At 39.3% G+C, this 60,948-nt stretch overlaps 1 long non-coding RNA gene across 1 annotated transcript; it reads left to right on the forward strand.

The window, feature by feature from the left end:
- The first annotated feature begins 28,077 nt into the window (after window positions 1–28,077).
- Window positions 28,078–43,011, forward strand: LOC119870652. Its single transcript, XR_005353058.1, has 3 exons — window positions 28,078–28,203; window positions 40,773–40,844; window positions 42,532–43,011. It is a non-coding gene; the product is annotated as an uncharacterized LOC119870652 (long non-coding RNA).
- Window positions 43,012–60,948: the final 17,937 nt, after the last annotated feature.

Genomic DNA, 60,948 nt, shown 5'->3' on the forward strand with positions numbered 1-60,948 from the left:
CATTTCAGGGGCCCAGCCCAGCTTGGAGCAGAAGGGGACATGAGACAAGATTTGTAGCTCTGGGAGTCCAGAACACAAGGGCCAGCCTTGACCTGGAGGTCAGATAATATATTTTAAACAATTAGGCTCCCAAGGTTGTTCACACAGTAGGAGTCTCACAAACAACATTCTTTAGCCTGTCTGAGTATATGCTGGTCCATGTGGTCAGTTATGTGGGACAAATCACAAAAACATTTATTTATATAGAACAGATGCTACTACATCAAGGAGCTGGAACTTAATCCTGTAAATATTAGATGTCATTGAGAGCATGGAAACAAACAAGGTAACCCTCTGATCATTCCAGATTTTTGCATTTCCAAACTATAGGAAGGGAGAATTTCAGGGTAGTCTCCCTGAATAGAGGACATAGATATAGGAGATTGGGAAGACTGAGGTATCTGTCATTTATAGGGCAGAGTTCCAGAGAGGAAGAAGTTAAACAAAAGCTTCAAGAATGCCCTTAGACCTGAATATTAACACCACTTGTCTGAATACTATCCTGTGCCTGGTGGGTTGGATTGCCATTAGAACAGCTGCCTCAATTACTATAAGCTGAACAATTTTCTGAGCTAATACAGATCTGGGAGAAAGTTGAGTTCCTACCAGCTAGAGTGAAGAGGCCTCATTGAATACCAAATACATTCAGTAGAGACCACAGAGGGGTCATGTCTTAGGAGGAAGGCTGAATTAGCTCTAAGATAAAGACTATTCTAGATCCTTCCTAACAAAGCTCAAAGACAAGTCTCCAAAATCAAGTTGATGACAAGTAACTTACTTGTCAGCTAAATAATATTCAACATTTTTAAAAGGAAGTCAACAAAGTCTAAACACTCAGCAGCACAACATTCATAACATGTGGCATTCAATGAAAAGTCATTAGATATGCAAAATAAAGCAACAAAACCTATATCCAAGAAGAAAATCAGTCAACAAAAATAGAGCCAGCACAGATAATGAAACTAGCATAGAATAATTTTAAAACATGGGGATCCCTGGGTGGCTCAGAGGTTTAGCACCTGCCTTCCACCCCGGGTGTGATCCTGGGGTCCCGGAATTGAGTCTTGCATTGGGCTCCCTGCATAGGGCTCCCTCTGCCTGTCTCTCTCTCTCTCTCTCTCTCTAGTAAATAAAATCTTTAAAAAAAGGATTTTAAAACAACTATTCAAATATGTTCACATATTTAAAGGAAAATATAAATGCAATAAGGGTTTCAATAATTATACCAAATATAAAGAGTCTCTATTTTGCATTTGGATTTTACATTTTATACACTCCAATTAAAAGGCAGAGATTGCCAGACTAAATGAAAAGCAAGACCCACTACAAGCTACTACAGGAAATATCCTTAAATATAAAGACAAGGATAGATTAAAAGTAAGAGGATGAAAAAAATAATATGATGTCAATGCTAATCACGATAAATTTAGAATAATGATATTAACATCAGACAAATAGGGGATCCCTGGGTGGCTCAGTGGTTTAGCACCTGCCTTTGGCCCAGGGCATGATCCTGGAGTCCCGGGATCGAGTCCTGCATCAGGCTCCTGGCATGGAGCCTGCTTCTCCCTCCTCCTGTGTCTCTGCCTATCTCTCTCTCTATGTCTATCATAAATAATAAATAAATGAATATTTAAAAAAACTAAAAAAATAAAATAAAATAAAAACATCAGACAAATAGACTTCAGGAAAAGAAATATTATTAGGGATGAAGAAGGTCATTTATAACAACAAAAGGGCCAATCATCAAGCTCTTAATAATAGATCTTTAAAATACATGAAAAAAAAAACTGATGGACCAAGAAGAGAAATATTCAAATCTACAATTCTAGTTGAAGATTTCAATACTTTTCTCTCAGTACATGATAGAAAAAGTCAAAAGAACACAAAATTCTAGAAACCTTAACAATGCCAAAATCCAACTTGACCTCATAAAATATTACACTTAGTAACAGCAGAATTCACTTTTTTTTTCAAGTGCACAGAGAACATTAGCTACTATAGACCATATGCTAGGCAATAAAACAAATCTCAATACATTTAGAAGGATAAGTCCTTTTATACTGACTCTGACTTCTGCTCAAAATGGAATTAAAATAAAAATCACTATAAAATGATGTCTGGGAACTCCAAATATTTGGAAGTTAAACACACTTTTAAATAACTCATGGGTCAAAAAGAAATAACAAAGAACACAATACAGGCAATCCTTGCTTTGCACAGGTTCTAATATGCACAGCTTTGAGTCTCCCATCAATATTGTTCAATTTTCAAATTACCACATTTCAGTTATCACAATATATTACTGTAAGCAATTCTACAGACTTCATTGTTAACTTATCAGTCCATGAATCACTATGCAAATAACGAATAGTCATCATGATTAGTAGCCAATCACATCATTTCTTCTAAAATTCTTTGGTGATTTGCTACTGTTCCTCTATTATTTAGTTCACATACATATGGTAAAGCTGTTTCCTGCTTGTCTCCCACTGATAAACCACATGACATTTTACAAAAATGGGTGACCCAAAGAAGGAACTGGCCAACAGAGATGAAAGTACATCAAACAAGCAAAACGTGATCATGTTGGAAGCACAATTTGAATCAAATGCAAATGAAAATAAAGAAGAAATAGCCAATGTGGGAATCTTAATATTTCTACTTTTTGAGAGATTCTAGATTTATACTCAGAGAAATGCAGTGAAAATGACATAAATAAGGAAAGTGCTTAAAATGAAAAGGATAAAGATGTCCCAGAGAAAGTGACACTGGCAAAAAACATTGAAGGATCCTTGAATATTTATTTCATATGTGTAAAAGATAAAATGTTGAAAGCTGATTCAAACTTAGGAAGTTCTGAGTATGACAATTCACAGAGGCATAGAAACAGTGATCACTCCTCATCATAAATTATACAATGAGGAGGCAGTAAGCACTGTTCAAATCTTTGGATTTTTTTTTTCAATTGTGGTAATGTATACATAATATAAAATTTGTCATTTAACATTTTGAAGTGCACAGTTCAGTGGCATTAGGTACATTCATATTGTTGTGCAACCTTCACCATCAACCATCTCCAGAACTTTGTCATTTCCCAAATTGAAACTCTGTATCCATTTCGTAAGGTTTTTGTAAGGGAGGAAAACATTTTAATGCTCAAAGTGTTTCATCATAAACACTTTAGTGCTTCTAATGTTTTAAATTACAGTGTACTAAATAAATATTAATTTCACCATTTTTTTCATTTTCCTATACATTTAATGTTATAACAAAAAATCTTAAGGATCACAGAACAATTGTAGTTTTCCCATGGATTATTAAGATCACTTTGCAGGATTTAAGTTTGTATGGCCAGTGTTATAGTCCTTCACTACTGTAAAGACAGCTGGTGTATTAAAATTTGTGGGGTAAAGTCAACGTGGTCCCCAAAGGGAAAGTTGTAGTTTTAGACTTACATTAGAAAATAAGAAAATCTTGCAATAGATGCATCACATTGTTCACCTTAAACATTCAATGTTACAGATCAATAATATCTCAATAAAGCTGGGAGTATAGAAAATAAGAAAATTCTCAAGTTCAATTCTCTAAATTTTTACCTAATAAGCTAGAAAATGAAGAGTGAATTGAACCCAGAGTAATTAGAAGGAAGGAAATTTTAAAGAGTAGAAATTTATTCAATAGAAAATGCTTAAACAACATAGAAAATCAATGAAATCAAACAACCCAGGAATATCTTTATTATGTATTTATCTAAAAGAAATGAAAATGTATATCCACACAACACTGGCACATTAATATTCATATAAGCTTCATTCACAATATCCCCAAACTGAAAGCAACACAAATGTTCATCAAAAGTTGAACGTATAGGGACGCCTGGGTGGCTCAGCGGTTGAGCATCTGCTTTTGGCTCAGAGCATAATCCTGGAGTCCTGGGGCCAGATCCCTCATTGGGCTTCCTGCATGGAGCCTGCTTCTCCCTCTGCCTGTGTCTCTGCTTCTCTTTCTCTCTGCGTATGTCTCTCATGAATAAATAAATAAATAAATAAATAAATAAATAAATAAATAAATAAATAATCTTTTTTTAAAAAGGTGAATGCAAAAAAAAAAAAGGTGAATGCATCATTTGGGGAATATAAATAATAGTGAAAGGGAATATAAGGGAAGGGAGAAGAAATGTGTGGGAAATATCAGAAAGGGAGACAGAACATAAAGACTCCTAACTCTGGGAAACGAACTAGGGGTGGTGGAAGGGGAGGAGGGTGGGGGGTGGAAGGGGAGGAGGGTGAGTCACACACTCAGGTGCATGGGTGACGGGCACTGAGGGGGGCACTTGACGGAATGAGCACTGGGTGTTATTCTGTATGTTGGTAAATTGAACACCAATAAAAAATAAATTTATTTTTAAAAAAAGGTGAATGCATAAATAAATATTGGTATACCCATTCAATGGAGTATTACTTTGCAATTAAAAGGAAGGAACTACTCATTTATATAGCAACATGGATCTTAACATTTTGAAAGCACCATGCTATAATTCCATTAATATGAAAATCTAGAATAGGCAAATCTGATTTATATGAACAGAAAGTAGATCTATGGTTGCCTAGTATTTCAAGTGAAGTCGAGAGATCGACTACAAAAGAGAATAGAAAATCTCTTAGTGTGATATAAATGATCTATATCTTCATATGGTGGTTACTTGGGACTCTATATTTGTCAAAACTCGTCAAATTTAACATGTGTGAATTTTATGGCAAATAAAGTGAATGATCATGAGGAATAGTAAACAGTAACTCTGAAGGACATGTTCATGTACTTTGGATTCTTGTGAAACAAGAGTATTGATGGTGGTATAGGGGAGGTGAACACTTTGGCTATGATGCATATTTGTGTTGATACTTTATGTGTGTGTGTGTGTGTGTGTGTGTGGTAATGATGTAGTGATAGTGGTAGAAGGTGGATGGTTCATTTTCCTGCCTCCCGCCATTCTGCCCCAAAGGAAGCACCCTCTCCTTCACTTTCACTTACTCTTCTAATGCTTATTTTCCAGCATTATATACATATTTACAGCACAGACATTCAGTCAACAATAAGAAAAATCCAATCTTCTGTGTTCTCCTCTGCCTTAAATGCCTCTATCAATAAAGGGCTGCAGAAAGCACATTTTTCACCCACACATAATTTACAGCCTAATGCTTTATTACAAAGTGAGAATTTCTTTAAGTTCCAAAACAATAAGCCACCTTATTCCTGGTTTGTTTGTTTTTTTTTGTTTTACTGTTTGTTTTTTTTCAGAAACTAGGTCTTTCAGCCATATTGATAAGTGACAACTGCCTTCTCCCCACCCCTCCCCTAATGCACACACACACACACACACACACACTCAGGGCTATACTTCCTGGGGGAATTCAGACCCAGTCTGAACCAGTTATGCATCTGGCCGTTCCTCCACAGCTGCTGCCTGAGAAGACATAGAGTTGCCACCAGCAACCAGAAGCCAGAATGAAGAGCAGCAGGACCTCAAAAACTGTCCCAGATGGTGCCCAGTTTCCTACTTTGAAAAATGGTGCTGTTTTCTCTGCGTATTGCCCCCATGGCAAAGGATAACAGACTTTGCTGCATTTCACTAGTCACCTCTCCTGAGCCCAAGCCTCTTGCTCAGCAAACCAATGCCAAGGAGAATCTGCCCAGTAGTGTCCCTGCCAAAGGCAGTGGCCAGTGCTGGGCTTCTCCGACGAGAGTCAGTTCGTATTCTCTGCTGCTGTAGGCATGTGCAGGCAGTGGAAACCAGTCCTTTCTGTTTTGCTTCTGTTCATTCTTCCATGTAGAACTATTTGTAAAATCCAGAAACGACCTACTTGTATTTCTTAAACACCTTTTTCACAAGTCACTTCTTTTAAGTGGTTCTATGAGATATTCCAAAGTTGGATTCACATGGACTACTTCTTGCTGGATGTTACAAACCACTGAGCTTGGCAGCAATCACAGAACATCTTGTCTTCTTAAACTGACACTTACGTAGCAATTAAGTACTAGATGAAGGTAGACTATATCTACTCCTTTGATCCATACAATTTTATCATTCAAATATCATATCATGCCTAATACTAAATATTCACTATTGGTTCCCCAAACCAAATAAGCTGACATAAATTGATTTTTTTTTCCAAGTTTCAGATTTGGGGTAGCATTGTATCATATGAGAAACACTAGTCTCCCTGCCTGAGGCTGAATCAAGGGTGGGCAATGTGCCCATCACACAACCAGATGAACTGTACAGAGATCTGGACTGAGAGGCTTCTGTCTATGCCTAAAGCCAGTGTGTGGCTTTCAACTGGGTATCTGAACTTGACTTCTGAGACCTCTGACTTACCAATCAAAACCCAGTCTGTTTTAATCATTTCCAATTCTCTCCCACACGTTCTTCTTCAGACACGACATAGAGAGGCGTAAAAGTGAACTGTTCATTCTTAGATCTACACATTCCATCTAAAAACTCAAAATATAAAGTTTAGTCTGTAACTCAAGTTCATTTTCTTTCATCGCAACAGAATTTAGTTTGCTTGCTCCTTGAAATGCTGGCCAGAAGATAATCATCAAGTTCTGAACTGAACCAAAAGTCAGAAGTAAATTTTGAAATCTACTGTCAAAGTACCTTGTACAGTTTTGCTTACTTATATTTCTGGGTAAGTCTTCAGCTCAGAAAACATTTAAGTTGTTTCATTTGTCAGAACCATATATTGGATGAAAATCTTGCATATTCTGAAAATATTTACATCTTCTAAAAATTCCTTATCTTGCCTAAAATATTTTTTTAAAAGATTATATTTATTTATTTGAGAGATAGAGAGGACAAGCAGCAGTGAGGGGCACAGGGAGAGGGAGAAGCAGACTGACTCCCTGCTGAACTGAGAGCCCGATGTGGGGCTCCATCTCAGGACCCCGGGATCATGACTGAGCTAAAGGCGGACACTTAACTGACTGAGTCACCTAGGTGTCCCTAAAATAAAGCCTTATTTTTTAAAATAAATCAGTCATAAAATTAATCATGAGGAGGCATCTGATACGAAGCCTTAGATTTAAAATGATAAAATTAGTATTATTTTATAAGCTAATTAAATATGTACCCTCTCCATGAAAACTGGAGAAATAATTTAATTTTTATAACTAAGTGAAATAAGACTAAGTAAATATGTTCACTTCATAAAGCAGGAAAAGTTTCCCCTCTGCATAGTACATTAGGTACCTTACAGAAGAGTTTCCTTGCCTTGGAAAATTATCAGATTAAATATTAATGGCATTGCAGGTGACAGCAACTGTTAATTTAATATAATAGGGTTATTGTCAGCCACTTTCTCCTCAGGGCTGTTAAAAATGTTCTTAAACATAAGATATGCATCAATATCACCACTACTTTCAAATAAGAGGCCTCAAACATTATCCTTCTCATGAGATCTGATTTAGTGCTGGGGTAACTGATGGGAATTAGGAATGGGTGGAGACCTCACTCTAATCCCCATCTTTGGAAGCACTGATAACTAGTAGATCTTTCAGATCCCTTAAAATTTGAAATAGGGAAACTAGCAGTAAGAACAAAAACAACAGAGAACCAGCCCAGAACTAAAAGAAATTGCTCCATATGCCAACTTCTCACTTAGGTAACAAAGAGATTGATAAGGCAAAACTTCTTGATTAGTCAGACACTAACATTGACCCATATAAATATGCATTTGAGTACATCGTACATTCATTACTAAAATGGTTTTTGACCATGTCAAATTTCCTACCTAGGAATTGTCATATAATGTTGTTGAAAATGCTACTTTTTGTTTATAAAGGTATAAGAGCTGACAGCCAGTTGATAGGTATATACCATAGAACTTTTCCCAATGATTTTCACAATTTTCATGGGATTGGCTTATCATCTAGATAATAGAAGAAAATCCAAGTAATAGAGTCCTGACTTCTAGTATAAAAAATGAAAGAGAGCAGCTAAAATCTCTAGGGAGATGGTGAAATGTCACAATTAGAGCCATGTTATTTTTTATTTTTTTTATTTATTTTTTATTGGTGTTCAATTTGCCAACATATAGAATAACACCCAGTGCTCATCCCATCAAGTTAGAGTCATGTTATTAAGAATAAGGCTGACTGGAGTCATATAATAAATGAAGAACCTATAGGATTGATAGCTTGTTATAGGGCCAGGATCATACATTCCAGACCAAATCCTATTTAATATACATGTGGTTAACTTTTGCTGTTATTGTGCCATTATGCACTGTTCTTCAGGAATGAAAACAGTCAAGCTCCTTTCTCTATAAGTGCTCTCATGGTGCCAGAGCGAAAAAACCCAGGCAGGGCCCCAGTACCTGTCCAGAAATGAAGAGAAGTTGCTAGAAAACAGCCATGACAGACAAACAAGATCTTGGGCATCTTGTAAACTTATAGTAGGTATAATATGATGGTAGAAATGGTAGCTTCAGCCAACTCGCAAAGTAAAACACCTTCAACCCACTCCTTTGACTAATGCCACCTCTGTTTGGTACAAGGCAATAAAAACAAAACTTAGAAAAGAAACCCCGTATTACCAGTGTGCCTGCAACCCCTAGTGTGATCTAGACAGGGAAACTGGGTGGGAGGGGTGGAAATGGGGTAGAAGTTCCTCTTAAACCCAAACTTCCCAGAAAAGTTTTGCCTGAAGTTGTAAAAGTATTGGTAAATTTTTATTGAATTTACTCAATGTTTTACAAACACTACTCTTAAGAGCTTTGTCTCACCAGAAGCAGAAGTGTCCAGCATTGTGGGATACCAAGGCCCCCAGGGTATTTCCAGCCAGCAGGGAAAGGCAACATAATCATCGAGCAAAGGAAATATCATTCTTGTGCATTACTCAAGAATTGTTGTTTCGTCCCAACAGGCTTTAGTAGGGTAGAGAAGCTTAGGAGAGTGATGTAGAGACTGTCTGCCCCCAGACAGACCCTGCAAATCAGCATTTACCTTAGAGAATTCACCACTTCTGCAAATCTGGTTCATAATCTTGTCAGTGTAGAAATGATCTTGTAAGTGTCCCAGGTTGGCTAGAGTTGAGCTGCTGACTCATTTAAACAAAGCCTGAAGGATATGACCTACAAAGCTAGAAGGCTAATTTAGAATTTTATGTTCATGTTGGCCTGAGTAGCCCCCCCTCTCTACTTTGACAAGCTATATTACCACCAAATTGGTGAGCATGGGCAAGAACCAAGGTAATGGGAGCACAATTGTTCTGGGTTCTGTGGCCTGTTTTATTCACCTCCATATCAGAGATAAATAGACTTGCCAGTCAGACCCTATACATAGCCACTGATAGAGTACCTTCTTCTGGGATACATGCCTTTGTGAGTGTTTTTCTCTGTGTCCATGCTCATTAATGCCTCTTCTGATTGACATTTCTTTTTTTATTTAATGTGACTACTTTCCCTTAGGTTTATCAATAGGCATTCAATAGAGTTACTTTCTACGGCTATGTTGGTCGGGTGTGCTGATTTCTTAATTTAACTCATAGAGGGCAGTCCTGTTTCAAGTCGTTAGCGGTGCTTACTGAAGTGCCACTTCTATTATGAAAGGAAGTATATGAAGACATTTGATGAAAACCTTAAAACCCCTGGTTCCCTGAGAACTGGTTAGCTCATGGAAGGAGGCAATGCCCAAGAATAAGACAGAAAAGTGTTATCAGGATGACTGTGCACTGGGTTTTTTTTTTTTTTTTTTATCCTTAAGGGGATATTGGTTATGGGATCACTAAGATGTGACAATCAAAGGAGGAAGAAGGAAGGGGAAAAGATATTAATCAACACCTGCCATTGGAAGGTGTGGCAACCACATGGTAGTTCTTACTTGACAGCTTCTGACTCAGGTGCTGTCTCTTACTGAACACCTATCATATTCAAGGTACAGAACTCTGTGCTATGATACTTTCAGAGAAAAGAGGGATGGCTTGTCACAAATGATTAATGAACTTTGCTCTTTTTGCCCTGCCAGTAGGTCAGTTTTTTTTCCTCATCAGCATGGAATATCCCGAGGTGGGGAAGGGCAGGAGATTAGGGAGATTGGTAGGGAAAGAATGCAAAGAGAGCTAAGATAATAATCACCTTCCAGCATTCCATAATAGGAGTCTGCAGTGTAACATTAGCTTTACAAACTTGCCTAACATTTTGAGAAAAGATAGTCACAATGTCTTTACCCTGTCACCTAGCAATGAGCTTGCCTGGTCAACTAGATCCCAGAATTTTACATAAGGTAATTCAAAAACAGGAAGTTGGTTAGTGAAGGCCAGTTTGTGTGGTGGGGAAGGGGGTCTGTCTCTGACCCCAGAGAAGTGGGAAGAAGAAAAGAAGGAAGGAAGGTGTGGGAGTCTGATAGCCAGATGAGTGTCCCTTTCACCCCTCCTGTCTTCTGGCCTTGAGTGGGACTGTGTGTAGTCAGTTCTCCTTACTCATTTTAGTTCTGTTCTATAAAATACCACGAACTGAATTAGCAAATACTCGATCACTGTTCCTTGGGGACATTCATGGTTAAGTTTCTGTGAGCCTCTGATCACATCCTTTTTCCTTTAAAATAGTTTTTTGTTTGTTTTGTTTTTTAGAGCAGTTTTAGGTGCATAGCAAAATTGAGCAGAAAGTATAGAATGCTCCCATATTCCTCCTGCCCCTACATACTCATACTAGTCTCCTGGACTAGTATACTTGTTACAGTTGAGGAACCTATACTGACACATCAGAATCATCCAAAGCCCAGAGCTTATATTAGAGTCCACCCCTGGTATCCTATATTCTATGGGTTTTGACAAGCAATGACACATATCCACCATTATAATATCATACAGAATAGTTTCATTGCTTAAAAATCTCCTGTGCTCCATGTATCATCCCTCCCCTCCCTCATCCCCTGGCAACCAATAATCTTTCACTGCCTTCATAGTTTTGCCTTTTCCAGAAAGTCACAGAGTTGGAATCATACAGTCGGTAGCCTTTTCAGATTGGCTTCTTTCACTTGGTAATATACATTTCAGTTCCCCATCCACCATATTTTTTCATGGCTTGATAGCACATTTCTTTTTAATGCTGAATAATATTCCATTGTCTGGGTATACCTCAGTGTGATGGACTAAATTATGTCCCATATTCATATGCTAAACCTCTAACACCCAGTGTGACTGTATTTGGAGACAAGGCCTTTACAAAGGTAATTAAGGCTAAACAAGTTCATGAGGTCATAAAGGTGGAGCTGTAATTGATAGGACTGATGCCCTTATAAGAAGGAGAGACATGTTCACACAGAAGAAGGGCCATGTGAAGACAAAACGAGAAGATGGCCATCTGTATGCCAGGAAGAAATCTCTCACCAATAAGCAAATTTTTCAGCAGTTTGAGCTTGAACTTCCACTCTTTGGATCTGTGAAAAATACCAATTCTATTGTGTAAACCATCCGGGTCCGTGGTATTTTGTTATTAGCAGCTGGAGCTGACTATTACACAGCTTATTTATCTCTTCACCATCTGAAGGACATCTAGGTTGCTTCCAAGTTTTGGTAATTATGAATAAAGCTGCTATAAACATCCATTGTGCAGATTTTTGTGTGGCTGTAAGTTTTCAACTCATTTGAATAAATACTAAGGAGTGTAACCCCTAGATCACATGGTAAGAATATGTTTAGCTTTATAAGAAACTGCCAAGCTATCTTCCACAGTGACTGCACCATTTGGCATTTCCCCCAGCAGTGAATGGCAGCTTCGATTGCTCCACATCCTCACCAGCATTTGGTGGTGTCACTGTTCTATATTTGGGCCATTCTAATAGGCATGTGTTAGTACCTCATTGTTGCTTTAGTTTGTATTTCCTTAATGACATATGATGTGGAGTATCTTTTCATATGCTGATTTGTGTCTATATAACTTCTTTGCTGAGGTGTCTAGATCTTTTGTCCAGTTTTAAATCAGGTTGTTCATTTTCTTATTGTTGAGTTTAAATTTTGTTTTGTTTATTTTAGATAATGGTCCTTTATCACATGTGTCTTTTGCAAAATTTCTCCCACTTTGTGACTTATCTTCTCATTCTCTTGACAGCATCTTTCACAAAGCAAAAGTTTCTAATTCATTAAACAATTGATATATAACCCTGTTTTAGGTGTGTATCTATCTGTTTAAAAACACTTTAATAGTTACCGTTGACTCATTAACATTGAACTCACAGACAATCGTTCCATAAAACATGCCTGAAGTAAGCTAACCTAACACATACTGTCTCTGTTCAGGCTGCTATAATAAAATACCACAGACTGAGTAGCTAAAACAACAGAAATTTAATTTCCCACAATTCTAGGGTCTGTAAAGTCTAAGCCCAAGGTTATGGTAGATTTCTGGTGAGAGCTTTCTTCCTGGCTTTTATTTTTCTATTTTTTTTTAAAGATTTTATTTATTTATTCATGAGAGAGACAGAGAGAGAGAGAGAGAGAGAGAGAGAGGCAGAGACACAGGCAGAGGGAGAAGCAGGCTCCATGCAGGGAGCCTGACGTGGGACTCAATCCCAGGACTCCAGGATCATGCCCTGCGCTGAAGGCAGTGCTAAACCCTTGAGCCACCTGGCCTGCCCTCTTCCTGGCTTTTAGATGGCCACTTTGCCCTCACCTAACCTTTCTCCCAGATGCAATTAGAGACAGTTCTCATCCCTTCTTATAACATTAGTCAGGCCTACCCAGAACACCTCATTTGACCTTATTTTCTTAGATGTTCCATCCTCAAATACAGTTATACTGGAGTGAGGGTTTCAACATATAATTTATGTTGAAAGACAAACATTCAGCCCATCTCATATGTCTTTTCTTTATAAGGCACTTTGCAACCTCCTGCCTCTTAGTATAGCTACATAGCACTGCAGCATTACCCTCAGAGGCCATTTAAAAATCAAAATCACCAGCAGGAAGCATGAAAATATGAAATATTGGGCACTAAAAATATTGGACACTAAATAAATCATGTAAGGAATACTGGTTTAGGGGCGCCTGGGTGACTAAGTTGGTTGAGTATCCACTCTTGATTTTGACTCAGGTCATGGTCTCAGTGTTGTGAGATAGAGCCCTGCATCCAGATTTATGCTCAGTGGGGAGTCTACTTGAGATTCTCTCTCCCTCTTCCTCTGCCCCTGCTCTCTCTGTCTCATAAATAAATAAATAAATAAATAAATAAATAAATAAATAAATAAATAAAATCTTTTTTTTTAAAAGAATATTTGTTTACACTCACACTGTAAACAAATAAGTGAAATAAGAAGGTAGAGTGTCACCTTTTTTTACCTCAGCTGGGTATATTCAAAATAGGGAAGTCAAATTTTTCATTCCTCTGCAAACAGCCATAAAAGCATAAGTGTGCTGATTTGGGAATTAAGACAAATTTTAGTAATTAGACAAATCCACAAATATAAAAGCAGCAAATAGTAAGGATTGACTGTATACATTTTAGATAAATTGAAGGAATTATTCAAAGGAAGGAGCTGCCCAACATGCTCATTTGGATCTTAGGGAGAAGTTTACACTATGCCAACATGCCATGGTCATCTAGGTACTTAAGAGGGTAGAAAAACATGAGCAGACAGGAAAGTTCTAGCCAGCCATCTGGAATCTCCCTTGTTTCTCTTTCCTTACATGATGATGAGTTGAGAGCCAGAGGACCTGCTGTGACAAAGCAAAGTGATTCTCCAGCAAAGGTTACAAGTAGAGAACCAGGACAAGAAGCTCAAGGACAGCAGAAACCTAGCTAGGGTCTTGTAGTCCTTCAGAGTTGAAGAGAAGCAGAATCAGTGAGTAGGAAATGTTCTTAAAAAGACTTTGCTAGAACCGGAGTTTTCCAGCTGTAGATTTCAGCCCTTACGGGCAAGAGGCTACCTGGGTGGTGGCTACATACTAGAGATATGCAGATTCCTGTCAGTGCAACTCATGACCTTCATGAGGCCAGGGGCCTGTTCATACCCCACCAACACAATGGGGACCCGGTAAGTCATGCTCTCTTCGCAGCTTACACCTAGACTCCATCATTTCAACTAGGTTGTAATGCAGTGGGGAAAGCCAGGCCAACTGAGCCCTGGGCAGCTCTACCCAGAAGTGATTTCAGATAGCCTAAGGGACTCTTTAAATTACTGGGGCTTTAAATCAGATTGAACAGTTAGCTTTTGTCCCACTTACCAATAGGTGGGGACTTGGAAGGAGAGCCAATTTATTTAAAAGACAAAGAAACTCAAGGCAGGGCCTGCGCATGGCTTCTGGTGCCCTGTGTCCCACAGACTCGAGTTCTGACCGTTAATTCACCAAGATGACCAACACAAAAGGAAAGAGGAGAGGTACCCGCTATATGTTCTCTAGGTCTTTTAGAAAACATGGAGTTGTTTCTTTGGCCACATACATGTGAATCTATAAGAAAAGTGATATTGTGGACATCAAGGGAATGGGCACTGTTCCAAAAGGAATGCCCCACAAATGTTACCATGACAAAAGTGGAAGAGTCTACAGTGTTACTCAGCATGTTGTTGGCATTGTTGTAAACAAACAAGTTAAGGACAAGATTCTTGCCAAGAGAATTAATGTACGCATTGAGCATATTAAACACTCAAAGAGCTGAGATAGCTTCCTGAAGTTTATGAAGGAATATGATCAGAAAAAGAAGGAAGCCGAAGAGAAATGGACTTGGGTCCAACTGAAGTACCATCCTGCCCCGCCCAGAGAAGCACACTGTGAGAACCAATGGAAAGGAGCCTAAACTGCTGGAACCCATTCCCTATGAATTCATGGCATGATAAATGTAAAGAAAATAAAATACCCCAGGATTGTAAAATAACTAACTAACTAACTAAATAACTAAATAAATAAATAAATAAAAAGAAATTCCTTTTTCTCAGTGTATCTCAGGTATATTATGAGTTGAAATATATAGCCCAGTTTCATACACTCATACACACACACAATTTTTTAATTTGTTAAATAGTGGTCATAATCTAGTGAGGGAATAGACGCTCCATCATTAATCACAATGACAAGACAGTTTTATGAGTGCTCTAAGTGTTAGTTAGAGTGACTTGCTTTATCCAGAGGGCAGCAGTGAGCTTCGGCAATGCTGTTAACAAAGGAAGACATTGGATGGTACTCTGGAGGCTGGTGTTACTCAGTCTGAATGTCCCTGGAAGGCTGCTAAATAACATTTGAATGTAATTCTCACCCCTTCCAGTCCTGATTGCGACAGATTAATCTGTCAGGTGCACAAGCAGCAGAGCCCAGCCATAGCATCTTCTCTCCTCCCCTCACACTCTTACTCCACATCCCCTCCTGAGTCCCAGACACTTGACCTGGGCCATCTACTGTAACTGATTTTCTTAGTGGTAGTGATTGCTTCATTTTGGTCTAATCACTCCTGGAATTGCACAGCCATTCTTCATGTCTCTGATCTTGTTCTTGAGACTTAGAGCATGCTGATTATTTTTCTTTTCTTTTTTTTTTTTTTATTTATTTGTGATAGTCAGAGAGAGAGAGAGAGAGAGAGAGAGAGAGAGAGAGAGAGAGAGAGGCAGAGACATAGGCAGAGGGAGAAGCAGGCTCCATGCACCGGGAGCCCGATGTGGGATTCGATCCCCGGTCTCCAGGATCGCGCCCTGGGCCAAAGGCAGGCGCCAAACCGCTGTGCCACCCAGGGATCCCTCCTGCCACCCCCATCTATTTACTGCTGCTCTGCCCTATCTTGTGCCCTTGAAACCCTTGGAGGAATGCACTCAGGATTTTTGCTGCTGGCTTCCAGTCGGGTTCTACCTCTTACCTCCCTGCACCCTCCCTGCTTCCCCGCAGAGCCTCTAACATTTGCTGCATTCCTCCTTGACCACAGCCTCTGCTCTGCTGGGGGCCCTCCTCATCACCCCTCATTGCTCAATGGGATTTGGTGACACCATGGCACTCCCCTTGCTCCTTCAATCCCTGTAGGTGGTGATGGTTTCCCACTGTTGCAGGTCTCTAAGTGCTTTAACAACCCCATTATTTCCCTTAAGGCTTCCCATTCCTCCATAAGTTCTTCACAGATTTTTTTTTTTTTTAATTCAGCTACAGGCATTGGATTCTGTTTTCTGAATGCTCCAAGTAAACTCCTTGAGTGGTTCATAGTTCAGCCCACAGACCACCTGCTTTCAGAATCATTATAGGTGCTTGCTAAAAATACAAATTCCTGGGGCCCATCCCACCACCTTCCCAATCAGAATGTCTGGGAGAGACTAGTGGAGATCAGGCTATCCTCATCCTAACCCACACTTGAGGAGGTTCGGAGCCCCATTGAAACCAAAGGCCTTTTTTTTTTTTTTTTCTTTTTTTTTTCCAAAGGCCTTTGTAAGAGTTTCACCTATGCTTGGAGTTGGCTAGCACCTGAGTGTGTTCTTGGGCCTGTCATAGCCTTCCAGAACCCTCAGGTAAAGCCCCATTTTATTCTTTAAGGATGAATCAAAGATTAATTATATGTATTTCAAGTGATTTAAACTTCTAAGAGAAACAGGTATCTATAAATAAGAAATTTTTGAGCCAAACCCACTACATGTTTGCAGGCTTGCCTAAGATGAATCCCTGTCTATACTCTCAGGGATACCCAAAGTGCACCTGTTAAAGGCGAGCTGAAATGTTCAGTCTAGGTTGCTAAAGCTACACAATGGTCTCTATTACAAAGTCACCCTTGTTCCTACTGCACTCACTGTTTAGGATCCTGAGAGAATTCAGAACAATAGTAAACAGAGTAGCCTAGTTACCATCTGGTTCAACTTACTGACTTTATAGAAGGGAAACCCAGCTGAAGGGGCTTGCCCAAAGTCTCACACCCAGTTGGTTTGTTTAGTGCTTTTTTTTCCCTAGGTTCTCTTCCTCCAACGTGGAATTTAGGTGTTGCTTACAGACTTGTTGTAAGCAGACTAGTTGTAACAGACTTGACTCTCTGGGTCAGGGCCTTCCTCTGACATTTAAGTTGGTGACATAAGGTTGATATGTTACCTCTTCTTTGAGGCATGTATTAGTTTCCTATTGCTCATAACAAATTACACAAATTTATTGGCTTAAAACAACAATTACATACCTCCATAGTTTCTGTAGGTCAGAAGTCCAGGCCCAGTTGAGCTAGGTCCTTTGCTCAGGGTTTTACAAAACTGAAATAAAGGGTTGGCCTGGCTGCATTTCTTCTCCTTCCTTCCTTCCTTCCTTCCTTCCTTCCTTCCTTCCTTCCTTCCTTCCTTCTCTCTTTACTTTCTTTCTTTTAAGATTTATTTATTTATTTATTTATTTATTTATTTATTTATTTAAGAGGGGGTGGAGGGGCAGAGGAAAAGGGAGAGAGAGAAAATCTCAAGCAGACTCCCTGCTGAGCATGAAGCTCAACAGTGGTGGGGGGTGAGGGGGCTGGATCCCACAACCCCTAGTTCATGACCATGAGACCATGACCTGAGCTGAAACCAAGAGCCAGACACTTAACAGACTGAGCCATCCAATGCCCCCCATGGTTGTATTTCCTTCTGCAGCTTAGGGTCCTTTTTCCAAGTTGATATGATTGTTTGCAGAATTCAGTTCTTGTGGTTGTAGGACTGAGGCCTCTGTTCCCTGGCTTGCTGTCCAACAGGGCTGTTCTTGGTTCCTAAAGGCTACCTGCAGTTCTTTCCCATGTAGCCTCCTCCATAGTCCTCTGTCACCTTAAATTGTTCTGATTTGTTTTTTTCTTTTGGTCTCTGACTCCCAGATCCAGTTGTAATGGGCCTGTGTGATTTAGTCAGGACCGCTGGCTAGTCTCCTTTTTAGTTAACTCAAAGTCAAATGATCAGTAACCTCACCACATGTGCCCTCATGTTTAGAGGTTCTGCCTACACTGAAGGAGAGGGAATTATACAAGAAGCATTATACTAGGGGTGGGAATCTTGAGGCTATCTTAAAATTCTGCCTATCAAAAAAAAAAAATCTGCCTATCACAAGGCCTTAAGGCAGAAAACATTCATTGAGTGTTGAACGTTGGTCTAAACCCTGTTAAAAGATGAACTGGGTATAAATTCAAAATTATTAAGAGTATATTTAAGCAAACACTAATTTCAACTGGGCAGCACCAAACCAGAAGTGTCTAGGAGCATGCTCCTGACTAGAGCAAGGAGAAAGACTTATTTAAAGAAGGTAGGAAACCCAAAACAGGACATTATTTGATTGACTGTAGCTTAAAGCCTAGTTGGCTGATTGTGGTTGCTTGTCTTTGGCATTTCCATTTTGTAACCCTGAGGCATTTACAGGTTTAGAGTTTGGGTTGTTTATGCAGGCTGCCATGGTATTAGAGCCACATGGCCTAATAACCTCCGATTTAATTAACAACTCTATGCATGTTCTAATTAATAGAACGCTTACAAGAGCTCAAAGAAATATTATTATTGCCATCCTCTTTTTATAGACATGAAATGTCTTTTAGACATAAGAGCAAGTGAAAATTAAAAATAAGAGGTTTAATTCCCTCCTTTGAAAGTAAGGGAAGAGACTCCTTCCTCTCCCTTTCCTTTTAGAATTTCATTCTTTGTCTTTTTAAAACATATGCAAATCTTTTAAATAGCTATGTAAATGTACAGCCAGTCTCTAGCAACTGGAGAATGTTTCCTCAAGGACTGGGAGCCATCCCTTTGAAATGTAATCATCAAGGAAGAGAACACCTAATCTCTCACTGGTCCCCTGATTCCAAGTTGCAAAACCCACCTAATGAAATGGGTTGGATCCCCTTATTACCTGATTGAGATTTCTTTCTGTCTTTGCAATCTTTCACTGATCACTGATTCTGGTCTAATGTTTACTTACAATTGTTTTATTTCTCTTCTACCTTTGTAGTGATGTTTTCAGGGTTGGGAAGAGATTCAGAAAAGTGTCAACGACACCTTATTGCTGACTGGCAGATTATGGGTTGTGAGTTCCAGTAGCCCATGTATCTCCCCACGTCCCTGTTACAATAACTTGTAGTTTCTAAGGCCCTCTTGCTGTTGTAGAAGCTGTCCTGTGCATTGTAGATGTTTAGCAGTATACCTGGCATCTACCCACTAGATGCCAGTAGCATACCCAGTTGTGACAGTCTCCAGAAATTGCCAAATATTTGGGGGGAATAGGGGCAAAATCACTCAGGTTGAGAACCTCTCCTTTAGTGGAAGAAGGGAGGAAAACACACACACACACACACACACACACACACACACACACACACACATTTGCTTGGCTGGGAGTGGGGAAGGGAGAGAAGAAGAACCAGATGTGAAAAAGACTTTGACTTTCACAGAATGGCTGAGGACCAAAAGTCTGCTAGTTGGGGCTGCAGCCTTGTAAATCGTGTTCTTTAAGGAACAAGAAAGAAGAGACCAGGGTTAGCCGGCAGTGGCCTCACTATTTCTTCATCCTATTCTTTTTTCTGGTTTGGTTGAAGAAATGCCTGAGAAGAGCAAATCACAGTTAAAACTGTTCTCTTCACCAAAGACTTTTGCAGCTCTAGTTTGTTCTGTATTTCTCTACAGTGAAATCTGAAGTCTCATTAAATCCTCTAAAGGAACTTTGGAGAAAAAAATTAATGAATTTGGTCAAAGACTGCTCTTCAGACTTCATAAGGCTGCAGATCATAGTGCAAAAGTGACTTCATCTTGGAAAATTCTCAGCTGAAAGCCTGAAAAAAAACATTTTTTTTAAAAAAAGGGTTAGTTCCTGCTTCATCCAAAACTTTGTGTCTTTCCTGCACTAACAAGAAACATGTATCTATATCTGTATCTATATATCTGTATCTATCATCTATCTATCTATCTATCTATCTATCTATCTATCTATCATCTATCTATATATATATAGATATAGATATAGATATTTCAGGGCAAGAGAATTTATGAACAAAAAATCAACCTATTGCACTTCAACCCTTTGTCTGAACATTCTGTACTTCAAGTGTATTTCAGAACAAATGCTGTCTTTGTTCTATGGTCATTTCCTCCCAAACTGCGTAAAGAATTATTCCTTTCCCTCAGTCAGCAAATAATAAGTATATATCAAAGATTTGTTATCTCGCTGTTACTATAGGAAGGACAAAGAATCATAAGGTCCAGTATCTCCACTCTCAAATTAGGTCACTGCTATGAGAAACCGGTTTTGTATCTAAGGTAGGAAAGCATTTGCAAGTTTTAATCACAAACAGATTAGATTTGGATTCTTCACTTCTTTTTTTGTCATAAGTAAAAAGAGACCATTACTATTGTCGTGCTCCTTCACATATTTTCACCAAATAGAAGTGGGAATGATTTCTTTCATGTTTCAGAATTGGACATAGTCTCTTCCTCTACACTTGGATCCATTACAGTTTCATTAGGCATCTTTTGTCTGAAAGAAAGTAGCTTCAACTGAAATAGCGATCTATTGAGGAAAATGATGTCTCACTTGATGATCTTCCCAGTGTTCTATGAAACCCCTTAGCAAAAACATTTTGCAAATGCTAACAGGTGTTAAACATATGAAAACCTCAGTCATGTTTTTACGATGCTTAAGTTTGAGGTTATGAAGTCTGCAGTCTAGACTTTACCTAACTTGACCCTTAGGTTCCTGTATATCTAAACTCCATGCCTTAGCTGGGTAGCCTAGTGGATCTTATTTTATTTCTACCACCACAGCCTATGCTGAGCCTTGACACCGATCCCTCCATTTACACTATGTGACTGCCAAGGGAAAAGGCTGCTGCTGGAGGCTGTAAGACGCCAATCAGGAACCTTCTAACCTTGGAAAAATCCAAGCTAAACTGACCATGGTGTCACAGACATTAATACAAGGGTAGGTGGACCTGACTTCTCTACCTCTTGAAGCCCATGTTCCTAAAGGGCATTGTACAATGTAGGGAAGGAATAACTTTTCCCCTACTCCTATGGTTGCTTCCTGGAAGCTGTGAATTAAACCGACCAAAGGAAACCAGAGTATGTCATCGCAAAATATGCACTTTGGCATATTGATTATTTTGAATTCTAGGCACTTAAGAAACAGGAGGTACAAAAAGGACACTCTGATCCTCCTTTTTCTTCCTGGAAATGATAGATAAAACTCCCATGTGAAAGATGTCCTCCCCATACCAGGAGGAAGGAAGTCATGCATATTGCCAGAGACAGGAAATTCAGGGCTAAGAGGTCTGTACTAACAAACCTTGTTGAACTAACCCTTATATTACTGGTTACTTTACCATGACTTAGTACCAACGCTTACCCTCTCTACCTTTTCAATTCTTCACAAGTTGATTATTTCTTTATCTAAAAGGTATATTAGCCTCCTGCTCTAGTCAGGCCTGCATTCTCTTGTGAAATGTGTTAATCTGTTTTTATGTCAACTTAATTTTTCGTCACAGCCTAAGACATCCAAAGAGACTAGAGGACTTTTCCTCCCCTACATGACAAATGACAGATTCACAGAAGAAACACATACAAATATATTTGATGTTACTATTTTATTGTGATGAGAGAAGATTTCATAGGAAAGAAATGAAAACCCCTAAAGAAGACTCAAGGGCTTATATACCATTTAAGCAAAGAGCACTAAATTGTAAAGGGAGTACATAAAGGAAAGAGGTTTGGGCTTCTAGGAGAGTGACTAGGAAACATATAGGGGAAACTAATGGAAGATAGGGTTATTTTAATAAGGTTTGTTTGTGCAGACTCATCTTACTTGATCTTAGCCAAAAGGCGGAGAAGTGATGTGTGCAGACTCATCTCAGCATCAACTCTTGTCTCTAGTGATAAGAATATTCTCTTCTGTTTGGTACCAAGAGAGTACCTTATTTGTGGGAAATGTATGTATGGGCAGAGAGGAGGAGGGCAGAAGAGCTTCTTGCATCTGCTATTTCATAATTGCCTTCAGTTCAAAATAATCAATATGCCAAAGCAGCATATTTGGGGGTGGCATGTTCTGGTCTGCTCCAGTGGGCTCCAGAAATCCCTTGCTGTATCTTCCATTTCCTCTCCAAGCAGGAAACAAGCCTAGCAAGAGTTTGAATGGTGATTAGAATAGCCTCTGAGATGTCCTCTGGATATGGATTCTTGCTTCATTTGTTATATTTTGGTGGGGGAAATGGACTTGAATCTTAGGCATGAACTCAAGATATGCCTGGCCCTCACTTTTGCTATACTTGGCCCAAGCCACCATGTATATTTCCATTTCATAAGTCCCTTATTTGTTTTACTGCTGATTTTTTTAAAGATTTTATTTATTCATGAGAGACACAGAGAGAGAGAGAGAGAGAGAGAAAGAGGCAGAGACACAGGCAGAGGGAGAAGCAGGCCCCATGCAGGGACCCTGATGTGGAACTTGATCCCGGGACTCCAGGATCATGCCCTGGGCCAAAGGCAGGCGTTAAACCGCTGAGCCACCTAGGGATCCCCTCTACTGCTGATTATTGAGGCAAATACAGATATATCATTTTCAGAGATTGAATGATTCACTCTCTGCCTTTTAGGATATTTCCCACTGTCCACAAATTCTTCCAATTTCCTTCAATGTTTTCCATTTTCAATGTATCATCTGTGCTTATGTGTTTGCCACAGTGACACACTTCATGTAAGATAGTGATCCTGAAACATTTCGGCAACCAAACCCCATCCAATAAAGAAAAACATAATGGCAAACTGACTACACATGACCATTGATGCCATCTTTTGGTGCAGATACATTTGAACATGTCTTCTCTAGAGTAGTTTTAGTCTAAGTTTATAAATTATTTAGTTGAAATGTGCTGTACATTTGGAGGCAGTTACACCTCTAATTCATTGTTTATCTCCTCCTTATCTCTTTGAACATAGGGTAGTATAATGGCAAGCGGGATGGACCAGGGATCAAGGTACTTGCCCTCCCCCATTGCTCATTTGCTCTCAGACTCAGGTTTTTGGACCTCAATTTGGTCACCTTTGAAAGGAAAGGGTAGACTAGATTATTAGAATTTTGCATTCCAAGGCTTGGATCCTGTAAAACACTATTGAAAGTCATGCATTCTTGTTCATTCAAAAAGCTTTTGTTGTGTGCAGTGTAGATTGTTGTATATATTGTACAAAGGGGAATCAGAAAAGTTGCTATTGTTTGAGAATTAATGGTCTAGTAGAAGACATAAGGTGCATAAATAACAATAAACAATGGATAAAATGATAAGCACTTTCAGAAAGGAACAAATAGAGCAATGTCTATTTGAATTTGGGGGCTTATTTTTGGAGAGCCAGTTAAGATAGTATCCCTCAGTCAGATTGCTTGTGTAAATGAGATGAAGAGCAGAGCAAAATGTGATTTAATTCCTTTTGTTTGTTGAAATAGTGGTTTTATGGTTATACAAGGATCACATAAGAAAATGGGTGAGAGACTCAAACAGGCACTCACAAAAGGCCAGTCAACACATAAAATGGGGCTCAGCCTCATTAGTGAAGAGGGAAATGCAATTAAGCATCCTGAGATACCACTGCACACCCACCCAAAGGGCTAAGATTAAAATCACTGATAATACCTAGTGTTCATTAAAATGTGCAGCAATGGGAACTCTCCTAAGCTGCTGGTGGGTATGGAGGTGCATACAACCACTTTGGAAAATTATTTGGCATTACTGCTAAAGCAGCTAAATATATACAACTTGAGGATTCAGATATTCTGCTTCTAGGTTCAAACACAATAGAAATATGTGCACTTATAAATGAAAAGACATGGGCATGAAAGTTTGTAGTAGCATTATTCATAACAGCCCCAAACTGAAAACACCCTCAATGTCCATCAGCAGTAAAATGGATAGAAACTGGTAGATTTAAAAAAAAAAAAAAAAAAAAAAAAACCTGGTAGATTTCTGAAGTATTTATAAACTTCACCTCTTACGGATACAACCATAAAAACTATGTCATGTTTCTCTATGGTACTTTTTGTGCACATATAATATTAAAGATACACACTCTGTATCCTTTCTTTAGATGTGTAATAACATAAGCGTTTCCTCATATGATAAAAAGTTATTTATAAACATTTTAACATCACGTGGAAGTTGACCTTATTCTTGTTATTATGATAATTAACATCCCCTGTGTGTCAAACACTGTGTTAAATACTATTCTTATCCAGCCTAGTCCCTGAGTAGTGTCCTCCAACCTAACCCTGAAGTCCTGGTCATTTGCTTCTGGCCCCTAAGCCCCAGCCTCAGGCCTCTGGTGCACTATCTCTTAAAACATTCGTCTATATCTTTACCAAGCTGTCAACCAACAGGGTCACCACCTTGACCATCAAGCCTAGACAATTCCATCTACCAGTGCAACACTAATACTTGTGACCCAGTGGTCATGGCACCATACTCACCACTGGCATCCTGTTCTCCAGCTCCTCTATTCCTTTCTGAAGTTTCTACCGTATCACCTCACTGCTGTCTTAACAATCCTGCTTCAAAAATGGACAAAGTTTAAGAGAATAAGAACTCTGACAATAGACTTCAGCACTCTTCCTATTCCTTCTTCCTTCCCACAATCCCCTAGGCAGGAAGGAGTTGACTTGGCATCTCCTTTCGCTGGCCGGAACTTCTCTCTTGAGGCAGTAGAACTGTTTGGTCTAACTATAATAAGACAAAAGGAAATCTCCTCTATGCTGTTAAAGGAACTGTATGGCTTGAGCTCTCAAGCCTCAGTTCTTGACACAGGACCAGGAGACAACTAGCAATTAGTAAATATCTCAAACAAAAATACATGGTTGGACTTTCTAAAAATTTAGATTCCTTTATTTATTTATTTTATTTGTGATAGTCACACACACAGAGAGAGAGAGGCAGAGGGAGAAGCAGGCTCCATGCAGGGAGCCCGACGTGGGACTCGATCCTGGGTCTCCGGGATCGCGCCCTGGGCCAAAGGCAGGCCCTAAACCGCTGCGCCACCCAGGGATCCCTAAAAATTTAGATTCTTATCTCACAATTATTATTCTGAGTATAGGGCAGCCCAGGTGGCTCAGCAGTTTAGCCCCGCCTCAGCCCGGGCCCTGATCCTGGAGACCCAGGATCGAGTCCCACGATGGGTTCCCAGCGTGGAGCCTGCTTCTCCCTCTGCCTGTGTCTCTGCCCCCCTCTCTCTGTCTCTCATGAATAAATAAATAAAATCTTTTTAAAAAAATAAATAATTTTGAGTATAGCATGAGTGCCTATTTCACATGTCTCTCCTGATGTGTGTTCATTGTTTATTTTTTTAATCACCACATTTGTAGAAAAAAAAAACAGAAGAAAAAGAATCTTCAGTTATTTTAATTTGCATATTTTAAATTTATAACATTGAAATATTTTTCATTTGTTAACAATTTTTATTTCTAGTTCTATGCAATGTTGCATCCTTTTTTCTCATATTTTTTCCAGATTTTTATCACCATTTATTTTGAAAAATCAAATATAAAAACACCTTGTCGTGTTAGTTGAAAATATATTTTCCTGTTTGCCTTTTAATTTGGTGTATGTAGTTGGTTTGTGGCACAGAAGTTTAAAAAAGATATGTTATCAAATTTATCAGTTTTCTCTGCTTCTCACTACCTTTAAACTTGAAAAGTCCTTTCACATACAAAGATCCGGTAAATATTTACATACATTTTCTAAAGTGTTTATGGTCTGATCTTTTTATAGCTAAGGGTTTGAGTGAGATTAAAAATCTGTATGTTTACATGTATTCTCTACTTAAAGAAAATTTCTTGATTGGAGACTCTTATTGACTCCCTACTATGTGCCAAATATTTTGTATATGTTTTCATCCACTCTACCTGAAATGTTTTAGATGGGCATAATTATTTTTTCTTTATAAGACATACAGTTCAAGATCAGAGATATCAAATGCAAGTTTGTCCACAATACCAAAGCCAGTGAACCGAGCAACTGGGCTGTAACCCAGTAGGACTGACCATAGGACAGAGCTGGTGCTACAGACCATCCCACCTACTATAAGCATTTGTTAAGCTAAGCATCAAAAAGGCTGACTCATGGATGCTAGTGTTTAAACAGCTGATTTCTACTAGTTTCCTTTTCAGTTTTTAAATTCACAATGTCATCCTACATTCTTTAGTTGGGGTGAAGGGAATGATTGGGTGTCATTTCTGGGAAAGATAATGATGTTTTTCTCTTCTTTTCACCTCCAGTTCCACTCCCTAATCATGTTATTAAAAAGCAACATGAGTGCTTGGGTGGCTCAGTCAGTTAAGCTTCTGACTCTTGGTTTTGGATCAGGTCATGATCTCAGGATCATGGGATCAAGCCCTGTATGAGCTCAGTGAAGAGGTTGCTTCCCTTCTCTCTCCTTCTGCCCCTTCCTCCATTTGTGCTCTTTAAATCAATTCATCCATCTATCAGTCGATAAATCCTATAAAAAAAAGAAAGCAACACCCACAGCAAATGTCCTGAACCACTGTTCCCTTCAGGCCACATTAGGGTATTATGGTCTGTATTAGCCTTGCTCAGTAGAATTTTCTGTGACGATACAAATCTGTACTTGCAATGCCAAATATAACAATGTGCCACTGATCACTTGTGGCTATTGAGCACTTAAAACTGTGGCTAAAGATGACTGAACTTTTAGTTCAATTTAATTATAGTTAGTTTAAATTTAAAGAGCCCCATGTGGCAGTAACTACTATATTGAACAGGGCAGGTCTACAGATTAATTCCTTGCAATTAAATACCAAAGACTTCCATACCCCAAACTTTTAACTAAATGTATCTTCCGCCCGTGAGTCTAGAGTGGGTGAAATAACTGTAGCTTAGCATTGGATCCACTTTGCCAAGAGGACATTATTCATCACGTCTACCTAGTAGAGTGTCAGGAAGCAGGTCCTGATAGGTTGGTAGAGCTCTGCTGTTTCCAAGGAAGAAAACATTTGGACTTTATACAGCACATGCATGATTTTTGTTAAAATTACTTGCACTGAGTCATCCAAGCAGGAAGGATAACGATGTCCACGAATAGCCAATCTGAACCCTAACCTGCTCAGCTTTGCCATATCTGTATCCACATCCCCTTGGAATCCTGAATGGTAGTGGCAGCTGCAGCCAGAAATAACTGAAGGCCTAGAGACCCCCCATTTCTCCTTGAACATTCACCAGTGGCTTCAAGGTTTCAGTAAGCAAAAGTCATTAAAACTAAAAGTAAGGTGGGAAAAATCCAAAACAGGAAGGATTCAATAATCAGCAGAAAAATACACTTGTCTGAATTGGCCTGGTTACTACTCTTTTGGTTCAAAATAGGTAAGGTCCTCCCTTGCCTGGCTTTCCCCCCTTCCCTCCAGGGCTGGATCTCCTGGGACCTGCTCCTTCATTGTCTATGGCAAACTGCCCTGGAGCCTTTTAGGTTTGTTCCAGTCCCTGAAGGTGAAAGGCACTTTTCTCTGGTTCCCAGAGTATTCACCTTTGGCTTCAGACTGCACTGCTCTGACTAGGCCCTACTTCACTCCTTTTCCAGAGTTTTTCACTGTTTGGAGCCTCTATGATTCTTCCTTTATTTCTATCCCATTAGTCTTCATGTTGGGTGGTTTACCTATGGCTTGTTTAACAGCCAATTGTAAAAACATGGTCTACTTCTCCTAGAATGAAGTAGCTGTTGAACAAATATTTTGTGAATGACTCATAACCCAGGGACATTTAAGTTACAGAATGAATGACCAAGCCCGTTCCAACCAGGGGACTGATGTCGCCATCACCCACTTCGTAGTAGTGTCACAACCACCAAAGTACATTAAATATCTGTAAAAGAATAACATTTTTGAGATGTTAAGTCATTATCTTTTTGTTTCTTGTGATTCCTTTCCCCTAAATGTCCCAGAATTCACTACCCATTGGATCCTTGGACAGAATTCGATGAGAATGAGGTACCCTGCACTTTGTATAAAAATAGATCTTAAAGGATTACGGTTAGGCAAGGATCTGCAAACAACCACTCCTGTTTTGCAAAAGCCAAGCCTTGCTGAGAAAAAAAGGTTAAAAAGGAAACGTGTGCGGTCTGATGGGCTGGAGGTTGGAGGACTGATTCTGGGGCAGAAGGGAAACACATGAGGTTTTTAGCTCCAAGAAGGGACTAATTCACTAAACGTCATGGCAATTTTCCTGGACTGCAAAAAGGAGCGAGGTAAGGGGGACAGAAGAAGGGCTGCGCCAGACCTGAACATAGGGACAATTAGAGAGATTTGGGGGGAAACTGGGAACACAGTATGGGTTTGGAATATAGCCAGTTCTTACAAACTGCCAACAATCTTGACCTGAAGGAATGGGTTGGCTTGGGGCCACCGCAGGTCCCAGGAGGCTCACACACAGCTCCTTCATTCAATATACACTGTGTTCTTACTAAGTAGCATGCAGTGGGCAAGCTCTGCACATTCAAATTAAAATTATAATGTTTATTTTGGACATTGTGAGCAAATTCTCTTCACTGTTTGGGGAAAATGGAAATAGTGCTAGAAAGATAGTACCAATATTAATTATAATATTTTTAAAATACCTTCACCCTGCTTTTAATAAGACCTCAAACCAAGGTTATGCATGTGCTCATTAGTCATCTGCACATTGTAATTTCATATCCACAGTTAACTTCCCACACCTCCAATTCTTCTTTATAACCTATGTATAGATATTTAAACTGCCACATGAGCCCTTAAAGATAAGCAGTATCTCTATATGCAAAATTATGTTCCTAAAATTATAATATATCATCATCATTTGCAATAATTTGTTTATTATTTGAGTTAGAGTTTACACCATGATTCAAATTATTTCACTTAATCTGGACAGCAGCAGGGGCATTTATTACACCTATTCTATAGATGAGGAAACAGAGGCTTCTCTGTTCAATAGTCTTTCTGAACCAGAACAAACCCAGATCTTCAGATTCTCATACCTGTACCACCATTGTATTCAAATATCTACCATGGCTTTTGTCATTCTTGGGATAACTAATTTGATCTTTGCCACTTACTCATAGCTTTAAAGTGTAATATAGTTCCACATCCACTATTAGCACAAAGACTTTCCTGCCCAACCTTATCCACATAGACCTTGCCTTCCTCTTATCGCCCACAGGACGTCTGTCCTCTTGACATCGCTATTTGGTAATTCATCATATTCTTCCTTGAGACACTTCTTATGCTGCTACTCATCTATCAGTGTGTTTACAGGTCATGGCCCCAACTAGACAGAGCTCCTGAAAGATCGTTTCCTATCTGGCCTTTCCATACTCCCTTGCAGAGTACTCGGCACACCACAAATCTGCGCATTTCCAGATTTGTTGATTGACGAAACAGCTTGTTTCCTATCATTCAAAAGAAAAAGGGCCCCCTCAGATTTCTGAACCCCTGGGACAAGAGAAGAACTCAAAACTCAGGCCACCACGCTGAGAGAGACGATGTCTAGCTTCATGATTTTGCTTACGACCAACTACCTTTGTGAACTCCAGCAATTAATTTATTATTTAATCCAGCCCAGTAAAGATTGGGTGATTTCATTCTTCCAACAAGAGCTCTGTTCTGTATTTAATGACTAAAACATACATGTGTGACTTGCAAATATTGTAATAATGACTTTATATCCAGATCAATGCATTCCTAGGCTATGCCTTGCACAGCAATATCAAATGTAATCGGGCTTTCTACCCTTGTGACACAACCCATCAGCTAAAAAGTGCCTTATTTCCTTTTCTTAAAAAGTACATTAAATCTACTCTGGACTTTCCCGTCTGTCACTGCAGCTGGAGGTGACTTCCTGCTCCGTCAGCTGACTGTGAGTCACTCCACGGCTGCACGTTAGTTAGAGAGGCCGCTTCAATTCTCCAGCTAGTTGGGAAAGAGAAGGATAGGCGTGAGCCATGGGACCTCCTCCTCAGATCTCAAACCTCTGGGATCCCCTTTTCCCATGTTCATTTAAAACTTCCACCGTGATCAGTTCTGCTCTTCAGCTTCTGGTTCTGTGGTGATGCCTCAAAAGACAGGAAAACCAGTTTCCTACTTTCCAGAATGAAAATGACATTAAAAAAATCCACCTCTGCAGCGAATGAATCATTTTCGGGCAACCCCTTTCTCCAAGGGGGTCCTTCCTTTGAGACACATTTCGGGGACGTCTTCAGTGAGGTAAATGACAATGACAAAAGCACTACTTCTGGGATTTGAAATGATGCAAGTAGAATTTAAAAGGAATTTCAAAATTACAGGAAAGTAGCTATGAGGGGAGATAGGGGGAACATGAAATACAAACAAGGAAACTTCCAGGATTGAGGAAGCCTTTGGAGCAAAATCATGGAGAAGCTGGGGGCCCAAGTATAAGAATAATCTATAGAAAGAGGAATTTGGAGACCACTCTGCCTTTTGCAAATAGCTTACATATTATTTAGCTAGTTGGGTTTAAAGTCTTTCTCTTTAAAAATAAAAAATAAATAAATAAAACCCTTTTCATTAAAACAGGATAAGAGAGCAGTGACACTAACCTAACCTCATCTGATGCTTCAGGAAAAAGCCAACAAAATATTATTGTGGTGTAATAATGTAATAATAAATTAATATGTAATAACTAAAGTAAGTTAAAATGTAAATAAATTAAACATGCACTTTTCCTAATGAGACCAGTAAAACAATAATCCAGTTACATTGTCATCACCTCTGATTTCTCCAGATATATGGCTCATTAGCAGTGCCAGGATATTGCCTCATTTTTTTCTTTCTTCTATGGATTGCTGGCATGAAATTATTTGGAAAATAAAAGGAAAGCAGGTAAATTAGAGATGAGGGTAAAAGAGTAAATATATGTTCTCACAGTTCCCAACAAGATGTATGTCTGGTACAGGATGGGGAGGAATTGGACAGTCAAAGCCCTTTGAGATCTCAAGTAGGGAGGCTCACTGGCCCTGACATAGCAAAGGTTAGGGAAAATCTATGAGCCACTCCCATTAGAATGTTCCATCAGCATTCTACATATTTCAATACCTCTATGGATTAAATTACCTATAACCATTCTAACCAAAACACCACCATGCCAATTATTGACATACAGATAATTTAAACATATGGCAAACTTCCATTCTGGACTTTTTTTTTTTTTAAGATTTTATTTATTTATTCATGAGAGATACAGAGAAAGAGGCAGAGACATAGGCAGAGGGAGAAGCAGCCTCCCTGCAGAGAGCCCGACGTGGGACTTGATCCAGGGATTCTGGGACCATGCCCTGAGCCGAAGGCAGATGCTCAACCACTTAGCCACCCAGGCATCCCTGGATTTTTTTTTTCAATGTCATCCCAGTTGGAAGCATTCTTGTTCATTTGCTGGACCATGCATTGGATCATCTATCCTGATACTGATTTCAGGGGGAAAAAACGTGTCAGGTTTTTTTTTATCAAGGAAAATCAAGCTAATGTCCATCAAAGGAATAGGTGATGAATAACAGGAATTGACTATACATTAACAGTGGTTTAAGAAGAGATGGAAATCTCTTTTCTTCATATAGAAGTCTGGAGGTAGGAACTTAAGTCTAATACGACAGCTCTGATCCCCAAATTTTTCAGGAACCCAGGTTCCATCCAGCTTTCTCTTCTGCTGTCCCAAAGCTATGGTTCTAAAGTTCTGGTCCAAGAGGGTGGTTCCACTACAGAGCTACATGACAAGTAACAAGAGGCAGTTGGAAAGAAGCTTATAGGGCTTGGAGTGCAGATGCCATTGGTCTTTTAGGGAAAGTTCCTGGAAGCTACCACTCACGTGGCACCTCCCCCTTATATCCCATTAGTCAGAAGTTCATCACTCAGACACACCTTAGGGAGCCTAAGAAATGCAGTCTTTTTTTCTGCACAGCTTTGGACCTAGCCAAAAGTCCATCACTGAGGAAGGAGAAAAGCTAGATATTGGGGATAATTTGCAGTCTCAGCTACAGAACCAAAGAGCATGATATATCACTTTAACAGGCTCTCACTCTTCCATGCAAGGTGCTAGTAAAGTCATCACATTGGCATGAATGATTGAGTGGAAACAAATAGTAATTTATATTCAATATAATAATTTATGGATCATTTGGGAATTTGAGATAAGACATAGCCATCTATCAGCTCTAATATCATGTGTATATCTACTTCTTTATCTCAATGTTTCTTGATTGTAACAATATAGATTTATGTTAGAGGAATAAATGTGGCTTTTAACATATTGGGTCAGCACATTTAAGCACCAAAGAAAACAGCCTGTGTGCAGGTTGGGGTTTTAGCTTTAGAGCATTCATTGAAGTTATTCTTGGCATGCTATTTTAGAGAAATTCCAAACTGTACCTATATGCATGTTTACATGTCTTGTTTAAGAAACTATTTCAGTTTTCTGTATTCCTTCCCATAAAGTTTAGTCATTTTTGAGCATTCCTCAATTGTCTGTTTCATAAAATTTAGGAAATGTTAGTAATAAAGATTAAGGAAATGGTACTACACATTAAATTGGGAAAAGTTCAAAATTGTAATAAGGAGAAGATTTACCAGTTATCTAGAGTGAATTGCTGTAAGATTAACTATTGGTTTTTATTTAGGAACACTCTAAAATCTCTGTCATAGGGTGGACATATCTTAGTTGTATCTGAGTTACAGACGGAAACATGGTGATCATTCTCCAGGGTCAAGCCTATTATTCCTAGAAAGAAAATGAATAGCAACATCTTCAACTACACTTGAAGTAGAATCTTTAGGAAATAGTTGACAAATCTTTTGATTAAAATGAGACTGCCTTTTTAAGATAACGAATACTGTAAGAAATGTTTATGGATCTTTAAATAAGGCTTTAGAGCCTAGCTCCAGTGACTAAACGCCCACACCAGGGAAAAGAAAGAATTCTGTCCTGACTCAAAAGCAGAATTCTACTACCTGAGTCACCTACAACACTTCAGCAGCACCCTGGATTTTCCTAAAAGGATCCTTAGCCAAAGATAGGGCAGGTTTAGCCATGTTCTCTTATGAAACAAGCTGATGACACAGTCACAAGGACTACGGCTCAAAGGGTATGGATCGGGCTGGTGCCAAGCCTGGTATGATATCCTGCATTCAGTACAAAGAAATCTAGTCTCTTTAAATATCAAGACTCTTAGTTCAAATATCTATGTTGTCTACTCATGGTAAAAGCCCTACTTTTTGCTCTATCTTATTATGATCACTAAGGCTATTTGGCCCACACTGGGACAATTCTGTCCTCTTTTGATATTTATGGAAAATATGTGTTCATTTTCAGCTGCATTTGCTCATTTGCTTTTCATCTTCCTTCTCTCTCTGGTTTTCTTCTAGAATCAAGAATCTTTCTAAAAATCATAGCCTAGAAATTAGGGTAATGCAGCCATCATCTAGAGGATCCTGAGAATCTTAGGCTTAAACCATGGTAAGAGCCAGAAGGGCTTTCAAAGATCTAGTCCAAACTCAGACCAAAGGAGTTAGGGTGTCCACATCAACATTCACAAGCAGACATACAATCAGAATTGGGCCCCAGAAATTGTCAGTCCATATGATTTTGGCCCAGCCATTACACATCTAAGAATTTAGATTATAGATATCCTAAAATATATACAAAGTTATTTGTACAAGTCCTCACATTGCAGCATTGTTTGTAGTCAAGAAAATACTGGAAACAGTGAATCAATAAGAGGATGCCTATTAATCAAAAGCTGATCATACAAAGTGATGGGGTATATGTGAGTGAAAATATATGTGGAAAGAGTGAGATAATGCCCACAAACCTGCCTTCTTAGTGGCTGCTTCAAAGGGCACCTTGTGGCTCAGTTAGTTAAGTGTCTGACACTTGGTTTCAGATCATGATTTTATGGGTTGTTTAGATGGAGCCATGCCCAGGTCAGACTCTGTGCTCAGTGGGAAGTCTGCTTGAAGATTCTCTATCTGCCCCTCCCTTCTCCTTCTCTTTTTCTTAACTGAATAAATAAATCTTTTAAAAAATTAGTGGTTGCCTCTAAGGCTTAGGATTGGCTGAGGAACAAGGGAGGAGGGCTGCTCACATTTTCTGTTATAAACTCCTGTTACAAGATTTAAAATGGAACCAGTAAGGGGTAAAAAGAGCAGAGATGTGACTTCCTCTCAGGTGATCACCCTCCCCATTAAAAGTGTCGGTGTGAACATTTCCCCTGCTAACTAAATACATTTATCAGCTGCCCCTTTCCCAGTTGCTCAGATAAGATAAACATGTGCCAATTGCTTTGTGTTGGGTAATACTGGAAATGTGATTTTTTTAAAGCTTCAGTACAACAGAAAATAATCCATTTTCCCCACCAATACACTCTGCAGCCTGTTAAGGTCATATGGGTAATTATATGAGAATGTTGATAAAACTGTGCTCTTTCTTCCCTTACTGTGACGCTCTCATGAACAAGCAGTGGATCTTTGCTGGAGTATTTCTCTCTGCACCTGCACATGGGGATGAGTATTGGTCATCGTAATACTAATACTGTAATTCAAGTTTCCTCTGGCCTTACCCAAGTTTCACTGGTTCTTTCATAGCCTAGGAACCGCAGACCTTCAACCCTCCCTGAAAGGTATCTTCTAAATACTTGTGGAGGTTCCTAGAAGGTATCTTCCACATGCTACTGAATCAAATCCCTGCATGAAGCTTCTTTGAGGTCTTTCTTGGCATTTCGCTCTACTTCTGCAGCTGAGGCTCTGGACATCAGAAATGTTTTAGGTTGCACGGCAATCTCTTTTAGATAGGAGGGACTCCTCTTTTCCCCAAACTGATGCCCACCCAGCGGTGTGGTTTCTGGCACAGTATATTACAGAGTTACTCATGATCCAGAATTTCAGTTTCCCCTTGCAGCTCCCCTACCGTTCAGAGGATTGAGGTTTTTGTTCCTAAATATGTATTGACCTTGTTGTGTGCAGACACATGTAATATATGCAGTGATGAATGAAACAGCCAAGTGCCCTTCTGTCATGGAATTTTCAGTCTATTCATGGAGAAAGATAATGGACTATAAATTAAAGCAAACAAATCTATAACTGCACATAAATCTATTTCCTGCACAAAACAGGTGCAGTGCAGGAAAGCAAGAGGTATGAGAGAAAAGAACAAAGGAACTACTTAGGGTAGCATGGCCAGAAAAGGCCTCTGAAGTAGTGATTGTTTATACAACAACTAAATCATTGAGAATCCAGATCTGGGTACAAAGATGAAAGGCATAGCACAGGGAATGCAGTCAATGGTATTATAATATTTCATATGGTAACAGATGGTAGCTGTACTTGCTGTGGGCATAGCATAACATGCAGACTTATTAAATCACTACATTGTACACCTGAAACTACCGTAACATTGCCTGGCAAGCATACTTCAAATATAAAAGAAAAAAAAATCCAGACTTGGAAAAAGGAAGGGAAGGAGTTTCCAAAAAGAGGGAGGAAATGGGGGAGGGAGGTGGAAAACGAATAGAAGGAGCTAACATTTTTAATTACTATGAACTAGGGTCACTCTAAGAACTTCACATATATCCTTTAATGCTAGCGCAGTCTGTGAAGTAGAACTATTGCTAGGACCCCTTTGCAAATGAGCAAAATGAAATACAGACAGGATAAGTAATACCTTCGTTACTCAGATAATAAGTGGTGAAGGCAGAACTTGAATCCAGACAGCTTAAGACCCCAAGGAAGGAAAGATTTTAGATTATTTCAGTAATTTAAAGCCTAGTGTGTTTGAAATAGAATGACAAAAGGGGAAATCAGCATGAGATGGAGTCATGGAGGCGGGCAGGGACTAGACTGTGAACGGCTGTGTGTGGTCATATTTCCTTCTCAGAGTAATTCATACTTGATTAACACTACTCCAAAGGAACAATATTGTACTGAGGAGCCAGCTGGAGTAATGAAAATAATGATCACTTATATTATTTCTGTAAGCTGAGGTATTAGAAAATGAGAGTGCTTCCCTTATGAATAAGGCAGGAGACTAAAATCCTGGAGACTGAATTGCACCTTCTGGCATATATGCTACCTTGATATATAACTTAGGAAATTGCACCATCTCCAGTACTTACCTGTAGTAACCTGCCCTGGATTATAGAATTACAGGTAGCCAAAGTAAATAGCAATGTACATGGGCTTGAATGCCCAGTTAATAAATACAGGGACGGGACACCTAAGTGGCTCAGTCAGTTAAGCCTCAGACTCTTGGTTTCTGCTCAGGTTGTGATCTCATGTGGGATGGAGCCCTACCTTCAGCTCCACGCTCAGTGGGGAATCTGCTGGAAGATTCTTTTCCTCTGCCACTCCCCCCAATCATGTGCACTCTCTCTCTCTGTAAAAATAAATTTAAAAATCTTTAAAAATTTTTAAAAATAAATAAATATAGGGATGAGGAAGGGTAAGGAAGGAGCCATTATCACTGTGAGTTGGTCCCCTCTAGACACCAATGAGTTCTGCCTGGCTAAGAGCAGCTGTGGATAACATCCTTTTCATGGCCACTGGCTACAAACTTGGAGCCTCTGTCTATGCTACTTGACTTGGATAAAAAGTCCAAGATGGAAATGAAGAAGTACCAGAATCTGGCAAGCCAATGCAGAATTAGACTGAAAAGGGGTGAAATGGCTGCTTTTCTTAAAACTCTGATGAATTCTGTCATTGAGAAGAATGAAGAAGCAACAATCTTTTTTAAATCCTTAAAGTCTGCTTTTTGTTTGCTCTCCTGAATCCCATTAGAGGATTCCTTCAACTTTTAGAAAATCTCAAATTTGCCAAAAAATGAGAAAAACTCAATCTAACCACATACACAGAATCTAATCTCAGCTCTGGTCACATAAACTAGGAAGAATAGAGAGGGGATTTCCCAAATTCTTGTCGCTCATGATGGTAAATCCTTATTGGTTAATGTGCTTCTTCTGAGTAGTGTGGACATCCATTCTCCACTTTCCCCTTTCCAGCAGACCCTCAATTTCTGTTTTGGGACCCATGTGATTCTTGAAAGGCTAATTGGTGGTAAAAAGGGAACATGCACCCTAGGCTAAACCATCAGCACATCTATTCTCCTGGTCACAGTGATAGTGACCTAAGACAGTTACTTCAGAGTGACTCTCAAAACTTTTCCTGGGAGAGCAAGATAAACCTTCTATGTCCACCGTGTATATTTGAATGAGAAGCCCTGGAGCTAGAGCCATCTGTGGACCATAAGAGGAGCCTGACTTCAGATAGAGTCAATACTAAGGAAAACGGAGTAAACAATGAGAATAATGAAAAACCAGGTCCTGGATGCCATCATTGAGCTAAAGGACCCTACCTCACCAGAAACTGGTGGACTTTTCAGGGATGTCAGTTGATGAAATTTGAGTTCAATGAATATTTATTGGGTGTCTACTTATGTGCCAGATATAGTATCAGGCACTGAGAATGCATTAATGTATGGAATAGACATAAATCCCTGTCTTTATGGAGCAGGAGACAAACAATAGACAATAAGCATAATCAGTAAAATGATAGTATGTTAGAGGGTGATAAATGCTATGGGGAAAAGGAAAAGAAGTACAAGGTAAGGAGGTAGAGGATAAGGGAGTAGGAAGTGGGGAACAGGTTTAAGCTGGTATGAGTTGGTCTCTGTTACTTGCTCTCTACTACTTAAATTAAAATGACAACACGTTAGAACATCTTAAATATTTGTAACACCCCTGCCCCCATCCAAACACATCCAGAGGCAGAAATTATAATAGGCTTAAATAAATAAATAAATAAATAAATAAATAAATAAATAAATAACAAAGAAAAGGAAAGTTAATGAGATTTGCCTAAGATTCAGGAGGAGAAAAAATGCTGTATTTGAATTCAGGATAAAGATTGAACTAATTTATTTCAAAACAAAGATCTACATTTTTGGGCAGAGTTTGAGGAGACTCTTAAAAATGCTTCCATTTAAATTCTATGGCATTTTGGGACATCTGAGTGGTTCAGTGGTTGAGTGTCTACCTTTGGCTCAGAGCATGATCCTGGGGTCCTGGGATCGAGTTCCTCATCAGGATCCCCATAGGGAGCCTGCTTCTCCCTCTGCCTATATCCCTGCCTCTCTCTCTGTGTCTCTCATGAATAGATAAATAAAATCATTTTTAAAAGTCCTATAGCATTTTGATAAAAATTATAATACTTTCTTGAAACAGCAGGATCCTTTCCCTCTCATTGCTTCTTGAAACTTAAAAATAATCATTTGTCTCTACTTCCAATGTTCCATTTATGGAAAATGCAGAAGAGTAATATTGATAATGCTTCACAACTTGAGATGTTAAATACTGTGACTAATTTTTCAGGGACCAACTTGCAAGAACTAGGATATTCTGTAACTGAGTCAAAAGACAACAAAGAAGCAAAAAAGCAAGGAAGAAAGAATGAAAGAGAGAGAGAGAGAAAGAGCAAATTAACTTAATACAGAGATGGGTACTCCCACCTATCTTTCTGAGTGTGTGGCTAGTGGCTTCCTGTAAAGGAAACACTTTGTCAACTATTTTCTTGTTAAGACTGGCATTCCCCCCCTTTGTACAACTGTGCAATGTTCTGTCAAAGAAGAAACAATCACCCTGGAGACTCGGGTCTCTTGAATACTAGGAATGGTGTCAGATATTCTGTCCTTGTTATAACTCTTACTTTTTAGTGGGCATCTGTTCATAAGCTGTGTGTTTTTAGATCTAGTGTCAGACAAATTAAAGCTAGGCTCTGAAAATGCCAGAAAGACATTCATTAATATGACTAGATTAGCCTGGTAGGTTTTCATGCAAATGCATTGTGCCTTGACCAGTTTCAGATCTTGAGTCCAATCTTCCCTAAATACCTCAGATTTAGCCTCAGTGACTCTGCACCCAGTAGGCAGACCAGAGAGAAGAACACAGCCAGGGAGAACAAATGCTGAAGAAGATACCTTACCCACTGAAAGTCTCTCCCTAAAACCTAGAATGATGAAAACAGATCCCACTCCAGGAAGATATACTAAACCTAAATAAAATTGTTTTTGAATCAGTGAAAAGAGACACCTTAAATCATTAAAAAGAAAAGATTATCTAACACATCATGTTGAGACAATTGGTCAGTCCTTTTGGCAAAAGACGATCCTTCCTACTTTCCATTAAGTTCTCAGTGGCTGAGATCCAAAAACACATGCATATAAATTCACACACACAAGTACACACACACACATACACACACACACACACACACAGAGAGGCAAAGGAATCTAACTGTTTACAGGCCAAGAGAAAAATAACTGAATATTTATTTGGTCACTGATGGTGAAGAGCACCTTAGGTTTGAGTCATGTTAAGAAATCCCTAGGGAAATGATGAGACACTTGACCCGATAAAAATATTGAATTTAAGGACATGATTTAGAAATATAACAGAGAGAAAGATCTACAATGAATATAATAATAATCTAACTTCTTTAAAACATAAAGAGCTTAAAAAAACATAAAGAGCTTATAAAAATTGATTAGAAAAACATGAACATTCAGAATGAAAATGGTCAGGAGATACCAGATAATTCATAACAGAGCAAATAATAAATAAATTTTAAAATAAATGAAAATCATCTATCTTACTATTTAACCACAGCAAGATTAAAACAAGCAGAAGGGAATCTTTCTTACTATCAAGTTAGAAAAAATAATTTATTTTCCTAAAGTGCTGATAAGAGTACAATGAAACAGGAAATCTCATTTACTGCTGGTAGGAATGTAAAACTTTCTGGAAAGCAATCTTTTGTTTCTCAAGAGGCCTCAAAGCTGTTTATATTCTTTGATCCCCTAATCTTACTTCCAAGAATATATCGTCAAAAAGTAATTTAAAACTTCCAAATCAAAAAAAAAAAAAAAAACTTCCAAATCATGGACAAACAATCCTGCATAAAAGCTGTTTATTTCAGCATTGCATAAAAAAAGAAAGGATGCATTCTAAATGTCCACTAATCATTTCAATATTTCATTGAGTATCTAATGTGTCCAACACTGAGATATAACAGAAGCCAGATACACCATAACATAGTTCTTATTCTTGCAGAACCTATAGTTAGGGAGAGGAAAAGTGGTTAATCAACCACTTGTCATCAAGTAATTATGACATTTGCTACAGAAGTTCAACGCAGAGGGGACCTAGTCAAAGGAAGTCACATTTAAACTAAAATGTGAAAAAGTTCATCAGTAATCAGAAGGGAAGAGTGTTCCAGCAAAAGGGAACAGTACATGCAAAGACCTGGAGGTAGGGGATCTCTGGGTGGCTCAGTGGTTTAGCACCTGCCTTTGGCCAGGGCCCCATCCTGGAGTCCCGGGATCGAGTCCCATGCCGGGCTCCCGGCATGGAGCCCGCTTCTCCCTCCTCCTGTGTCTCTGCCTCTCTCTCTCTATGTCTATCATAAATAAATAAATAAATAAATAAATAAATAAATAAATAAATAAATAAAATAAAATAAAATAAAATAAAAATCTTTTTAAAAAATTAAAATAAAAAATACCTGGAGGTAAATATTGGCTGGAGAACCTGTAAGTTTGCAAGAAGAGATAGGCAGAGACAAATAGAGGCAGTCCTGTACATCGTGTTAGAAGTTCAGATTTTCTCCTGAGGACAATGGTTTGATAAATTATGCCACATCCATCACATGAAAATACAAGCTATTAGGAGAATAGTTTCTATCATCTGAGGAGACTCAAAAGAGTAAAAATGGTAATTTTACTCTATTTAAGGACATGGAAGCCTACAGATCCAGGCTTTGCTTTCTAACCCCACCTGGGCAATTCTCACCCTTCCCAACTCAGGTAAGAGTGTTTTTGTATTTCCAAGTGGCTCTGAGTCTAAGCCTCTATTTGAAAGATACGGACCTAGGAGGCACCAGATTGGAGTTGCCTTCCTGGGAGAAGGGAGATGATAGGAAGTGTCCACTGTCCCCACCCTCTTCCATCTCCACTCCTCTTCCCACCCTGCACTGGGGAGAAAACATCTTCCTAGATAGGGGAATGGCCGTAAAAGAGCTAAGGGGGGTTAAATATTAGGTACCATGTCTTGAATTCACCAGCAAAGACACGAAAAGCTCACTCATCAGGAGGATACCCCCCAATTCTGAATGTACCACAAAGACATGGAAGGTAGCACAGGGCATGGCGGTGTGTGTATGTGTTTATATCTCCAAGAAAATGGGAGAGCCATCCTAAAACACGAGGGAGGTTAGCTTTTCCAAAGAACCTTAGTGTGGTCAAGACAAACTTTTGACTTAGAAATGAAGAAACCTGTGATCTACACAGCATGTTTATGGGGAAAAAAAAAAGAAAATATTTGTTACAAATAAGGCAAACATTACATAAGCAGTAATAAGTTTATGAAGAGTATACAGAGACCAAAACTAAGCAAAAGAGGAAGTAAATGATAAATTGTATAAATGGTATACTGGCAGCTTTGCTTAAAAAACACGCAAACACGACCAACAAAAAGCAAGAACATGCTCCACCCTATTAATGGTGGTTATCCTTGAGTGACATTTTTTCCTCTGATTTAATGCATTTTTCAAATTGTTTGATAAGCATATTTTACTTTTAGCAATGCTTCTTCTATGTTGTAATGGTTTCAGAATGTTAACATCTCAAGAGAAAAAGCCTGGGTTGGTGTCTAGCACATAGTAGCAGTACATAAGTAACACTCATCAGTGAATGAAGTCACTCAACTTTATTGCAAGAGTATACAGAGTGTGAGAAGTGTTAAAATGTTTTTGACCTACAAAGTGTACACAGGCCCTGCTGATTCAGACCAGTGACCTATTTGCTGAACTTACAGTTTTCTTGTTTTGATGGTCGTCTGCCAGTTAAAATTACATTGATGATTCTTTCTTGCCTTCACTCTGGACAGAGAAGAAAAACTAAAGCATGTATTGCTTTAACACTTTCAAATCGTTAATCTTGATATCACTTGCTTTTTTAGGCTATAGGAATGGTAGCATGTATCTCTCCTCATTTCCTTTTTAAAATTACAAGCCGCATGGAAATTTAGTTAAATTAGTTAAGAGTATTCTATCAAATAAATCAACAGCTTTACTTCTAGAGTCCTCTTAACCTAAGCTAAAGATAAAAAAGCAGCAAGAAGGGGCCACTGTTATCTGGTTAAAATTGACAACTGAGAGATATATGAATGGTTGTCTACAAGTTTAGAAACAGGAAACAGTGCTCACTGCACTTGCCAAAGGGCATGTAAACTGAGAATGTTGTTATGTAGAAAATCAAGATCAGAGGATGAACGCAGACTATTTTCTAGAACAAAACAGTTTGTGGTGACAAGTAGTGACGTGAGGTTGTGTTTATGTGAACACATCCCATATCTGGTGACTAGAGTGTTTTCTTCACCCACAACAACTTTGTTGTCAAAGGGTTCTGTGCTATTAATTGTAGAAGCCTATCTGTCACTATTAACGTATCAAACAGAGGTCTTGATATTATCTGCTTCTGATCTGTTGATTAGGTTTCACCCGCAGGAAAAGCCTGGCCGCAGGCTGCCACAGGCCAGCCACGCATGACGTACAGAGCAGCCCTTGTCTCACCCAGTAGGAGTGATGCAGGCAAAAAACACACCTGATCCCATCGCTTTCCATGGCAACAGGGCTGCTCGTCAGGCCAGATAACAATGATCCATCATCAGGAAGAGGCTTATCCTATGACAAGAGAGTGTTTTTGAAAGGTAACACGTCAGCAACAACTCCTCAACAACACTGTTTGTTATTGTGGTACATACAAAGAGAGGGCAAGGCTGCCAGCATAACTTGCATATGGAACAGAAGACTCCTGCCCTGGAAGAAGGAACTGAGTACAGTCATTCCCTTTCTCCGTGGGGAATATGTTCCAAGGCTCCCAGTGGATGCCTGAAACCATGGAGACTACTGAGCCCGACATATACTATGTTTTTCCCTCTACACACATACCTACAATAGAGTTTAATTTATAAATTGGCACAAGAAGAGATTAACACAAAAACCAACAATAAAATAGAGCAATTATAACAATATACTGTAATAAAAGTTATGTGAATGTTGTCTCTCTGTCTCTTAAAATATTGTACTGTCCTCACCTTTCTTCTTCACATAACCATGTGAGATGATAAAATGCCTACATGACGAGGTGAAATGAGGTGAATGATGTAGGAATTGTAACGTGGTGTTAGGTTCTCATACACCAGGAGGATCATCTGCTTCCAGACCATGGTTGACTGTGGGTAACGGAAACCCTGGAAAGCAAACCCCGGATAGGAGGAACTTAGATATAAATGTCCTCTGGGGGGAAGAAAGTAGATAAGCATATTCTGAGTTGGAGCCTCTATTCATCTATGTTATTTATCAGATGGACAGAACGTCTTCCTTCTGAACAACACAACGCCTTATGGAGAGAACTTCAGATCTCTGCCATTTAGGCTTGTGAGTTGTAAGTAGAAAAAATCAAGGAAGTAACAGAGGGAACCTAAGTGAGAGAGGAAGGGAGTCGTGGCACTGTGAATCAAGGCAAAATGAGTCCCGGCCCATCTGGGCTCCCACAGCTCTTTCTTTTGGCCTTTACCAGAGGCTGTTAGGGATTTTTGTCAGTTTGTTTGCCTGGGTGTCTATCTCCTCCATAGTTCCCTTTTCATTTTTGTATCCACAGTACCTAGCATAGAACGGAAACTTAACCAATATTTATCAGTTGCTAGTGGTGATGGTGGTGGTAGTCATGTAAGAAGCAGAATGGATAGAAGTACAGCTAAGTGATAGGAAATTCTCTTTCTAGGCCTTAGGCAGTTGTGGAGGTCCCTGGAAAGTTCCAGTCCAGATCCTGGAGGAGACCATTAGCCAGGCCAGTCAAGATTAGGACTTCTGGTATCCTTCTTCTGCCAAGGGAGGCAGGAAAGCCAATTGTTTAGAGCATGGGCTTTGAAGCCAGATAACCCAGATTAGGATCCTGACTTCACTCCAACCTGTGTGAATGTTGGCAACTTGCTTACCGTCTCTGTGCCTCTGTGAAGATGAAATGAGCTCATTAGAATGGTGCTTAGTATCCCCAGAAAAGCTCTCTAAAGTTTGGCCATGCTATTTCCAGAATTGCTACTCAATTTGGGAAGAGGAAAGTCCAGATGATGAGAAGCTTTTGCCTTAAATTTTGAGTTTTGCATTTAACTTTGCATTCTTATCCCCTGGGGGCCCTTCTTGATTGGAAAATGAATCAGTTATCTGACCTTTCACCTTAAAGCTATTATTTAGACCACTGCCAATCTGATTTCCTCATTTAACTTCTACAAATGTACAATTAAGCCACTTGATAAGAAAAAATAAATGGGAGTGTTGGGGTGCCTGGGTGGCCCATTGGTTGAGCATCCAGCTCTCGGTTTTGGCTCAGATCATGGTCTCAGGACTGTGAGATCACAAGGAGTCTGCCTGAGATCCTCTTGCTCCTAGCCTCTCATCACTTGCATGCACACACTTCCTCTCTAAAATAAATAAATAAAAATTTAAAAAAAAAAGAAAGGAAAGACAAATGGTTCCAACCTGGCATCAAAAGATGAACGGTGTCTGCTAGGTCCAATCCACTGTAGCTGCACATGAGGCGTTAAGTTTGGCCTTAAAGTATTATCTCCTTTCCAGATGTGATTGCTGCTTACTATTTCAAACCTTGCCAGGTACTATGGCAGGGACTATGAACAACCAATAATATAGGCTGAGAGGACCTAAAGCCAAGTTGGGGAAATAACATCAATATTGGATAATTAATATACAAACATAACCAGAGAGTAGTTGGGTTCCTGAGAAACACACACACACACACACACACACACAGACACACACACACACACACACACACACTGTGAGCCCACAGTGTTCGAAGGACACATTAAAACTTAAATTTTGGATAAATTTCACTCTTGAAGCCAATGATCCGGGGTGATTCGTAGCTACAAAGCAGCAGCAAAATATTGCCTGTGGGATTCTGCTTCACCCAGACCACCTTGAGCAGATCCTCTTAGAACAGCCAAAAAGAGGAAGAGAGAACCATTGAAATCGTTTCCAGTTAAGTATATCCTAAAGATTAAAAATTTCTAACAAGAATTTTAGATCATTGCAACAGATGCCTTTCTTATGTAGGCTTGCGTTCCCACTGCATGGCTGCAGTGTAATAAAGACAAGCCAGCTACCTAGTCCTTTAGCTATAAATGTGCTGAGATAAACGTGTGTGTTTATATATTATATATGTATATACATATATATTTAAAGTACAGCTCTAAGAATCGTTTTAAAGTCACGCATCTATAAATAAAATGAATTAAAGATATTTTATATAATTTATCCAGAGCAAGGATTCATTCAAACTGAAAATACAATTATTTGATTATTTTTCCTTGATGCTCTTCAAAGAGCATCTTTAACTCTACACCTGCCATGAGGAATGGTTTGTAATATAACAGCCAGGAAGCCCCTCCCCTCCCTGCCCTGCTTTACTAAACTCTGTTTATCTTAGAGCAGTTTTAGATTTACAGAACTATTGTAATTAGCCTCAGGCAATATTATAGAGAATTACCATCTACGCCACACCTGGTTTCCCCAATTGTTACCATATGATGTAAGTATGGTACATTTGTCACAACTAATGAACTGATATTGATACATTCTTTTCTCAGTTGTTCCCCAAAGTCTTCTTTCCGACCCAAAATCCCATCCAAGATACCACATTACATTTAGTAGCCATGTTTACTAAGGCTTCTCTGGGCTGTGACAGTTTCTCAGACTTTCCTTGGTCTGGATGACCTTGACAGTTCGGAGGATTACTGGCCAAATATGTTGTAGAACGTCCTTCAACTGGTATTTGTCTGATGTTTCTCTCTTGATCAGGCTAAGTTAATGTACTTTTGCAAGGAGGACCACAGAGGGAAAAAGTGCCACTGTCATTTTGAATTGAGGGTGCCTTACTGTGAATTGACTTGCCGCTTCAGCAGGTTCTTTTTAAGGTCTAAAGAAAATACCTTTTGTTTAAAAATAATAATAAATTTTTAAAAAGTAAATACCTTTTGTTAGGGCGATGATTCTCAAAGTGTGGTACCAGGTCAGCATTATTAGCATTACCTGGAACTTGTCAAAAATGTAAATTTGGGGCCTGGTGGTCACAGTCCCACTGAATCAGAAGCTCTGGGGGGTGGGGCTCAGCAATCTGCGTTTGAACAAGTCTCCCAGGTGGTTCTGATGCACCTGAAGTTTAAGACCCTGGTGTCAGAGCTTGTCTAACATGTACACATGTGTACAGGACATTTCTCACTGGTCACCTTTTAACTAGTGGCTGTCAACCCTACTACGTTATATAAATACCTATCACCAGACATCATCCCCAAAGACTCTGACCTAATTGGTTTGGGAGGGGGGGGTTTATTAAAAAGCTCCCAGGTAATTCTCATCCTGGACAGGGTTGAGGGTTCCTGCATCTGGCCTCCAACTAAGAGAAGCCCTCCTTCTTCTACTCACACTTTCCATGCTTCTCATGCTCCCCTTTCTTCCTCCCCAGACTTCGGAAGAATGCATCAATCAGTAGCCTGGTTTCTTAGAAAACATCAAACAGTGCTTAATACTACAGAATTTCAGAGTCGTAATAGCCATAAAGGTCAACTAGTTAAGTGGTTTTAAAACCTTTTTTCTTTCTTGTGAGCAGATCTCCTTCAAAGGAAATCTTATGGGGAAGCCCAATATAGAAAAAGAAAGCAAGCAGAGCTACTCTGAATGAAAGGTGAGGGGCTTGACGTGCTGCTGGTTGCCTACATATGGCTGGCTCATCCCTCGCCGTGGTCACCATTCCCAGTCCGTGGTTGGACTTCTCCTTATCACCTCTAGTCATCAAAGCTTCCTTATCGCCAAGCCATTTTTCAGCACAACTCAAAGCCTTTATTCTTCTTTCCATTGAGCCCAAGTCTGTCTCCTTATCCCTTCCTACTACTGGTACTGGGTCTCTAATACTAGAGAGGACACCAAAAACCTTTCTTCCTTCAAGACCTCTTCTCATTTCATGCTCAGACCTGCTGCCCCTAAATAGGATTAGTATCACCTGCAGAGCTTTTCAAACTTCTGATGTCCCAATTGCCTTCCAAATCAATAACTCAGTATCTCTTTGGGTGTGACGAGGGAGAAGGACTTTTTAAAGTGTCGTAGGCAGAGTCAGTGTGCGGAGAGCAAGCTGAGAGCAAGCTGAGAGCAAGCCAGAGCCGCCTTTGCCCAGGCAAATGTGAGACTTCTTCCACCTTCTCCTTAGGTAACACTGTATTAAACGTTCTCACCACCTGCTCTGATTTCTTTTCAGAATGCTCCATCGTCCAGATCCCAACACGAGTCATAACAGCACAATTTGAACAAGATGTTTTTGCAGACTGGATGAAAAATTGTAAGTGGAGTTGGTGTAACATCACATTTCTCTTTACCCAAGGTAATTAAAATAAAAGAGATCTATTATTTCATACCTCAACCATTTAAATACCTACCCACTTGTTTCCCCTTCCCCTGTATAGGAAAGATCATATAAACCCTCCTATCATTCCCGAAACAGACTTGGGTTTGGTCAAAGGGAGTAGCCTTTACCTTCACAGTTAGGATCTTTGCCCTGCCCTGATTCAATGAGGTGACAACATGATGGGTTTTGATGAATGACCCAAGAAACTCCACCCAAATGGCCCAGTCCTTTGTTTCCTGAGGATTTCTCTCTCCTCCTCTACCCCCTACATAGACCTATTAGTCAGCAAATAATTGAGCTGCCCAAAACACAGGCTGCCTAGGTTGCCAAGTTCACCAGCCTCCCAGTGGCTTCTCCTGAATCTTCTTAACCAGTATTTCCTGAATGAAGTTAAGATCATATAGGCCAGAAGCCAACTAGTTTTGCTGAAGAGGGTGGGGTGGAAGACACCTGGATGAAGCTTTGAAGTATCTCAACTACTCAAGAGCCAGCGACACTTACTTGTCTCCACCAGGCTCAAGAACACATTCTCGTTGTTTCCATCTTCTTTCATTAACTTGTCCCCTCTTTATCAGCTTACTCACAAGCATTAGGTCCAAGGGAACACAAAAGGATAATGTCTGCATGGATTCTAACATGAGGTAAACTCCACCAGCTCTTCCAGGCTGCAGAGCATTGCTGAGGTAAACACAGTAATCATGCTGAGTTTCAACTCGAACTCACATAGCCCACCTTCAGTTGGAGCCTCTATTCCCCCTTTAACTATTTGATGTTTTCTTTCTTAACTTGGTGCCCTGTACTCCACAACAGTGTCTCAGAAACTTCTTCCAGAGCATCAGTTGTCTCCTCTCTAAAATGCAGATAATCATAGCATCTACCTGAACAGGTTGTTCTGAGTATTAAATAAAATAGTGAACACAGATTATAAATACATGATATCATATGTACCTAATAAATGCTGTTATGATTATGATCTTATGTGGATGTTGTATATTTTATATGCTGTCATTATGTAACAATATAATAAAATAACAACATAATAATTGTGTTATTTTCTATGCATGTCAGAGTCACAAATGTGACAAATGTGCCATATAATCGGCACGTTTTTAAGTGCCAATTATATGCATTATAATTGGCACTGGGATTATAAAAAATTAATAAGATATAGTCTTTGTTCATCACACGGGGAGAAAAAGATACGGAATGATTTAGAATTGATACAGCACTTTGACACCTACCCTCTAAAGATCCAGCTCCTTCCCTCCCTATTGTTTTCCCTCATCTTATGGCCCTTCCTTCCTTATTAAGATCAGGGCAAGTCAATGGAAGCGCTTCGGTGTTCCTTTTTAACTCAGAATTTCTCCATATCATTAAGGTCCTTATTTTTCTGTCATCATGTCACAGAAGACCATGTCTGCTCTACTCCTGGGCCCTTCACATCCTCCTATGATGTCCTAGAGAGGATTCCTCCTCCATCTCTGCTGTAAACTCTGAGCACTGCAGCCCCCAGGTTTAAAATTGAGTCCTTGCTCTTGAAAAAATTAGAACAGAGTTGAGATGACAGGAAAGAAGAAGGTGAAGAAGGAGAGGAGAGAGCGGAAGAAGAAAAAGAAGAGAAGAAGAATAAAAGGGGGAGGAAGAAGGAGAAGAGGAACAAGAAAGATAAAAAACTACAAGATCGCTCATAGCAAGTGCCATGAGTTATTCACGAAAAAAATATGCTGCAACCTTCAGCAGAAAAGAACCACTGAGCTTCAGTTGAAAAATACACTTTTCCTAATAGGAATAAAGTTAATTCCCCAAAACTTTATAATCATATTACTATTACTAGCAATATTAATAATCGTATTAATACAATGTCCATATGTCACAGTTTTTGTAAGGTAATTTTATAAAAATTGTTTCCTTTAAACCACTTAACAAGAAAAGTTAAAGAATATTCTGCCCATTTTACAAATAGGAGAATTCCCAAGGTGGCAGTTAGCAAACACTGGAGTCAGGATTTCAGGATGGATCATGGGATTCCCCTCCCTTGCTTTTTCTCCTGGGACATTAACATTTATTAGTATATTATGTGCCAATATTATGGTGGGAACTTAGCCATATGTTATCTAACCTACCCTTTACAGCTTTGGAAGGTAAGTCTCACAACCTGCATTTTGCAGATGAAGATGACCTCATAAGGAGGGGTTGGAAAAAGAGGGAGACTGTGAAGTAACTTGCCCAAATCCCATTGCCAAGAAGCTACAGAGTTGGCATAGAAATCCAGGCTCATAAAACCTGAATTCTATGCATTAGTCTATATTCCTTACATGTTAAGGACTTTTGCTTGTGAGAGCAAAAAATAATACAAAAAAGTGAAAGCTAACTTTAGACCAGGTGGCAGTGATAGCACCTAAAAATGGACACAACCATGGTTAGGTGACGTGGTGACGCTAATACTGGGCTGTGGTGCAGAATGCAGAGGAGAAGGCCCTCCTAGGTAATGGCCAGAAATACTCAGCTATGTTCATAAACATTAATTCCTAAGTTAATTTTAAAAGAAAATTATTTAATGTGATTATCCTTTGATTTTCTTTGCTCCCTATGACAACATGGAATTCTCTTGTAGAAACTCGTCAGTGACTAAGGTGCATGGCAGTAATCTGTGTGTCCATTAAGACCTATCACATACCAGGACAGCCTCTCACAAATGATGGCTTATGTTTTTCAAATAAATTCAATTCTTTCTATTCAATTCTTTCTATTACATTGGGCATGTAGACATACCGTAGTTAATTTGAAGCTTAGGATATTAGGAAAAATATCCTTCAAAGAGAAATACCAAGGAATATATATATATATATATATATATATATACTTTTTTTAAGATTTTATTTATTTATTCATGAGAAACACAGAGAGAGAGGCAGACACAGGCAGAGGGAGAAGCAGGCTCCGTGAGGGGAGCCCTACGTGGGACCCAATCCTGGATCCCGGGATCACGCCTTGAGCCAAAGGCAGATGCTCGCCCGCTGAGCCACCCAGCTGTCCCAACACCAAGGAGTATATCATGAACAAATTTAAGGACTATGTGTTCAACAAAATATATAAAAATAACAATATGTAATATAGGGTAAGAAAGTTCATGGCAGATACTTGATGTGGCGGTCTCTTTGGAATTTTCAATTTGGAAATATTTTAATGGGTTAGATCTCAAAATTCTAAAGTGTGACTGAATAGTTTTCTACTAGGTAGACTGTACTTTTATGAGGATTTTGTTCCTTTTTTTTCTTTTCCCCTTTTGTGTTCTGTCTGACCTGGTTGACGACTATGACTCAGATGATAGACTCACTAGTTGTGGTTTGAAGGGGATCACTTCAGAATTCTAATCTCTTTTGTCATGGACCATCCCTGGGGATTCCAAAGTGCTGCTAGCCTTCCAGGAACTCCCCTTCCTCAAAAACCTTGGCTCCCAACATGAAATGAGCAACTTCTGATAGTGAAAATGGGACATTTTAGAAGTACTAACTAATAGTAAAACCAAGTCAAGGAAACTCTCTCTGAAAGCCACTATTTACCATATTAGGAAAAGATGCATGGGAGACAGACCAAAGCTTCATAAATGGACTAGATTAATTTTATGAAAAGCTTATTAACCAAAGATTATTGTTGTTGTTTTTCACCAGTTAAATATATTAGAGAGGAAGAAAGAGGGTTAGTTATCTACAGAAGGACTGATCACCCCACTTTCTCAGGTCAGACAGAGACAACAATCATTACTCGGCCTGCCTTCATCAAATTCAAGTCTGGTCAACATTTGCAAACCCCTACTTTGTGCCACACTGTGTTAACAGGCAGTAGGGAGTTAGTTATGCAAGGTCTTTCCCTCCCCTCCGGTGGAGCTCACTGTCCAGTGGGGGTTTTCATACTATACCACAAACTTTTTAATACTTATTATCAGAGTGATTAGGCACCACTACCTGCTAACTGTTTTTGCTCTGTCCTTGGTATGAATGAACGAGAGGATCCAGGGACTTCTGAGGGCCTCATGCAATGTAAGTTCAGTTGAATTCCATTTGTGGTTTTATACTTTTTTCCCTTAATCCATTTTAGTAGAGACATACTCATTTATCAATAATACTACAAGTACCTTGTGTGCATCCCAGAAAACACAATGTGCTTACTTTCAGAAACCAGAAACTTAAGTCCCAAAAAGTAAGAGACTCATTAGAATCAAAGAGGAGCTTGTCTGAAAATTAGAAGAGTGTGGTAGAAAAATCACCAGAGGGCCAAAGTTATAGTTAATGTAAGCCCAAGATTTCCCCATTGTGCCTTGGTGTTGATACACTGTTTGCACAGATTGAAAGGGTATAGGGGTTTGTGCAAATAGTTTTTTAAAAAGAGTATATCATACATAAAATACTTCAGCTTTCCAGATTTAAAATTCCCAAGTGGAAGAGGAATTAGGGACTTTCTTAAGGGAGTAAATGACTCAGCTTGACTATCCAACTTCACTCAGTGTGTGTTTCAAAAGCAAATAAACAAAACACACACACACACACACACACACACACAAGACCAACCCAATTATGTAGTTGGGTAATATACTCAAAACACCCACGAAAATTTTAAATTTGTAAATTATATCAAGTAGTGGCATGTAGAGTTTGTGATGAGCAGAGTCTCATTTCCATCACAGACATTCATATTTAGTGAATATGCCTTTTGAATGAAAGAACAAACAAATGTATCAATCAGTGCTTCTCTAGGCACAGATGTATCTGTGGGTGTATGGGTGTGAGGATTTGTGGATTTGACCTCCTAAATTCCACGTCCCAAAAGGACAATGAACGCCAATTCAATATTTTCTAAACTTGCCTGCTGTAAGAATCCCTAGGACTCAAGCGTTGAAGGTAATGATTTCTAGGCCTCTGTCCAGGAGACTCTGATTTGACAGAACACAATTCTCCATTGTGATAGCTTCCAGGGATTCTTGTTATCAAGCACCAGTAGAAAATACCAAATGAATTGATTTACACCGCTCTATTTATAATATTTCATTTGTTTGAGGATTTTTGTTCGTTTGTTTTTGCTTTTTTATCACAGGCATTTCAGTGGTCCTTTTTTCGGTCCTCACTCCTGCTTTACTGCCTTTTCATCTCCTGGCATTTCACCTACTCCCTTAAATGGCCGCCATGCAGCCCTATCGCCATCTATAGCCTTACCCTGGTTGGCTAGTCCACTCCCACCTAAATAGTTCGCATTGGTAATACTTCATTAGAATCCTAATGGTCAGAGTAATACATGTGCATTTTAAGAACTTTTAGAACCTTTGAGAGACAAAACAATTTTTATCATTTAAGGGACTTCAGGAAAAACTTGAGAAAAAAGGCAAAAAAACTAAACTTGAGGAACTGAAAATGTCTGAGGCCTGAAGTCAGGAAATATACCAAAGGAACAAAGCCCCACATCTCTTGTTCACACTTCCTCCAGACTCACTTGTAATTTATTTACCCATTCCTATTTCGAAGCAGGTCACTTTCTGCTTTGATCAAAGGTTTCAGATATCAGAGATGACAATAACTGGCTAGCTGTGTGAATGTGTCACTCCCATTAGAGTGGGGCCATGGGAAAAAAACTCACCTATTCATTTTCTCATCTATACAATACTTTACAAAATTCAAATGCTTACTCTTTGCTATGTGCTGTTCTTTGAGCTAGAGTGCAGACTGCTGAGAGATAACCCTCTTCTTTAACTCACAATTCATTGGAAAAATAGACATACAAGCAAGTAATTATGTTACAGTATGACTATTAAGGTATAAATGTAAGATGCTATAAGGACATAGAAAAATATATTGTGGGTATGGGGAGGGGTCACCTTTGGAGAGGAGATGATCATGTTCCTTTTTTTTTTTTAAGAGAGAAGAGGAGGGGTAGGGGAAGAGGGAGAGAGAGAATCTTAAGCAGGCTCCACGCCCAGTGCAGAGCCCAAGGAGGGGCTCAACACCCTGAGATCATGACTTAAACCAAAATCGAGTCAGATTATTAACCAACTGAGCCACCCAGACGCCCCAAAATGATCATTTTCCTTTACAGATATCTATTGTTAAGGCTATTTTTTAATTGTATAAATAATAAAACAGTTTTAAAGAGAAGTTTTTCTCCCCACCACTTTTCACATTAACAAATTTTCTTTTGCTATGTTCACATTGAGTCTTTATCCATGTGTAAATATATATGCATAGTTATATGTATGCATATATTTAAATATAACATATATATGAATAATAACATATATAAGTAAAGTTACATTTATATTTTTGTATATATGATATACATATATTAGAATATACAATTAGAAATTCAAAATCATAACATCCATACTTGTGTGTACCAAAAGTTATATATACATTTGGCTGTTTGAAACTTGAAATATGTTTTTCTATAAAAACAATACTATGGGGCAGCCTGGGTGGCTCAGTGGTTTACCACCACCTTTGGCCCAGGGCGTGATCCTGGAGACCTGGGATCGAGTCCCACGTCTGGCTCCTTGCATCGAGCCTGCTTCTCCCTCTGTCTGCATCTCTGCCTCTCTCTCTCTCTCTCTCTCTCTCTCCTCTCTCTCTCTGTGTCTCTCATGAATAAACAAACAAACAAAAACAATATTATGAATGGTTGTTAGCTTTCCCAGGATAGTCTGTTTAATATATGGCACTCTTTTGCCATACAACTGTTACACAGCAATAGAGTAATTGTGTACTAATTAGAAAAAAAGATTGTTTTTCTAATGAATTCCTCTAGTAAAAAAGAAAACAAATACAATTATTTTTAAGTATTTTTCAAAGGCATTTAAAATGCTAATCCTGGAGGTGGACTAATAAATAGCCCATAGCCAAGTAAAGGAGAGATGTTAACCAGCTGCTAGTGGGATGGGCATTTCTGTTTCCCTTTGATAACATTACAGGTAGGAGATAGGAGCAGCAGCAGCCTAGAGCTAGCAGAAGAGAGCAGGAGCATGGTTTGCTTTTCTAATTTGGAAATGTATACTCTGTGATAGGGGCAAAGCCTAGCAAATATGGACAGAGGTCAGCCAACGGCTACTTGGGAAAACTTGCACCCTGAAAAAGATAAGGCATGTGTATCACAAAGTGGGGAGAGGAAAAGGGAAGCAAGGGATTGGGCCCCCATTGCAGATGCTTTGTTGGCACAAGAAGCCATTTGCTCTGCCTCCCTGAGACTGGAGAGGTATAGAAGGAAGAAGTAGAATGACTAAACGTATGGCCTCCCGCATAGTCTGGATTCTGGACTCTGGATCTAACTGTCATTTTTGTGGTGGCTCTCAGGTATGTGAAGACTGGTGTACATGGCCAGAGGGGACACTAATTCTTCCTATCTCAGACTTAAGTATATCTTAAGGAACTTCAATTGTGCTATGAAACAGTTGTAAATGTGATATTTCCAATACAGGAGATACCTATAGCTATGTACTTTGGGTTTATTTTTCTGAGTTATATACGTGCAAATAAACTTCATTGAAAATCAAAGCTTTAAGGTAATTAAACTAAAAGGCATCTCTTTATTCCAAAAATCTCCTACTATCCCAGCACAACTATGAAGCAATCAGCACAATCATATATTTTTTTTTCACAGACTAACATTCTTTAATCACAAAGGCACTTGAGAACCCCTAAACCCAAAGTCTCCACCAAGAGTGGTCCTGCAGATGCCCTACCCTGCTGCCCTCTGTCCACCCATCTGTGGCACTCAAGAGTTCATCATGACCTGCAGAGGGATCCACACTGGGCTTGATGAAGATGCCTTCCATGGCCTTCCACGTATTGTGTGTATTGGCACTGGGCATGTCAAGCACTTCGTGCTGCCCACGGATGGGGCTTCCATACTGCTCCTCAGTGACTGGCAGGAACACAGAGGTGCCCATGTGCTGGAAGCACACAGTGGCCTCCCGCTCCCAGTGCTGCCCTTAGCAGCGCACGGTCCACAGATCCAGGTCGTCACCCTCACCGTCTTCCCCAAAGGCGCTCACTGGTTATTGGACAGCGGCGAGGGGAAGTGAAAATATCAGTGAGGATGACAGAACATGAGAGACACCTAACTCTGGGAAATGAACAAGGGGTAGTGGAAAGGGAGGTGGGCGGGGGGGGGGGGTTAGGGTGACTGGGTAACGGGCACTGAGGGGGGCACTGAGGGGGGCACTTGACGGGATGAGCACTGGGTGATATGCTATATGTTGGCAAATTGAACTCCCATAAAAAAAATAAAACAACAACAACAGATATATATAGAACATATATTTATATATATATTCTATATATATAATATATAATATATTATATATATATTTATATATATGTTCTATATATAACAACAAATAATCCATTTGACTAGCACATAGAGTACATGAAGAATTAAGGTGGAAAGTTAGGTTGGGATTATATTCTGGATAGACATGAAGGTTTAGTAGAGAAGTTTGTAAGCTGATTTTATAGGTGATAAAAGGAATTTCAAATTAGACCTTTATAGAATCATACTAGGTCATGGTCATAGTATAAGATTCAAAAAGTATGCTTTTTTATTAATCATTAAGAAACTTTCCTATACACAGTTTTTTTGAGCAGAGGCTTGAGGTGCTTTAGGGGCAATGTGAAGCCTGGATTCCAGAGGAAAAGGAAGAACAGAGATTAAACACAGAGATCTGAGAGGTGCCAGGGAGCATAAACAGAGTTGATTCCCAGGATGGAAGTCTATGTTAACAAAGGACCATGCTCTTATTGGCTGAAATGAAGAACCCATAGGGACACCTGGGTGGCTCAGTCGGTGAGTATCAGCTGCTGACTCAGGCCATGATCCCAGGGTCCTGGGGTCAAGTCTCACATTGGGCTCCCTGCAGGGAGCCTGTTTTTCCCTCTGTCTATGTCTCTCTGTGTCTCTCATGAATAAGTAAATAAAATTTTTAAAATTTTAATTAATTAATTAAAAAAGAACCCATAAAGAGAGAAGTTTATAGATTTGTTTTTGAATTGTGGTAAATTTGGGGTTACCAATAAAACCCTCATTTGGTCTGCTGGCCAACAACCTAGAGTTCCAGAAGATGCTGAGGGTGAAAATGAAATGAGTTTTCCAGCTCATTCACCTGGAGATCACAGTTGAAATGTCTGGGATGAATCATGTAGCATTTGAAAAGACCACTTCTCAGTAAACAAAAAATTGAGTAAAGGAAGAAGAGCCAGAGAAAAAGTCAAAGAAGGAATGACCAGAGGTCTAGTAGAAAAATCAGGCAAGTATATTCTCCCAGAAACCAATAATAAAGAGATTTCAAGACAAGTTTATCAAATGCCACAGAAATGCCAAGGCCATGGGGTTTGGTAATGAAGAGGTCATTGACAAACTTTGAAAAGAACAATTTCAGTAGAGCAATGGACTAGAAACCAGATGGATTGGAAAGACCATAGGAAGTGCAGAACTCAAAGTAGTTTGGCAGTAAAGACATCCATTTCATTGATTCATTTATTCATTCACTTATTCACTCATGCATTAATGTATCCAACAGATAAATAAATTGGGCCTGTGCATAAGGCACTGTGCTAGACATTTGGAATAGACACCAGCCCTCATTCTAGTGAAAACAAAACAACAACAAAAGAGTTAGAAAAATAAAATACTACTATTGTAATAAGTGCAATTAAGAAAATAATTAAGCATCAGAGAGTGAGTTCAGGGGTGAATGTAAAGGGGAAAATGCCCATACACAGGGTGATTGGTGCTGGAGTTGAGGAAAGAGGGTTTGTTTTGTCTGAATAGGAGAGATAGCCCATTTGTAGGCTAGTAGGAAAAGGCAAAGTATGAAAAGTAGAAGATGGAGGAGGAATCATTTATAGAGCAAAGTACAGGAGAAATGGGATTGTATTCCATCCAAGGCACTAGGATGGAGGTGAACCTTGGAAAGGATTGGGGAGACTTCTCCAAAATAGGATTGAGGAAAAAGAGGGGGCATAAAGAATTTCCCTAGAAAAAGAGAGAAGGAGATTGAAGGATCCTATGTGAGAAGTTCATCTCGGGAAGGAGGCCATAAGATCATTTGCCAAGACAGAAAGGTTGTCCTCTGGTTAGGAGGAATGAAATAAGCAATCAACCAAAAATAGTTATCAAGTGGCATGAGGGTCTGTCTGGTGGAAGCTAGTAGCATGAATCGATAGCAAAATCTGTAGTAAAACAAAGCTGAGTTTCCCAGCAAAGATTAAGAGAGGAGCAGGGAAAACAGGTGCATCCATACTCTGGTGGGAAGAGTGGGAATATGAGGAAGGCAGAAGATCAAGCAGAAAGAGAGCACTCAGGGCCTTTGACAAGGGCTCAGCTGAAAGTGGTTGAGCTTGAGCTCTATACTAGGCTTTCAGATGCAGAGTCCAAGTCAGAGAGGAGCTTATAGAGTGAGCTAGGAGGTCGGGAATGGGGAAGAGAACAGAAGGTCAAAGAGCAGTTCAAGGGGAGATGAAGGGATGAGCGGCTGTGGTCACATGGAAAATTTCAGCATTTGGGGTAATACAGATGGAGTGTCTTCAGTTGACTCTAAAGTCTAAGGCCATGCTCAGCTGCAGGCTGTCTGCAAGATGTGATGCGGTTCGTGTGAGGATTGAGGTTAAGTGTGTGGATGTTGAAGTCACTGTGACTCTTGCCAGGGGAAGAGGGAGGCCACACTCCGGAAAGTGAAGAAGTATCATGTAAGCTCTTACTGTAGCTTACATGGCCCAAGCCCATCTGTCTCCCCCCCAGATCCCCCTCATACTGCTCAGACTCTGGCCCCATCACTCCAGCGCAGCTGGCCTTCTTTCAGTTCCTTGAATGCTCTGGACTCTGTTTCACCTCAGGGCCCTCACAAATATGATTTCCTCTTCTTAGAATTTCTAACCCTTCAGCTTCAACTCTCCCTTCCTCTACTCTGACCAAATTTCACTGTGAATGTCACTTCCCCAGAGAGACTTTCCCCCAAATCCTTAGGCTTTAAGCCTGTATTAGAACCTATAATTTCTTAGCACATATTCTTGGAACTAACTCTTTTTGGAAGGATTTTCTTACAGTCAATCTCTCTCAATGGATAAGCTTTCAGAGAGCAAACACTATCTGCTTTGTCTCCTGAGACAATTCTGTCCCTAAGAGAGTATCCATTTATGTGTTTTTAACTTACCCCGGTCCAAAGGACTGGACATGGGACAGTGCAATTGTAAGGATTATTTCTCTACAAAATATTGAAGCAATACTACATTATGTAAGATTAAAATATTCAATAAAATGCTTAAACAAATGTGAAGGTAGACTGTTCATTGGTTGGCAAAATAGATGATCCCCCAAACTGCGACACTACAGCATGTAAAAATATAAGAAGCTTCCACCCAAAGGGCTGACTACCTCTCAGTCTCTCTCTCAGAGTACTGCGCCCCACCCCACCCCCCGCCCCCACACCAGTCTTCTTTAAGCTGCATTTTTATTCCAGCATTTCCCTGCTGAAAGTTTTCGGGGTCTTCCCTTTTCCCTTCCCAAGCAAAGCTAAAGTCCTTTGGTGACTTGCAATGGCCCCTGCAATGCTTCCAGGCCCAGTCTTCTTTTACTCAAGGCAAGCAAGTTTTTTCACTCTCCCACTAACTTGCTGGCCTCATTTCCCACCTCAATGACTCAGTCCACATAACTTCCCTCTCCTGGAAGGCCCTTGCCTTTCTCCAGAACCCATCTGACACTGTTCCTGTCATTTAAGACCTATCTCCACTCTTGGTTCCTCCATGGACCTTCAGGCTCTGGCCATATCTCACCTTGTTGATATATAAATTCTGACAGCATTTGACCATTGGAACCATAAAATAGAACTGAATTGTCTACTGTCCCGGATTTCAGTATAGGTTCTAGGGAGTTACACATATCTCAATATCTCCTAATAGATAATAAATTCCTCATCTAACCAAAGGGAACTGAAGCTTAAAATAACCTAAATTACCTTTGCATTCCCCTAGGCTATGTTACTGGTCAGGTTATCTATTGACTGCCTCAAAAACTTATTTTCATATTTAAAATGTTTTAGAAAATTTATTTTAACAACCCTTTTTCTGTTTTCCTCTCTAGTCTCATGTGAGCAAATAGTAGTTTAATGGGGCATTTTCGGGTTGAATTATGAACAATCTCTTTATAGAACAGAAAATCAACATTTTACTGCCATAAGGATCTGTCTCTAGTTGCTTACTGAAGGTCATGCTGTTTTTATGAGTGAGACTGGGGTAGGGGTAGGAATTCCTGGTATTCCATGTAGTTTTCTAATTGATTCCAGTGGCTCTCAGACATATTAAGAAATTGCTACAAAGCATGTTTACAGCAATTCAGGACTTTCTCTATGACTCTCATTTAACTAAACAACTCTTTCCATTTATTTCCTTGGCTGTTAATCTCATAGAAATTAGGCAAGCTTTAGTGGCTCCTTTAGCCACTGAAGGCATATTTCTTAAAAACTCAAATATATTTCACTCAAAAACTTTAAGTGTTAAATCAATAAAAAAGAAAACTAAAAATAAGTTTACATTACAAATGCCAGTGAGTTATGTGTCTGTGTGAAGTCCTTATATTAATGCCTATCATTATATTCATAAAAATATTATCATTATCTATTATGTTCTATTAATAAAATATTAATTAAGTATAGGTCTAGAATCCATGTCATATCTATTACTCTATTGGAAACAATGCAAAGGCACACAATGGCTAATCATTTGGAAGGATTTGTTAAAGAATTTAGGGAATTTGAGATTGTTTTGCCTGCCTCTGAAAGCTGACACTAGATATTGCTCAAAGCTTATTAATACAGTTTTTTATAACCATAAAATATAGAGTTCATGTGTCATTGTTTATCCTTCAATATCCATTTTTAGATTCAGTGTTCCTCTCATAAATTAAAAAAAAAAAAGTGGTAGAGGCAACTCTGGAATATCCAGGAAATCTGATCTCACTAATGAAGAAACTATTCAATATGGGTACAATCCCGTGCACATTCTCTGAGGTATCTTGAGTTGGGAATACCCTTATTAAAAATTCCTTTTCCAAATTTAATTTAAAATTATTTGCTCCATTGTTAGAATATGGCTGATGGGAAAACAATAGTCAGATGTGGGGAATCACCCAAAGTTTTCTATAGACTCATAGGGTCCAAATAATCAGAGGCACTAATTTCGGGAGACCTGGTTCAAGTGACATTTCCTTCTGATCCATAACAGGCATCTTTCTGTTTCATATTGCCTGTGCATAATCCACACATGAGGCCAAGGTCATCACCCACACAGAAAAGAGACAAAAATACGCATGCCACCCCCACCTGCTTCTAAAAATGAATCTACATCAAGACATAGACTAGAGTCTGAGCTTGTGGCTGTATGCTGAATGAATTAGGGCAGAACTC

Source organism: Canis lupus, chromosome 1, assembly GCF_011100685.1.
Source record: "Canis lupus familiaris isolate Mischka breed German Shepherd chromosome 1, alternate assembly UU_Cfam_GSD_1.0, whole genome shotgun sequence".
In the NCBI taxonomy this organism is placed as follows: Eukaryota; Metazoa; Chordata; class Mammalia; order Carnivora; family Canidae; genus Canis; species Canis lupus.